General features: G+C 37.9%; 2 protein-coding genes across 2 annotated transcripts; one reads left to right on the top strand and one right to left on the bottom strand.

Moving 5' to 3' along the window:
* The first annotated feature begins 13,991 nt into the window (after positions 1 to 13,991).
* pnoca (prepronociceptin a) lies at positions 13,992 to 32,675 on the top strand. Its single transcript, XM_085165899.1, has 3 exons — positions 13,992 to 14,413; positions 28,963 to 29,093; positions 31,085 to 32,675. Exons 2-3 carry the CDS (start codon positions 28,974 to 28,976, stop codon positions 31,697 to 31,699), a joined length of 735 nt encoding a protein of 244 aa, XP_085022025.1. The 5' UTR covers positions 13,992 to 14,413; positions 28,963 to 28,973; the 3' UTR covers positions 31,700 to 32,675.
* A 17,274-nt stretch (positions 32,676 to 49,949) lies between these two features.
* Positions 49,950 to 52,957, bottom strand: LOC146526126 (uncharacterized). The gene has a single exon (XM_085173322.1). It carries the CDS (start codon positions 52,234 to 52,236, stop codon positions 50,302 to 50,304), a length of 1,935 nt encoding a protein of 644 aa, XP_085029448.1. The 5' UTR covers positions 52,237 to 52,957; the 3' UTR covers positions 49,950 to 50,301.
* Between the last annotated feature and the right edge of the window lie 7,991 nt (positions 52,958 to 60,948).

The following is a 60,948-nucleotide window of genomic DNA, read 5'->3' as shown; positions in this document are numbered from 1 at the left end:
CTTTAAAACGAGTCCATGAACCGGTGGGTGATACCATGTTGTCTACATTGATCTTTCATATACTTGACTTGCTGTCACATGTAAATTTATAAATATTTTAGCAGTAACTTCATATTGTAGAATATATGCGCAATATTTGAAGGCTGCGTGAGTTTGAACAGCATAAGCAAAGTCGTTTACAGTACTGTTGTAACGTTTATAGTAATTTGACTGATTTGTCATTAATATGAATTTATCGATAATGTTGTCTTCATGTATTACTTGCTAAATTTCACTTTTATACTCTAGTGAGAAGTTGGAAAGCCACAACATCTCATACAACATTTTCTATAATGAGGCAGTTACAGCTGGCTAAAAACACAAAGAGATTTTTTGTCAGTTTTCTTGATTGTGTATCTAACTTTGGGTTGCGGGGGATGGCGCCTTGATGAGCTGTCGCAGGGAAAGAGAATGGGCACACCTTGGAAACAGACACAGAGACACAAATGGACTAGCTATATCCTCAGTCATCCACACCCACCACCAATTTAGAACCACCAGTTATCCCAACATGAATGTTTTTTGCAGGTTTGTTTTGGTACAAAACTGGAGTAAACCCACATGATCACCAATATAATGTGCAAAAAACAAATTCTGATGCAGACTTTTAAACCCAGAATATTTCTGCTGTGAAGAAACGGTGCTAACCATTGCACTATTGTCCAAATTAATGATTTTTTACTACAATTACTTGAAGACATTGTTTGAGCTTTAAAATCCAAGTCAGTTTTTCATTTTAGACTGTTTTCATGCTTTAAAGAGGCTTTAACTGTAGATTAGGTGCTCAGTGCCGCTTACCAAACTCAGGCTGTGGCCGCTATGTGTGCGTGCATGCGGGAGTGTGCGTACTTGAATCTGTGCATGGTTGCAAGTCGGTGAGTGTTTTTGCGTGTGTGCGTGAGTGTGTTAGACAGCAGAGACATGACAGAAGTGAAGCTTCCAGGGAACACTGGTAGATAACAGAGTGTTTCTGTTCTCCGCTCTACTGAATACCAATCACTTTCCCTTTCAGATAAAACCCAGAGGAATGAAAACAGACTAGAGAATGTGCGAATGTGTGTGTGTGTGCTTATAACTCCATGAAGGGCTGTGTGACAAAGAAGCATTTACTATTTTAAAAGTATTAAATATTTCTAAAGTATTGCTGAACCAGCTGTCCTTGAGTCACTTTTCTCATTTTTATTTGGATTGACCCTCAGGTAGAAGTAAAACCCTGCAAACCACTAGGTTGTGTATCTCTAAGTCCCTGATGCTTTGGCCTTCTGTCCACATCCAGATTTCTTAGCTAATGGTTATGACCTCTATTAGTGCCCCTTTTCCTCACAGACTCACCTCTTCCATCCTTCTTCACGTTTCGCTCTCTTCTCGTTCTATTCCCGGCTCTTCCTGCTTCTTGAACGAACACTTTCTTTTCAGCTATCTGCTCCTCTTGAACCTCATTTTGCCAACATCAACACAGCACCGAGAGCTTATGACACAACAGTGAGGTGACAAATGGCACATAAGATTTTGTAGATATAACTTAAAAAATTGCAGCATATCATGATGTTGTTACAAGAAATACGCTTTTACTTTCTTTAGCTGTATCTGTAAAGCTGTAAAGTCCACAAGTAGGAAAAATTATTTACAATACTTATATAATATTATGATAATGGCTGGGAATAATAGAAAAAATAATATGTAAGACTCTAGAATTGTTCCTCCTGGCAAATAATTCATGTAAGAGCATGTTTTTAACAGAAAGACAGAGGTCAATTAGAAGCCTTACTGTTATGATTAAAATTGATTTGATTAATTTACTGAACCCAAATCTTCCCCAGTTCTATCAGTTAACATATCTAAACTTGAAAGAGCGGCCCTCTCATTATACTATTTGGTGTGAAAGAGAAAAAGAAAACTAGAAGAGAGGAAAAAAGTAATTCGTAGATATGGTCAAGGAAATGACTACAAGATCACTCTGAAACAGCCTCAAGTCCCTTTTGCCAATTCTACAGGGTTCATGGTACCCTTCCTAACGTCTTTGTGTATGGCCAAAAGCCAGAAACTGATCCAAAGTAGCAAAAAATGGAGGAATAATAGGATTTTTGCTTTCTGAACAAAATTGGGCACCGTGGAGAAACTGGACTCCAGAAGACCCCATTTTTGAGAGACAAACATGACAAAGCCTGACTGGAGTTTGCTGAAATGCATCTTGACAAGTCACAATGCTTCTGGGAGACAGCTTTCAAAGAAAGGAACATTGCCCTCAACATGAAATACAATAGAGGCAGCTCAAAAGACTGTTTTGAATGTGTGAAGGGCTCAGTGAAATCAGACCAGAGAGAGAGAGAAACATGCTCCCCAAAGCTCTGACCCAATCAACGACTGTGGGAACATGAACCAAAACATAAGTGTGAAAGGATCCAAGAACTGATGGGTAATGAATCGCCTCAGTAAATGACTTGCTATACATCCTGATCTGAAAATGCATAAAATGAAAAGATCAAACCTGAGAATTTTTGTAGTTCATTGAAAAACAACTACTGCTTCTGTCAATGGATACTTAATTTCACTTTTGTATCATATATTAAGAATGCAAAGTGCTGTACTGTAACTTTTCCCATTAAAAAAAATCACATTTTTTTTTAAATGTATCTTTTATTCCTTCGAAATTGTGCATTCATGTACAGAAATCATGTTTTCTTCTTTCTTCTCCTTTTTATATTTATATTTATGGTGAAATTAGTAAATATATTACCAAATAAACTAAAATGAATCATTTTCAGTTGTTTAAGAGGACATATTATTTAGTTATTTCCTCACTCTCTTGCTTAGACTTGCCTCCTGGGTTGAGAACTGTTGCTGGTAAGCACGCCACCTCAAACTTCCATCTCAGCCTATTAATAGAGACCTTCGGCTCTATCACTGATCTGTCTCCATCCAGATAAGGAGCTCTTTGGCCGGGGAGGTAGCAAATCAAACCATTTGACGTAAATTTCCCGGTTGGGTCCCTCAAGCCGATCTATCTTGGAACTGAGGTGTGTGTTAAATTCCTTCTCTTTCTCTGACTAAGCTTCCTCCTTTTATTCATCTCATTTTCTGCATTACTCCTTAAATGAACAACCTCTGGCTAGATAATTGACACTCTGACCATTGACCAGCAGATGACTTTTTGCAATGAATTATGGGTTTTGCATTTTGTTTACAGCGCTATCACAGCTCTCAGTCATCTCTAATTTCTTAGATGCAATGGGCCATCACAAGACAATGATGGAGAAATATATTTATTCAACCATCTGCTCGTGAGTTCAACCCGATGTGCCCATTACGGTGTGGCTTTTAAAGGCTGATAAATCAGCCATTGCAGAGAAGTGAAATTGAACTCTAATTGGCCCCAGCCCTAATATCTTCTGCTAAATAAAAGCCAGTCACCAAAGCTGTAGGTGGAGTTTTCATTATCATTTGTCCGCTTGTCTGTTTGTTTTTTTGTCTGTCTGTCAGGCAAAATTACCACGACACGGTTGGTGAAAGTTAGTAGAGAGGCGGAGCTCACTAGCAGAGGCATTGCAAAATTTCACTGAAAGCAGCTGAAATAAGTCTAGATGCCACGATTTGGCTATGTGGCAGGTTAGGCAGAACTCACACTAGAAAACACAGCGTGAGTGGACGACAAGACAATGAGCAGAGGGAGACTGACAACATAAATACACAAAGGATATGAGGGAACAGACCACAGGTCTGAAACTAGTCTGACTGATGAGAAAACTGAACACAACGCGCACAGGACGAGAGACTATGAAAGTAAGACAGGGCGTATACAGGGATATAGAGACATGGAGACAAACAACAGACTGGAGAGACAAAGAAATGAAGCGGAGAGAACACTTAGAGAAACCAGCCATAAAGAACATTAACAGATAAGTGAGGCTCAATCACAAAACTCATGATAACCTAAAAAATAACATTCAGACATGATGATCTCCTCCTTTCAAAAAAATACAAATCCAGACAAAAAAACGATCATGACACTGGAATTCTTTTAGCTAAGCAATGGTTGTTTTCTACTAAGAGTTATTTAATAAATTATGTACACCAGAGGTTTTTGCAGTGAACACTTGATCAGGTGTAATGCTGGTAGTGGCAAGAGGACCATTAGGCCTAATAGAAAGTGTCTAAATTAGACATGAAAGAATAGCTGTGGTCTGCAGTGGACAGGAAAGGGGCAGTCTCGGTAACCTTTCTGACACATTGGAGGGTAGGAAAATGACATGGTCTGACGTCTTGCAGAATGAATCACCTCTGTGACATTTGGTCCACAGAGAGGTTTTTACATGTGCTGGCTAGAAACGCCCCCAGAGCGGCAACCAAACAAAATCATGGCTCGGAAAAGAAAAGAAGAAAAAGCTTAAGTTGTTTTTAACATCCTAAAACACAACAACTGCATACTTTACTTTTTGCTACTTTACCTGGTTTGGGAGCATAAAATCCATGTGCAGCCTGGTATTATGAAATGGTATTCAAGTAGCTACTTAGCTACTGTCTTAGCTAAGCATTTTCCTATTGATGAACAACATGCTAACCAATTCCCTAGTGCAGCACAAACTGAAACTGAGCTGCGTTGCCAGGAAAAATCAGTAAAGTGTCATTTTATGGCTAATATGTGGGGCGTAAAAGAACATGCGCACACGTGTTGTTTTCATTTGGCTGGTTTTAATCTCTTTTAAATAGATTTAAAACTTTGCTCATTCTATACGCTGATGCCCTGTTCACCCTTCAGCTAATCGATGCATTGTTCCTTCAAGACACAAATTTTTAACAAAAGTCTCCCCTCCCTCATGAACCTATTTCCCACTGAGGCTTTTTGTGTAAAAGTCGATGAATTGTTTTAACCAGGTCTCGATTGGATTGGGTCTCTGAGCGTCTGGCGGGGAGAAGATAAGACCCGTTATCTCTTTCTGCAACCTCTCTCTGTCCTCCCCATGAGTGGACAGGTAGATGGGGAAAAGTGAATAAAAGAGATGGAAGACAAAATCAACAGAGATGTAGTTAATAATGGTCTTAATATTAAAAAGCTCCCGGTCTTATGAGAGCTCCACTGGCTGAAGTTAAGATTGTGCTTTTTAGTGGCCTACTCAGTATAAGTGAACAAGAATGCAAACAAAGTTGTTACCAAGACTTCCTGTTGCCACTTCCTGCAAGAGGTCAGAACATTCATTCCAAAAATGGACATTTAATAATTTATCCCAAGCTTTTTTCTCTGTCACACCAACACTGCAGGTTCTCCTTGATGTGTCAATGCCATTATTTTTTGCTGATGATGTAACTAGCCTTGCAATGCATTCTGGTACTGTTGTATTTTATTTTGATAGTCTAGTTGCCTACTTAAGTGGTTCGCTTGCATAAAGTGGAGTTTTAGGCAAATCACAGTTATCAGGTGTGACTTGAAGCCTGTGAAAACAGAATGAAAACAGATTTAGCAGTTGCACAGTTCACCTAACCTCACCTTTTGTTTTCAGAAGGAGGTTGGAGTTTGAATAGCAGGACTTAATGTAAGAAAGTTTAGAAAGAAGCTTCTATCTTGGAGTTGATCTGAAATCCAGGAGCAGAAAGCCTATGAGAGGCATTTGTCCAAGTGCAACAATGCGACGGAAGAGCCATCTGTCAATCACCTATCATAAGCCTCTCCAATGGAGGGAAGCATTACAATCCATAGAGTGCAAAACACACCTGTGGACACGTATCATTACTTACATGGCAGAAAACATCACATGCATTGATTTCCTTTGGAAGGGCGATGGTGGGGGAAGCAATTGGTCTATTATCTAACATAGAAGTAATAAAAAGATAAAATACCAAAGCTTGATACTGCTAACACACTGTATTGATCTAGATTTAAATCTGTTTATTTGCAGCATTAAAATAAAAAATCACTATCTCCAGTAGATAAATACATTTTTTTAATTTTCATAAAATCCTATAACATAGACAGGTGAGGCACACAAGTTTTTTTTTTAACAAGTAATTATGTGTTACTGCGGGCATGCTTACAGGTGATTAGCCTATTAGGTTTATGCTTATTATGCTCTATATGACCTCGCACGTCCTGTCGAAGAAATGCAAGTGAGCTTAGCACAGGAACTGGTCAATAAATAATCATTTCATTTCAGTCACAGCAAGACATGCTAATGTAAGTGACTGTTGTACTTTAAATGATTCCTTCCCTCTTGTTGTTTTGTAGCAGGCTAAAATAAGCATCTGTTGTGGTTCTGCCTAATTTACTGTTTAGCTATCAGCCATTTCCCTCAGGAAAAGTCTTAACGAGTATTTAATTAATGACATTGATTCATTTGGTGGAGGAAAATGTGCTTCATGAATTGGACACTGAGATCAGACACAATAGTGACTTTAATTGTTTCTCAGTCGTTGTCTTCATTTGCCTCCTTGTGTTTGACAATACTCTACCTTTCTTTAAATCTCTCAGATTTCTTCTGCACAGATTCATTCGTTACCTTTCATCCTGTTTGGTTTAATTAGCGGTCAACTAGAGGAACTTGGCTCCGCAAACCAATCCAATTGCTCATTTAGCGTTTTGTGTCTCCTTTCAGATCGTCAGAATGCCAGAGTGTGTAATCAAGGGTGGGCAAATAAGTCGGCATCACTGTATCACAGATCCATTTAGGTTAGACGAAGATGGACAAGAGTGTGACTTTGAAGTGAAGGAGATATGTATCTGTTGACTCTGTCTGCTCTCATTATTACATGCTCTCTGCCCTCTGTTAATGTGATTTGTGTGCGAGCTGATTCAGTATTGATTTGATTTGAGCTAAGCTTGGCCGAGTTGAATCAAGTGAAATTATGTCATTCTTTCTGGCATTTTTCTGAAAACATAGCTAGCACCGCAGCCTGCGTCAGCACTAATTACCACTCTGTCAGTTTTTTAAGACCATCTGGGGAAAATTTCATTCCCTTCTCTGTGATTACTTCAAAAAGTAATTATGCAGGTAATGGCAAGGCATTAAAAAGTGCAGTATTTTGCAGTGAAGTCATGTCAGTAATCTACAGTGAACTTTAGATGATCACGGTTTATATGAATGAAAGAAGAAAAATAATATTACAGAAATAAAATTGGTTATTTGGCACTTTGAAGTGTGTCATGATACAATGCAGTACAGTGGATGGAAACATTAGGGGAGATGGCACTGTAATTTGTGTTTTGATAAGAGAAAAGTCTTTGACCAAGCTGCTCTCTCTCCTCTGATGGCTATCTACTAATGAACCTCTGAGTAGAAGAGACAAACACAATAATGGCCTATTGACCTCCAGAAGACTGCATTTACTCCCACAACAACCTCTGTCTGTCTGTTGGTTTGTTGGTACTCAGATTTTTGACTTCATGCCACAGAGCTGGGATTCTTGCATCAGCCTAGCAGTAGCAAAACAGTGTCATTCCCAAGTGATCCCACTGTTTTAAAATGTGGGGTTAATGTTGGCATTTCAACCCAAATTACAATCCTTTCCTAGCCACAACCAGCTCCTTGAAGGAACATAATTAAGCAGTGCGTGAAAGTTAAAGTGATCCCTGAGTGAAAACAAAATGCAAAATAGAAGTTGTGATTCACCCTTTACACGTACTTTGTAGCTGCTGTTGCTGTCCAACATTGTGTCAGCTGGTGCATCAGTGCAAGTCTGTGTGACGCTTGTAGCTTCTGATGAAATGTCACAATTGGGGATGAAAACTAGTTAATTAGAGACGGAAGCTGGATCCAAGACTCAGTTATCTCTCTGGCAACTTTGACCAATACATTAGGCCACATCTACTTAATCCGTATAAACCTTTTTTTCACCTCAGACTGTTTCTTTTTGAGCCTCCGGAAAATCTGCATTTCATGGTATAATGCCTCACCATTCATATTAATAAATAAATTAGATGCTATAGTATGTTTATTGTTGAGTTTTAGCTGTACTTAAAGACTTTTTTGCATTTGGGCAGATTTGGCTTGGCTGTTTCATCATTTTTTTATGCTAAGCTAAACTCAAAAATGAATGAAATGAAGGGTATTTTCTGCCTTTTAAGCTGTCCCTTTAATAACAAACAAAAATGTCTATCCATCAGAAAAGCAGAGTTTGTGTGCTGCAAAGTCTGGATGCATACAAGGATTGACGAAACACACCCTGCTGCAGCTTTTAGATTCCATCTCACAGGGCATTTGTTGACTCAAGGAAACCAAACGCGATGGACCGGAGGCAGGAAACGTTCCAGAAACAGTAAGCTAACCCACTTGGTTGACATGGATCCTCATAAGAAATGATCACTTGACAAAACCTATTTAAGCTGCTTCATTTCCACCCAAATTGACCTGAGCTCCTACTGCTCCTACCTTTCATGACCCCTTAAAAGGACAGGTAGGCATATGCTTTATGGTACTTGAAAGTACACATATTGTTGAAACTCATGTTTTTGTTATTATTTTTTCTAATTTGAAGTTCATGCATTGACTGCAGTGTTGAATTTACATATTGCACTTCTAATATAATGAGGTGAATGAATGTGTAAGTAATTCTTCTGAGCCAAAAACTGAGATTTCAGGCTGCTCTAAATACTCACATTCAGTTTATATTTCTACTCTTGGCTCTATGTGATGTCACTGAGATCAGACATCTCTTATACTGTCATCTTAGGTGGCTCTGGCTGTTTGAACAGCAGAATCTTCTGTTTGAGAGAGCCGTCCAATCCGACCAAAGTTGGCTTAAAATAAGTGTGTGGGAGCTAAAGATTAGTAAGGATTATTATAAATCAAGCAAAGCTATTTTAGTAGACTTAAAGAATAAAAGTTTGGTGGTGAAAAAGGCCCTTTTATAGTCTACTCTTTAAGCTTTTGTGGCAACTTGCGGTAGAAAAATACCTTATTTGAAATCCTTATTTTTTATTAATAACAATAATAGTGAGCATGGCTCAGCACTCAGTTAAAAGTAGTGTTGTTAATTAAAAAGTCAAACAGAAAAGTGCTACAAAAGTTTAAAAAGACAGGATTATAGGGCAGTTTTTTTCTGTTAAGGAGTCCAGTGTGTGAATGAGAGTGTCAATACATCACAGAAGAAGGTCCTAGTACTCATAGCTCTGAGGCTGCCACGAGATCTATCGATACAGACTGCAGGGAGCAGGAGGGAAGGTAAGTCTGGAGGAGGTCAGGGAGATATGTAGCACAGAGAAGAGCCTTAAATGTTAATGATAATTTAAAGTTAATTTGTTGCAGTTCAGAGAGTCAGTGTAATTGAATCAGCAGGGGTGTGATATCAGTTCTGTTCTGTTCTTCCTGTAATCATGCTGATCATAAAGAGTGTATTTTTGATGGCTGCTGTCTGCTTTTTGTTGGTTTCTGGTAAATTGCGTATTTTTTAAACTCGAAATATTTGAAGCTTTTCTGTTTCACGATGCTGGTTTTGCAGTTGTAATTGTCATCCAGCGGAAGCAATTATACTGTATTTTATGTTTGGCATATTTATTATTATCGTTTGCTTTTTGGTTAAATATTTTATATTTTGCATGATATTAATGAATGTATTTCATGCATTCCTTTATTGTACAAATTTCTTGTTTTGATATTGCTTTACTTCCCACTCGTGACACTTTACATCTGCTTGGTTCAGTCCCACAACATAATGTGATTTCCAGCCAATCAAGGAAAGCTTCCCTTAGGCTAGGACCATTAGCATAGAAGACATTTACCTGTCCACATTTCTTAGATTGCCTGTTATGAAAACAAGAAAAACACAAATATTTTGGAATCTATCAAAATCTTGTTTATAATTTAAAATTATTTGAAAAACATAATATAATAATAAAAAATTTATACCCAAATTTAAGCCAGCACACTGGACTTGTCTGAAATGTAAGAAATAATTCAAACACATCATTCAAAAAACATTGTTTTTTTAAACAAGAATGCAAATAAATTATGGTAATTTTAATTAAAAAATACAAATGTGCTTCACTATTATTTCTGATTTTTTTTTTAATTCAAAATTCATGAATAACAACAATAATTTTATTTTAGCATTAAAAAAATACCATTTTGATTAAAGAGTGTGTTCATGCTGGTAGAGCAACCGTTACAGAAACATGAAAAATGAGTTTTTAAACTACCTAGATTGTTAATTTAGGGCAACACTGGCATACACATTATATTTGGTGGTAGACTAATATGCTTTTTTAACCACAAGTGAAAAGAGATTGTGAAAAGCAAATGTAGTTTGCAGGACAATAAAAGAGGTTGAACCAGAAGAAATGTCTTGGAAGCCACATAGATGTTTTTCCAAGCATCTGGCAGAATTAAGTGTGGCGTGGAAGCATGTCCAGCGTGGAATCCATGAAAATCTACAATGTATCATGCAATGAAAGCCACAGCACTACATGTTCTTGATAGTCTACGGTGTCGCGGATAAATACAACAAAATAAAACTAGTACCGGTACCGAAAAAAAGAAAATTTATTCATAACACACGTGAAAAGACCAAGGAAAACCGAGTAAACGATAAAAACGATGACAAAATAACGCTGAAAACCGATTAAAAACCCTTTTATTCAAAAGCTCTATTTACTATTGGGACTCTGTAAGATTTATGGCAGTTTTAATTGGTTTTATCCCCTGTATTGTTGTAGGCTTTAAGGGTGTGTTTACTTAAATAATTATTAAAATTATTTCTGTACCTGAGGTTTCCAGCAGAACATTGCTGACTAAGTAACACTGTGATATTGGGAAACCAGGCATCAGAGAAAGTGAAAGAAGTAAAAGTTTTATTGTAAGTAAGGAAATGCTTTCTCAGCATCAAATATTGGCTAGATTGAAGGTTTCCTACAGGGCAGCGCATGGCACACTAAAATGCTTTGCAGAAACTGGATCAGTTGCATCCAAAGCACGATCAGGCAGTGCAAAAGTAACACACTACTGGAAGATCAATACGCCAAGCTTTGTTCTCTCAGAGATAGAAAAGCAGCTTCATCACAGGTACAGAATCTGATAAATTAAGAACACAAGACTTCGAGTACTGAGAAAAGAAGAGGCTGTGTGGTAGCGTCTCAAAGGAAGAAAAGGTCCATGAACCACCTCACATTAGAGGAAACACTAGGGCTGCGTTAAGGTATATAAGTATTTCACAGGCTTTTGGTTCACACACAACCACAATCCTATCAGGGTGAAGAAATTCAAACGACCACAGTATATTTGTGTGCGTCTGTGTGTCGTCTAAAGTTCTTCAAGGGACGACTGCCTCATGCAGTTATTCATTACAAGTTATTACAAGAGAAACAAGGAACAAAACTTATATACAAATACAAAAATACAAATCAAATAGGAATCATGAACCCATAAAAACCCAAAGTCCTGGGTACAAAACCCAGGGATGATGACAGAGAGCCACATTTTAATTTCTACACTTAATGTAGATAGTACAGTCCATTCTGATAAAACTACTTTAAAAAATGGATTTTCCCTGAAAAAAATGGTTGAAAACGTTTTTCACCTGTAAAGTTATACTTGATGATCAGCGTGTCCAGCCCTGGGCTTGGCCCAGCAGTACACTGGACAATGCTAATTCACTTTACAGCTGTAAGTACAATTACCTACATCTTTACTAAAATGATGAGTATGTTGAAAATAATCATTAACCTCTACCACACAACACACAACTGGCTCAGGTTTTTCACAAATTAGCTGCTGCTGGTCTCTTTGAGGGGCGACACACAATACCCTCAGTGGGTTAATATTCAGGATTCTTAGAGCGCTAACTCGCTAAAATGTTAGGGACAGTCCATGCTGTAGCAGCCTATCAGTCACAAGATAGGCCCAGCCTAAAGTAAAATGTGCTTTGGTAATTAGATCTGAACTTACATAGCAATTTTCTCAAAGTGCTTTTTACTACATTTTGTTTAGGTCTTAAATTGACATTTCTAATTTCCTCTAATTTGGCTTCCTGTGTTAATGTACATCCTCATTCCCTATGCTAATGTAATATTTTGATTTCATATTAGCTTAAAGGTAAAGCACAGCTTCGGTACTGCAACCTGCCTCTTTCTGTGTCCTGCATTTGATTGGTCCTTTCAGAACAGTAACCCTAACAGTATCTTGTTTCCTCACTTGTTTATTTCGTTATTGCGATACTGTGTTTCATTGTGTTCCATCCTCCATCGACAGGCGAACGCATGGCCAAAGCAGAGCAGCCCTAATCAGAGAGAAACAGGACACATCCTCCCCATAATGAAGGCCGGACGGACACATAATAAGTAACTCTCAAATACACGCTTGTCGTGATTCTTTTGTTTTCAGCCCAGAATATTTTTTCCTTTTTTTGAGCAGAGTGACAGTAATGCAGTCCTGCCACTGCCTGAAGAGAGGTTGGAGGACATCTGACTGTCACTCCCACAACATAGTGGAGGAGTGACAGTCACATGTCCTCCAACCTCTCCTCAAAGCAACTCTGCGCATTAAATATGACGTTTTATCTCTTTTTATAAGAAAGTAAGTGTACTTAGGTTGTGGAGTTCATTCATATAATGATAATAAACAACAAACAGCTCAAATGAAATATTAAGCAAGACTGTTTGGATCACTGTTTCCCTGTGAATTACTTTCTTTGTATTTTATGTTATAGAAATAGTAACATGTTACAGATTTTTGGCTTTGGCTTAAATATTATATTTAAGCCAAAGTAATTATAGTGCTATATATTTTTACCATGTATTAAAATAAACACCAGGAATATTGTGTGATATGGACAGAGATTAAGATGGATCTGGAAGAGAACAGTGATGCGCTATCCTGGACTGTGGTGTTCACTTTAGGTTACTCAGCGGTAGCAAACAGCAATATAAATTTAAGGTGATGACGCTGATTAGACTCATTCATTCGTCTGTCAAGCAGTGTGTTAGGAAGCTACTGTGATCTTTGCAGCATTGAAGTGAGATAGCTTGTTAGTCAGAAAATGAGACCTCTGATCCTTGCAGCTGTCGTAGGTGGGTTAAAATAGATCTAATATGCTCTTGACTAGCTTTGTATTTTTTACTCTTGCACCCTACTAGAGAAGCTTTGCATTATCCATACTTCCTTATGCACTGAGGGCCTATATTGGCCCTCAGTGCTGCCCCTCACTTCATGCTTTGTCTGAAACAAGCCATTTCTGCTCCAGTCCTTTTAAGGCTTTTCCTTTAAGTCAGGTTTCTTCTGATTGGCTGCTCCCTGCAAAACCAAAGATTTGAAAAGCAAGTGGGGCTTATGTTCTCACAGCCACAACTGTATGCCTGAGATAATTGGTTAATTAATATCACACAGATCCAAGTCTATGGAGAAAAAACGTTTGAAACACAGTGTTTAAAGCAGCCTGAGCTGTTGGTTCACAGCGATTACTTTTACATATGTTATTTGAAACTGTGACTATGTTTAATACGAGAATCAGTTAATAGTAACAACTATATTGGAGGACGAAGTGCAACCTGTTGCACAGTGTGATCGGCATCTGTGTCCTAAAAGGAACACAAAATTGAAAAAATCTGAACTAGCTGAATATGTATGTGCAAAGACATCAGAATAAGAGACTTGGGGGGCTGTGTCCACATTATTTCATTTGTTTAAGAGTTAAATATACATAGAGTATGTAAAAGAAGATATTTGAAGTCCCCATTTATGGAATTCATCTTGCAGAAGTGTGATGCAGGCATGGGAAGGATCACGTTTACATATACCAAGGATGAGCCACTCCAAAGCAATTAAACTTTTGAAATTAACTTTTTATTTATGCATTTTTTTAATGAAGCAGTACTAGTTGTAACTATAGTATCAATTAACTGTAGAATACCTTTTGAAAGAAGAATATTATATATTTTTAATCTTTGAGTGAAATGTATTAGTATTTTCTGTTTTATTAGTATTTAAATGTATTGACGTCAATTTTCCGAAAATGACAACACAGCAGACATATGTCTTCCGTCCTTCCTCTTTACGTCTTTCTCCCTTCTTCTCAGCTTTGTTTGCCTCTCCATCTTCCCACACACGTTGTCCATTAGTTTTTTTTATCTACAATCTCTCGTCTATCTTCGTCTTCTCCTTGCAGCCCTGCTTCTACCTCCTGACTCCTCCTTGCTCCCCCATCTTCTGCCTCCTCCTCCCTTGTCCATCCCTCTCTCTCTCTAAGTAATGAAAGAGGGATTTTTGAAAGAAAGAGAGTGAGAGAGAAAGAGAGACAAGCAGAAGGAGGAGGTTGAAGTGGAGGGGTGGGTCCCTATAAGAGCAGCTGCCTCCAGCCTCCACGTAGCCAGAAACGCCACACTGAGACAGAAGAAAGGAATCATACGCTGACAAACTGCATTCACCCAAGGGACCTCCTATTGGCAGCCCCAGAACAGGTAAGGAATCCTTGGCGAGCAGGAGGGAGTAGTACAGGAGGAAAAGAAACTGCTTGACCTCTGACCTATATATAAAGAATTTTTTCCTTTGTATTTTTCTCAGTATTGTCATGCACTAACCGTTTGTTGTGTGTATTGTTGAAGAAACCCCATAGAAACTATACATTTACATTCATTTGACTCGTTTTAGTTCCTTTAAAGGTGAGTGATGTTGCATTGCAAACCCTGTTTAGACAGCCCAAAAGATGAAATCTAAATTTAGCAGAAAATACAAGATAAACAGGAGAAAGAAGAAACCAGTGAGTCCTTTTTAAGAGTAAAGCTTTATTATCCCAGTCAGTACGTGTCTTCATTGCTACTCTGTGACCCACACCTGCTGGAGTCTCCCAGGATAATTACTTTAATAATTACTGAGTAATAATTACTTCTGTGTCGTTACCTTCTGACATTTGAGCTTAATCGCACTGAAAAAATATATATAATATCTCAAACTGTAAGTGACAGTGTGAGTTAACACAGTACCTCAGGTTAAACACTTTGTGTTCAATAGAGTCAATGCATCTGCTCTTAAAGAACAGCTACAGACCTCAATGTTCCAAAAGCAAAAAGTTATGTACAGAACACAGAGCAAGACGTGAAGAGACTGCATCTGAGGAGTACACATGCATTTTAATTTGTAAGCACATTGGCAGGTAGCAGATAGAAAGGTCATAAATTGCTGGTCATGATTTGTCTTTAATCATCAAGCTCTGATTCACAGCTGATAGGATCCAGGAATGAAAGGGGAATCTTTGCAGGAATATGTTGTTTGGGTTCATCTGAAGTAATGATAGGTAATTTGGATGAGCTCATGTTGCCTAATGAGGGTAAGATTTTGCAGAACTCCCTTCATCAGAGGAATATTTTTAGATTTTTTTTTGCCTGAAGGTTATGTTGTTTTTAATGACAGCTTCTGCCACATTCTTCATTAAAGTAAAAATACTTTGGCTTAATTATGACCAAAGCAATTACATGAACATTAACCAGTATGAGCTCTCATGTAGTAGATACTTATAGACTTCTCTCAGCTTATTTTGAGTCACTGGTGTAATTTGGAATGAACATTGCTACTTTAAAAGGTAGCGGCTCAGAAATCAAGGGTTTTACTGACAACTACTGTGAATAAGTCTCAAGCTTGTTTTGTTGTTGTCATTCAGAACCAGCTGTTCAGCTCCCTTTATAAAATATAGAGACTAAAAGGTTAAACTGAGTAATATAAATAGATTTTATTGACATGTAAGGCACCTGGACACATCTGGCCCATCGTTTTGCTCCAGACTTCAATGCTCTTTATTACCCCGTTCAAGAGCCGGAGTAATGAATCAAGCTAAATAGGATTGATTAAAATGGTTGGATCTTTTATCAAATTTATCAAATGACAATTTGATGACACATACATCATCCATTATAGTTTTTAATTTTCTTTAATTAATGAATCATGTTCTCTAAATAACAAATGTAATAATTAATTTCGTATTAATCATTGTAACTAATTATTAATCAATCAATTTTAAACAGTCTTTTATTTGCATTAGTAGTACTAATACCTGTAGAAGTAGAAATAGCAGCAGCCTCCTTCTTACATAGTTTATTAATATTATTCTTCCTGTGCCTTTAAGCATTTAATAAACTGATTACTAAGAGCTGCATTTAGTCAATCTCTTAAAAAAACCTTTATAAAGCCAGTAACAAACTTGAATATATCTTAGCCTATAACCTTAGCCTAATAATTAGTCTAAGGTTATATTTAGCCTGGTGCACACTTTTCCTTTGACCTTCAAAGAAATTTAAACAAAGGCAATACTGATGATGGAATTTTCTATAGTAAACTTTTGTTTAAAGACCTTTTTAACAACTATTAATCCTTGGTCTTGTGTCAGTTTATATTCATCTTCAGGAATATGTTTACAGACAGTGCTTTTAAAAAGAATAAAAATAATAATAAATAAGCGTCTGCTTTCTTACACTTCACAGCAAAATTTCCTGTGGGTACAACAGATCAGGGTACAAGATGTTCCTATAGCTGTCTCGTTGCAGGAGTTTTGCATTGACTGAATAAAACCAGATAAGTAATGTCTTTGGTGAGGCTGCATGAACACTAAATAACACTATAAAAATGTAATGCTTGAATTTTGAGGAATACTTTGAAAAGAAGTTGAGGATTTGGTGTGGGTGGTTTTAGGTAAACACGCTTTTGTATTCAGAGATACTGATGTATGCAAAATGAGGTTTATATTGTAGCTCAGTTGTACCATTGTGAAACACATAATCTTGTAGTGATGAGCATCCTTTCATTTTGTGGGCGATTTCATTGTGTACCTGGAGACAACCTGACAAACACTGCCAAAGTGACAATGAGAGATAGTGAGAGAGATGGGATTTCAAAACAAACTGCAATTGCAAACAAAATGTTTGAAATGTCTAAGACAGCTATCTTAAACATCGTAGAATCAATCCAAAGAGACAAAAGAAGGCTCACTCACAGAGCTCTGAGCTTTTTTGTTCATGACATAGCTTGTCTTGCAAGTTTAATTTCTCAGTTTTTATTCAGACAAGAAAATTTCTTACATTTCTTATCCCTATTGGAACTATTTTCAACTCACGCCTTCAGCCAAATGCATCAAATATAATGCTTCTCCTGGCTTGTAAATCCCTTCTAATCCACAGTTCTCTTCCTATCACTAAATACATTCCACAATATCATTATTTTTTATAGTGAGATATATATATTTTATTCCAGCACAGTTTGTGTGAAGAACCTACAATTTTGTTGTACATGTTCTTTTCTAATTCTATTCTATTCTATTCTATATGGATACACGTCGTTAACACTCACAAAACATTCTCATTTAGGGTAGAAAGGGAAAATGGAATGAGAAAATGATTGCTGGATCACAGGTCACACGGCATAGTGGCGGTGTACACATCTCTGACAGGAGCATTGAACTGCCTGTGAACGTGTGGACTTAATCCAAAGATACAATGTTCCTAACACAGCAGGATCTCCAGCCATCCTTTTATGCTTATCTATCCCTTCACAGACACCTCTCCTTATCGTCTTGCTGTGTTCCACTTTTCCCCTCTGTTTCAACACCAAATAGAAATGATTAATGTCAGATACAGTCTGTTGAGCAAGAAAACCCTACTTAAAGTTACCTAATTTCTTCGGTATCTACTCAAGAAAAACCTGAAAGTCATGATTATTGCTGTCTAGATACAGTCTCCATACTTTCCCTCTGTCTTAACACGTGGATATATTAAAAGACCTGGATGTGACCTTCTTAGTGGCAAATGATGAGCCTACTCCCTTGAAATTGCATACTTCCTCAAACTAAATTGCAAGAGCAGAAAGGCATAAATACAATTAGATTATATATATTTTTATCTATTACAGCAACGACAAAGCTTTGATCATTAGTGCATTTGGCAGGCAACAAATAATTGTTAATATATTTGCTATTCAATCTTGCATTGCAATATTTACTTGTAGTTCCTGCTACATCTGTTGTTGCTACATTTTGATATGGGGAAGATTTGAAACATGATACGTTTCTATGCTATTATGCATGACGCTTGTACAAGCCTCAGGCAAAAATTATTTATTTTTATATTTGTTGCCTAATGCTAGCCAGTGATGGGAGGCAGGATGTGAAAAATGTTTTTTTTACAAGAAAGCTGAGTGCTTTGTATGTCTCATATCCACCTCAATCACCTCCTGCAGCCTGTTATACCTTTTGAATCTGTCAGATTTTAATTAATCTTGTAATTAAATTAACATAGTCATAATAATATAGAACAAGAAAAGATTAAAAATGAATAAATAAACAGGTAACCACTATACAGTAAAATTTTCTTATTATTAACAAATGATAAACATTTGTTAAACTTATTAACAAATCATTTTAACATTTAGATTTTAAAAACTACAAATTACTGTGAAAGACATCATGCTGTAGTAAATCGGTAGGCAGTGAAAGAGGGGAACAAAATCTGGTTTTGAAGGAACTTGATCTACAGCTTTGACTTTACAGATCAAAGTGTAAATTAAGTTCAAGGGAAATTATGTCTGGCATATCCATGTTCAGGAGTTAGTAATTTACTGAGGAAATTTGGGTTATAGGGCGTGCAGCCTGAGCCACAACTCAACCTGTTCATTTCAGTCATCTGTCAGTGAATCTCTGTAATAACTTGAAAAAAGTGCAATAATAACAAGAAAAATCATTGGGAAACCAGTCTGGTGTGACCTCTGTGTAAGTATGTGTCAGTCACCTCTACAACGTCAATTGACTTCAGGTGATTAGATGCATTGAGAAAGGAAATTGATTTAACTTAGCGTGTCTGCTGTTAATGGCTTCAGCTGCTACATCGCACTCAGTCTGATTGACAGGGAACATGACCCCCTCCCCCCCTAAAAACCAAATAAAACAAAACTTGAGGTCTTTTTCTAAATGTTTCCTCAAATCTGAGATTTATTGAATCACAGATGCATCAATCACAAAACTATATGAGTAATGGTGCAACTGACATGACCTCTGACCAGTGTTGGGAAGCTTACTTTTAAAAAGTATTCCATTACAGAATACAGAATACATGCCCCAAAATGTATTCTGTAACGTATTCCGTTACGTTACTCAATGAGGGTAACATATTCTGAATACTTTGGATTACTTAATATATTATCATGTTGTTTACAGCTACGTGAATGTACTATTGCTGTGATTTATTACTGTTACTGAAGGTCCGCGGCTCCGAACCGTAGTAAAGGGACCTCTGACTAATACGGTGGGTTCTGTGTCGGCTCGTAGCTGAAAACTAGCTTTACTTTGTTGTCTGGGTCAACTTTGCTAGCAAGAGACAGAGAGAGGCGTTGAAAGGCTGCTCCAACGGAACTTATTGTTTTTGGAGGAAAACACGAACACGGTGTACAGTCGAGTCTTAATAGCTTACTTACAACTGGGCTCGTCAGGCACTCTTCTTGGCTGCAGTGGTTATTATTATATTTACATGCTTCCAGCTCCCGTTTTTGCTCGATGACAGCTCGTACTTTTCCTTTTTCTCCCTCCCTCGCTCACAGACACATAACGTGTATGGCAGTCCATTCTCCCTGCAGCACGGACTACACTGCCTATGATGCTACATTCTTTAGAGCTATACCTGTAGCATTCTGCCTATTAGCTTAGCACAACAACAACAAAAAGGCCTCTCTCACCCAGGAAACACGCAGAGAGCGAGCGTCACCCTGTAACCATGGCAACCGTAACGCTGCCACCTGGAACAACAGAACGTAGCTGTCAAACAAAACCAAGAGTCCTGACCCGCCACAATATGAAACAGGGAAGTACCGCCGTGTAATCCATTTATTTCAACAAAGTAACTGTATTCTAAATACCACCTTTTTAAACGGTAACTGTAACGAAATACAGTTACTCATATTTTGTATTTTAAATACGTAACGGCGGTACATGTATTCCGTTACTCCCCAACACTGCCTCTGACCACGAAAAAGAAAGTTTAAAGAAATAACTTAGTGTTAAACCTTGTTTTTCACACAGATGACTTATAGCTTTTGGAACATTGATACTGGGACATACATGCAGAAAAAGTAAGAAGTTGTAGTAGAAATGTTGTCTTGTTTTGGTGGGAAACAAAACAGTGCAAGTGAAAAAAAAATAGCAGCATAAAGAGTGAAAAGAACAAAAGACACTGAAACTGTGTCTTAAAAGAAAAGAAGAGTTGATAACAGGGGAGTATAAGAGTGCACGTAGGCATAAGGAGGAATCATGTATTGATGTGCAAGATTTATTTGCTCTCCTGAAACGTGTCACGTCAATGACCACACTGCCATTTTGCCAGTTAGACATCAATATTACAACAAAGAGCACAATGTATTTTGAGTGGGCCTGGGACAGGTTGTCACTCACAGTCTCTTTTCTGACAGAAAATGTACTCTGGCTGCAGGCAGAAGACTAAACAACATTTAATTACCTGTCAAATCGACTCATCAGCTTATAAAACCAACATCGTGATTTCACTCCAGTTATTTAATATTTCTTTAAAATTGCTCGTCCTCACTCCTGCAAGAGTTGGAAGGATTTTACTCCTTATAAAGAAGTCGTTTGAGCTGAATTAGCCCATAAAATAATCTGTACATAACTAAGGATTCAGAAGAGTGTAAAAAAAATGCTTTAAGCACGCGTCGCATGAAAATTTAACGTGACATATTACACCAGTTACTATTTTTAAAACATACTTTATTGTCCCTTAGGAGAAATTCAACATTCCTCTGAGATTTTGGTCTATATTGACATAATAGTGTCACACAGTTGCTGTAGATTCGTCAGCTTCACATCGATGATGTGATAAGCCATCCATCCATGAATTAAGCCTCGTGACATGGCACGTTATCCTGCTGGAAGCAGCCATCAGAAGATGGGTACACTGTGGCTGTAAAGGGATGAACCTGATACAAGGCAGGATGGTTCCACGCTTACTCTAAATTCTGACCGTACAATCCGAATGTTGCAGCAGAATTTGAGATTTATCAGCCCAGCTAACATTCTTCCAGTCTTCTGTTCTCCAGCTTTGCCTGTATGAACTGTAACCTCAGTTGCCTCTTCTCAGCTGACAGTAATGGTACCTGCTGTGGTCTTCTGTTGCTCTCAGCTTCAAAGCTTGATGTGTTGTGGCCTTAGAGATGCTCTTTTGCATTGTGCTTGGTTGTAATGGCAAGTTATTTGAGTTTGTATTGCCTTCATCTCAGCTCAAAGCAGTCTGGCCATTCTCCTCTGACCTCGGTCATCATCAATGCAATTTCACCCAGAGAATTGCTGCTCACTGGACAGTTTTGCTTTTTCACACCATTTTCTCAGTAGATCAGCAGTTCTAAGTTCAGCACATCCAGAATAATCTTTTTTCTTCATTCTTAACGAGAGTTTAAAATTCATCAGGTTATTTTCACTATGTCTACATGCCTAAGATTCATATATTTATAAACATAAATATAATACATTTACATATGTAGAATGAAATAATAAAACATGATAAAACTATTCACTACAACTTTGTTTTGCATCTGTTTTTTTGTTTTTGTTTGTTTTTTGTTTGTTTTATTTTTACAATAAAAGCAGCCAGTGAAGTAGCAGAGTAAGTTAAAGAAAGATAAGAAAGAGAAATTCAAGGCAGGCTAAGAAAATTATATTAGAGAGGAAGCTTGTGACACTTTGATTTGCACGAACTGTCTATGCACTGTCTTCCCGAGGATAGTAATCTGTTTTATACTCATACAATTTTGCTGCCCCTTTATACTTATGGTCCATCATCTTCCTCAAGTCAAATTTTTAAGTTTAAAATCAAGTGGCAGTTGTCACATCAGTTCATAAAGTGAGCATTGTCTCTAGTAGAGACTCTGAGCCAGTCATTACCACACAACAAAGTCATTGCAATCATATCATCAGCATCGCATCATCATTTGGCAGACAACAGTTAAACTCACACAGCCTTGTAATGCCATTCGTGCATGTGCACATCTACAGTGTGTCTGGCATCACAGAGGAAGCAAAAAGTGAGGAAAGTTACAGCCGAGCGGAGACCCTGACGTGGTGCACTGACGCAAATTTGCCAATACTGTGGTCTTTACATAAGTTACCCGATAATCTGCAGCTTTGCTTTTAAAAAAAGATGCACTCCAAGACGGATGCACATTGCTCCCCGATCAGCCACGCGTAAATAATCCGGCTTTAAGCTGTACTTCAGGCTGGGAGTAATTTATTTTTTATTTCCTATTCTTGATGAGAAAATGGCAATAATGGGGAGAAACACTGGTGGAAACAGTCGATAATACGATGTGAGATAGTTTGAGAATTTCTGAGGGCTGTCCTTATAGTGGGGTGTATGTGGCTGGATGACAAGACCAGAAATTAGACTGGAATATACAGTTAAGACTTTCTTTAACCTTCTTTAACCTTAACAGCACTTCTAGTTTCCTCGATGTAATTTCGAAGATTCTGAAGATTATAGATTTAAATAAATGTGCAAACATATTTTCAAAGTACAAACTTATGTTCCTGTGTCAAAATATATTTATTGATTATAGAAAATGAAAGAAAATGCATACCATTACATTTTTAATTACATAGAGGTTGCTGAAACAACCATTCAGTGTTTATTTCCTCCAAAAAATGTTTTAGCTTCACTTCATATTATTCCTAGCTCGCCACACCCCAACCTTCATTGACTTTATGACCCATAATTTGAGAACCAGTGAGAAATAACAGGTTTGGACACTAATGAGAAATGCTTTTCCTTTCATCGGGGGGCTGGACTTATTCATTTTGACTGCAGACATCCATCAGTAGCGCCTCAGCACAGTGCCACACAGTAATGACTTAATTAACTGGTTTATTTAGTGGTTAATCAGTTAATTAAAAGCAGAATAATTGAGTCTAACAGGCACTCAAGAGAACATGGCAGACTTGAGAATAAATCCACACTGTGCTTCATTTTTACAGAGCTTTGAACAATTTAGAAAAGAAGACAAATATAGATAAACACTACCTTCAGGGCTCCTCTGTTTGCACACATATCTGTACTCCAATATCCTGAGTGAGTGCTATCAGGCTGTGTTCATCCTCTTCTGGTATATTCTGGATAGCAAATCGGGCCTTAGTTCTTCGCCAGTGAGAGAGTTAGCCCAGATAGGATAGTCATCTGTTCCCTAAAGTGTAGCACTATGGGTGCTCGTTCCAATGACAGCTGCCCAAGCATATTTGAATTTTTACAAAACTAAGAATACTTATCATATTATTCTGACAGGGTTAGCCAGTTGCCTTAATTTTGTCTGAAACTTGTGAAAGAGGGAATCATCTGAACATCATCAATCATCTAAACCTTTCCGAAACACAGACATTTGACTTAGTTGAAGTAGTAATGTATAGATGTATAACTCTGCGACTGTTCTGTTGGTCAGTCAGTCTAAAGTGAAATATTCTACCAGCAACTGGAAATTGTGATAAAAACATTAAATTGATCGATCTACGTTTAAACCCTCAACTGTGGTCATCGACTCTAAGAAGTGACCAAACGAATGAAGTCGCAGATTTAAATGGGTGAAAGGAGTTTCATTTAGTGTGACTTGACTCAGCCTAAGAGATACAGTATGGTGAGGAGCTGAGACATCTAGAGCCTAAAGTAAAGCTGCTGCTATGATTTCAAAAGGATCCAAATGATCGGATTCAGGCTTCTCATCAGAATGCCTTTGGAGGTTTTCCAGGCACGTCAAACTGAAAAAAACCTTGTCTATCTAGACCCCAGAAGAGACACCGGGGCAGGCCAAAAACTCACTGGAGGGATTATGTATCTAATCTAGACTGAATGTATGAGAATCATCCAGAAGGAGCTGGAAAATGGTTTCCAGGTCCTTCTGGTTAGAAGGATATTTACTTAGCCTGTTACCACCATTGCCCAACCTAGAATAAGTGGAATAAAATAGACTGAGGCATGGATGGCTGGAAGCTCACCTCTGACTTTCACTGTAACAAAATTAGAAAGTTTTGATTCATAAATAAAATAAAATTACAATAATATTAATCCTTAATTGAAAATGGAAAATTGGCTTGAAAAGCAATGCAGTCATTTGTTCATCCTCCTTTGATGCAAGCATAACTACTAATGTTTAGTAGTAGTATAGCGGTATAGTATACTAAAATATTAAAACTGAGATAGTAAAGGCTCAGCTCAGAAAGCAGCAGCATGGTTTCACCCTGATGAACATGATTTAACCAGATGTGATTTGTTTAAAGGAAAAGCTCACTGTTTTCTTATTTAAATTATTCCATCTGGTAATATTAATCTGTGTGGTAGAGAAGATGGATTTGTCTGAATGCAACCATTTTACAAGCAAATAAAACATAATTTAAAATCCAGCATTACAGAAGGACATGCATTAGTATTCCTAAAACAGATGTTGAAAGATGAAGAAAGCTTTTTACCTGTTTGAGGTAAGAACATATCCGCCACACCGTTACCCCACCGCCAGCAGTTGGCAGGATGTATCCATACCTTCATGTTGTTTATACAAAACTATGACCCTGCCATCTGAATACCACAACAGAAATTGAGACTCATCGGAACCTTTTAAGAATTTTCTATTGTACCGATTTGGTGAGGCTATGTCAATTGTAGCCACAGTTTCTTGTTCCTCTATGATAGGATGTCAGTTCTGTGTGGTCTTCTGCTGTAGCTCATCTGCTTCAAGTTGGACACACTCTGAGATGTTCTTGCACTGGCCTCTGGCATCAACAAAGCATTTTTGTCCAGGGAACCGCTGCTCACTGGATAGCTTTTCTTTCCTGTAAACCCCAGAGATAGCTGTGTCAAATGTCAGTAGATCAAACACTTATGAAATAAACCAACAACCATGCCACGTTCAAGATCACTTTACTTTCCCTTTCTGATGCTCAGGGGTTGCACCGACCATGTCTACATGGCTGAATGCACTGAGTTGCTGCCATGCAAATGGCTGAATAAATGAGATAACTGAGATAAAACCAGGTAATTAGATAAAACCAGTTTATCTGACAAAGAGTACGTCTTTAATTATCTTCACTCACTGCTAAATTAAGGATATGTGGCTCGCCTGTGTTATACTCTTCTGACCACATCTCAGTAGAGAAATGTGGCCATCTTTGCACATTATCCTCTTGCTTTTGGAAAACAAGCTGGGACAGATTCAGTGACAGGAGGATGGAGAATGAGATGTATTGCGGCCACATGAATGCGCACAAGCTGTTTGTCTAAATCCAGTGCCATCTGTCTTACATTCCTGCCTAAAACAGCTGTGATGTTCTTTTGTCCTTCACTGGCAAACCCGCCCTCTTTCCCATCAGATTAAAGACTTGACACACACTTTTATTGTTTGCACACGAGAAGGCTGATTAATTTTGCAGAGCTATTGTTTTTCATGAGTTGTTAGAGACTGGACTGAACTGTACTGCAATTACATTTCTATCATTTTTTAATTACCCTGAATAAATTCCAGATTTCTAAGACATTAAAAAAGTTTTTCACTGAAGACAAATTAGTTCTAAATTTTTTTTAAGCTGTTTTAATAGATAATTTAAACCAGCCGTTAAACTTGCATTTTAGTACTGTCTGTTTTAATGTATTGAAGTACAGATACAATGTGGACATGTATGCTTGTGTGCCGTGTAAGTGTGTGTGTTCCACTGTTTTGTGCATATGAGTTCAAATTTGTTTGTCATCAAGAAACAATGACTCAGTTTGTTGCCGGAGGCATTATTGAGGCATCAATTAAAGGAGTTAACGAGTTTGTTTAATGAGACGAAAACCGTAATTGTGTTTCTGACGTCAGACTTGCCAGACCATTCCTACCAAAATAAGGTCAAACTGTTTTATTTTGTTTTTGTCCCTCTCTGTATGCCGTTTCATTTATCGCTTAGACTCATTCAGTATTTCTTTTTTTCATGTGGCTGTGTTGTTTTTCCTCTTGAACTCTTGTCTGCCCTACACAGTATTTAGTGCAAATCACACATTGATGAGAAGCTAGTAAAAGTTTAAAACAGCCATCCATTCGCTTATCCTTTTTCGGGGTCACGAGGTTGCTGGAGCCTATCCCAGCTGGCTAAGGGTGAGAGGCAGGGTACACCCTGGACAAGTCGCCAGTCTGTCGCAGGGCTAACACATAGACAAAGACAAGTAATTGCACTCACATTCACCCCTATTTCCAATTAACCCAACCCCACTAACTGCTAACTAACTGGAGTGCCTGGGGTGAACCCACGCAAACACGGGGAGAACGTGCAAACTCCCCACAGAAAGACCCCTGATGGTGAAATTGAACTCAGGATCTTCTTGCTGTGAGGCAATAGTGCTAATCACCGTGCCACCGTGCTATTAGTATCAGTTCAAGCTATTAGTATCAGTAATAATTAAAATGTTATTTAAAAAGTAATTTGTATTAAAAGTGACTTTCAGTTCTATGTATTATTACTGTGATATTAATCAAAGGTATTTAGCACACCAATGATTGAATAGTAGCTATATGTCTGTGTGACATAATGACACTAATTGCACAAATGGCAGTAGTGGTGTGGTCAAGGACATCAAGGACATTCTAGTAATTCTTGAATGTTTATTTTAAAACTAATTGTCAAATGTAATGCATCCATGCAGTCTGTGAATGCACCTTTCAATCCTTACAGGAGATAACTATTCTCTCATCCAAATATTATCATTTCTGGCTCAAAAATTCAATACTGTCATTACCATAATGCCAAACTGAGAAGAAATGCCACCATTATTATTGATATAATACATAGAAAGAAGTGTCACTATTAGAAAGAACACAGATTGTAATATAGAACAGACCAAGTGAAATGTGTGGGACTGCAAGAAAAGGTGCATAAATCTGTTTGCTACTTCAGCTCTATTGCTTTATATTGACTGGTATTTTAGAGCTATGATGGAACTACACATCCTAACTTAGAGAGTCAGTGAGTCAGTGAGGCAGGCTAACTTGTTCAACTAAACAAAACCACTTCTCCTGTACTTTTTCGGGGATGGGCAGAGGTGAAGGCAGGTTGACTGAGGAATGCAGTCAGTGCTCCCTCATCCCTCATCAACTGCCTACTGAGGTTTTTGTCAATGTATTTAGCTGAATTTAGAATAATGAGCTTGGCAAGCTCAGTCCAAGGTCTCATCAAAAATATATTTGAAAGTAAAAAAGAAACCCCAACCTAAAACTCAATCAAATTTATAAAATATGACAGTAATAAACAGCTTTGTCTCATGCTAACTTCTCTTATTATACTATTATCAACTATAGCAGATATTTCCATAGAAAACCCTGTAAAATGTGTTGGATACGTTGTACAATATCTGCGTCAGAGAGACACAGTTAGCACCTGAAGTTAGAGGGAAATTTCAGAGCTAGATATTTCCCCGAGGACTTTGTGAGAAAAAAAACTACTATTGAGACAAAAAACAGAGCTAAATGAGACTGAATATTACAATTACATTTGCCTCGTGGCCAGAAACACGAGTCCAAATTTATGACAATGTTGCTCCCTAACTGTTACAGTAAGGACTCTGTAACAAGCTTGTCACATTAGCTTAAAACATGTGTTCATACTGCCTACACACTATGCTGCTAATTGAAAATGACATTGTGGGCTTAACAAGCACAAAGTGCTTTTTAAAGACTACACTGCATGCTTGATTTTGGATACCCTGATAGGTAATGTTCAGTGTTGGGGAGGTTACTTTTAAAATGTATTCCATTACAGAATACAGAATACATGTCTCAAAATGTATTCTGTAACGTATTCCGTTACGTTACTCTCATTGAGTAACGTAACGGAATACGGAATACGTTACAGAATACATCATACTTTGGATTACTTAATATATTATCATGCTGTTTACAACTACATGAATGTACTATTGCTGTGATTTATTACTATTACTGAAGGTCCACGGCTCCGAACCGTAGTAAAGGGACCTCTGGCTAATACAGCAGGTTCGTGTTGTCTGGGTCAACTTTGCTAGCTAGAGACAGAGAGGCGTTGAAAGGCTGCTCCAACGGAACTTATTGTTTTTGGAGGAAAACACGAACACGGTGTACAGTCAAGTCTTAATAGCTTACTTACAACTGGGCTTGTCAGGCACTCTTCTTGGCTGCAGTGGTTATTATTATATTTACATGCTTCCAGCTCCCGTTTTTGCTCGATGACAGCTCGTATTTTTCCTTTTTCTCCCTCCCTCGCTCACAGACACATAACATGTATGGCAGTCCATTCTCCCTGCAGCACGGACTACACTGCCTATGATGCTACATTCTTTAGAGCTATACCGGTAGCATTCTGCCTGTTAGCAACCGTAACGCTGCCGCCTGGAACAACGGAACGTAGCTGTCAAACAAAACCCAAACAGTCCTGACCCGCCACAATATGAAACAGGGAAGTACCGCCGTGTAATCCATTTATTTCAACAAAGTAACTGTATTCTAAATACCACCTTTTTAAACGGTAACTGTAACGGAATACAGTTACTCATATTTTGTATTTTAAATACGTAACGGCGGTACATGTATTCCGTTACTCCCCAACACTGGTAATGTAGCAGGACACCACAATTAAACAAAACTTCGTTGATAGACATATAGTTATGATTTCAGCAGGGATTTGTTTCCTTGACCTTTCTTCAATGTTTATTTGGCTCGCAGAAATTCTTATTGGTGTCAAGAAAATAAGGCAAACCATGACATATCAGAAGATACGGACTTAATCACTGCACATTTAGCTGAAACTACTTTTCATAGCAATTTGATGTTATATTACATAGAAGTATATTACTCTGCTATTCTGCAAAGACAGATAGTGTTTGAAAATTGCAGACTCACCAAACACTACAGAATGTAAGTTACCCGAGATGTAGTTAGTTCAGTAAAGTGTTGGACTGAACACGTGCCTTTGCTCTGTCCTGTTGTGCAACAGAAGGTGGGACCATGAAGACCGTGGTGGCTCTGCTTCTGCTCTGTCTCTGTGATCCTGGACAGACTGACTGTCAGACTGACTGCCTGTCTTGCAACAACATCCTGCCCAAACAGCTCAGTTTTAACACCATGGTAAGGGCTCAACACACACACACACACACGCTTGTGGTTATAAGAATGACCCATAGTCACAAAGGTGAAGGCAACAGAAGAGACAGGTAGCTGCTGTTCTTCACTTTCACATCAATAATTATTAATTATTTGCCATCAGCCATATAATCAGTAGTTGATGGTATTATGCATAATAATTTTTCAACAATATCTTATTATGAAACTACTATGAAGCTCAGTTTTGCTACACATCAACTATGAAATATTAATAACATAATAATGCACAGCAGATATGTCATGAAGGCAAAACTGGTCTTCTCTCACATTACTAAATAAGCTAACACATAGCACTAAATTAATCTCTTCACTTGTATTCTTTTCATTTAGTGAATATAAACGGGAAACTCCTCACTCCACCTCCCTGTATTTATCTCATCCTCTCAACAGCTCCCTCACTGACTGACTCAACAAACTACCCTTTTGGCATTTGAGTTTTAATTTGTTGTGGCTAATTGATTCCTGGGGATAGATGTATGTTTCTCTTCGTGTTTATGCCTGGTGGTTGTTTTTCTCCACTTAATGGCATGTCTGCTTCTAAGTCAATTGTGGCAGGGAGCACACTAGAAGACATTCAAGTCCAAATGGCTTAAAACATAACCTTTTAAACTGTTAGTGTTAGGTACTTAGGTCAGGTGTGGTATTTAAAGGGACCTCAAGTGAGCCTAGTGCTCAAAGACAAATTGTTATTTAAAGCTATGCTGACCACCTTTTACTCCTTTGCTAATTTAAATGTTCAATTTCTTTCAATTTCACTTGGAAATCTTGCAGCCCTACAAGCACCTCAGTATTTCATGCATTACATGTTCGAATCCTCAATCTTATTTTGACAGATGCAGTCCAGTAACACAAACCAGCATACCAGTTACAGAATGGATCCACATCCATACTGCATCAACACAGTATGGTGATGAAAAACAGGTTCCCTATTTAATGGTGAAGATGTGATTTAAGGCTTAGGGTTTGGGCTGAGGTGAGCATTAGTGCTTGATATGCAGTATTTTAGGTTAGGGGTATCTTAGAAATTAGCGTATGTCAGTGTTCTTTGAGAGACAGACACCCAGGCAAGCAGACACATCACAAATGCCCACTGAACAGCTGAAGTGGAAGAAAGAGTGATAACAAGGACAGAAATCCAATCAATGTCCTTTTGTCTTATTGATTTTGGCATTTTTCGAGTTAAGGACTTTCCACTCAAGCAGCCCTAGCAAATCAGGTGCTTTAATACTGCGGCACATGTGTAAATGTCTATGCTTTTAATGCGTAGATGTGTTCAGGACTCAGATTACCCAATCATCTAACAATGCATTGCATTTTCCAGTTTCTCAGTCGTATGTAATAGTTATATTTCCTATTTTTGTGTGTCATGGATTTCTCAGGAGCCATAATGGGAGAGACACAGCTTCATCCAAAATGCATCAATTTAGTAATCAAATAGTCTGTGTTAGTCAGTGTCATTAGCGTGTCAGCATGAGTAGGTGTATGGCTTTGTATGGCGCAAACCAATGACTATGATTAATTTTAATATTTGTTAAGAGCTGATATAAACAGCTCAGCCACAAATAAACAGATCTGGTCATAAACCTTGTCGTTTTATTTTGTGGCCATCAGCTGTGTTGTCAGTTGTATGTCTGGGAATCAGCATCAGTAAACTCAGATATCAAGTGGAAACTGGTAAAATGATGTAAGTGTGTGACTGTCAGCCAAGAATACTGTGAGAATGCCTTCAGTCTTCACTGTAATCCATCTTTGGTTGATATTACATTACCATCCAAACTAATATGAATTTAGTGATGTGCATGCTTCTATTTATCAATTTTTAAATGCAGCAGCATTATTTATTTTTGTGTTTTTATCTGAGAGATTACCTTATGTGCAAACTTTTGTCTGTTACAAAGATCTCTTCTGTTGGGAGCTGGGAAATTAAGATTATCTCCTGTCTTTGTCTTTGTCAGGTGTGTTTCATTGAGTGCGAAAGCAGCGTTTCCCCATCCTCCTCATGGGACCTCTGTCGTGAAGCACTGCTGTCACCAATCTTGTCCCCAAGCGGTTCAGTGTGGAAACGATCTCAGGAGGAGGTGGAGGCTCTGTTTCCTGGGGAGGACGAGCAGATGAAAGGAAGTTTGTTTCTTCCTATTGCACTACAAAGGGTTGATCATGTGAACCATGAACTTGATACAGAGGAGAGGGATCTGGGTGGGAAGGGAAATCACCTCAACACTGCCTATAATTCCCAGAATTCAATGTCCCTGGAGGATGAGTATGCAGAAGAAGAGGAAGGTCAGGAAGGAGGAGACCCTGATGTGGCAGCAGGGCAGGGAGATGTAGCGCTAATCTCCAAAAGGTTTGGTGGCTTTGTCAAAGGGAGGCACGGCCACAGGAGACTCATGTCTCCAGGAAGATCCTACCAGAAGAGGTATGGGGGCTTTGTTGGTATTCGGAAGTCAGCCCGCAAGTGGAACAACCAAAAACGTTTCAGTGAGTTCCTGAAGCAGTATCTGGGGATGAGCACTCGGGCCACTGAGTTCAACAGTGTGTCAGAAGACCTCACTCAACAGAATGAGGTCTGAAGTCTTTTCATTGATCTGTTTTGTAGTCCGGTCACTAACATGTCAATGTTTGTCTGACATCATCAAACCTATTAAATCTAAGTAACCAAAATGAAGCCCATAATCGGAGACTTCTGTTGGAGTTCCTTGATGTTCTGAGATATTTGAAGTGCTGATTCTGTTTTCCCATTCCTTGTATTTATGTTATCAAACTCTTCTTTGAACACTCATACAGTTTGATCCTCCAGTGGAGGTTTTAGGCCCTTTGAAAGTGCATATAACCTGCCATGTTTCCCACCTCTTGAAACTCTTCATTTTTCAGACTTCCCATTCTGTTCCCTTGATCGAATGTACCAGTTTCATTTGATTGGCATTTGACTTTTGAAGGAAGCTTTTACTTTTAAAATCCATAGTAGTCCTGCAATGATTTACAGTAAAAGGTCGATTTATTTTACTGTTTTATACAATCTGGCAGTCAGATTACCAACAAAGGTAGCATAATCCTTGCTGTTCTGCTACCAGGTATTATATGATTATTTTAACCAATAATTTTAGTATTATTTCAGTAATGCTTAAAACGCTTACATCCATCCTTAATGTTGAATATGTGTAAGTTCCTCTCTCTTAAATATATCTTGGAGCAGAATGCAAAAGTCAGTCTCTTTAAAATGACAACATCATTTTTTTTCTTAATTTATGGTTTGGGTAATGTCAGCAGTAATGTAAAGTAATCTGTATGTAACTTGTGGAAAATAAATGGAAAAAAAAAATCAGCTCAAATCTGTTGATTTATCACTGTGCCAAAATACACCTGAGACAGGGCTATTGCTATTTCATGTACAAGTGAGCAACATACATAACTGGCTCTTGAAGCGCCAGTGTGTACAAAAAGTGTTGGGTTCTTGAACTGTGCTAGTGTGGAATATTTTTCTTGCTCATTATTATAACTTGTAAATAGCTGGATTTAAACATGTCAATAAATATAGTTTAATATTTCCTTCGTGGCTTGTCATGGAGCAACTGATTCTGTGTCTTGAAGTGTTTTTTCCTTTGTTTTTATAAGACAGATGACTATTTGAAACTACTTTTTTTTTTGGAAGAGCAGAAAAAATTATTTGGTCTCTCTATTAAATTATCAAGTAGGCATACATGTAAGTAATCTAGTGGTCCATGGCTTTAACCCATAAGCTTTAATAATAGAATCTTTATACTGATCCAACGAGAGAGGCGCTGTAAACAATATAGATGGATGGAAATGATTTAGACTTTCCAGAGTTTCATTGTGAGCTTTTCATAAAATCAAACTGGAATAAAAGCCCCATATTCAGGATGAATCTGCTATTGCTACATTTTTATTTTTTGGAACAGTTTATTGATTCCCTGTTCGGTCAATCACGGCACTTTCCCCTTAACATAGTAAATGGATTATTACACAAAGTTTTGCTACTTAAACTAAGTAGTATTTAAAATATGCGAGTTATCTAATTATTAAGTGAATTAAAAACAAGGAAACACACAGAGATAAGCATGAATGTGTTTTATTAAGAAAAGATTACATGTAAATATACAATTAACAATTAATGGGAGTAATTTAGTCAGTTATTTTCCACTAAAAACTCAAAAAAGGTTCCTTTCTTTTAAAATTTAAAAGATAAGTACACAAATAAAATAAAAAGGCACTGGCTATTTTATATGTATTTAGATTAACTTGACACGTGACTGAAAATTCACCAATAAAGTGGATGTGAGGCATTTTACTTTGCAGTGCAACATGTTAAAAATACATTTAGAAAAGCTGATTACAAGAATGATTATTCTGTGTGACCCCCATACACAGTGGACATGGTTTCACCTCTTTGCAAATCTCAGTTTAACCTGATTACTTGTGAAATCTCAAAAGAACTTTGTTGCCATGCATTTAATTTTTCTCTCCCTTGTTTGTGTGAAAAAATGTGAAACTGAATAAGAAGGCTAGACTATTGTATAGACAATTTAAGGTAAAACAAATTAACAGTAAAATTAAACCTGCTGAAAAAGTTGAATTACTTATAGAATATTCTTAATTGCATTATAATATTGCATTTTGACCTTCTTGAAAATAGGGTAGCAGTAGTAACAGGGTTACTAACCCTCTGGGAGTTAATTTCACTAACATGAGGGAGCGCTTCCTGAGAGTAAGTTATATTTCTACCTTTTGTGAACATTGAATATTAATTAGGACTAGAAATAGACTGAAACACACATTTAGTACCCTTTGTTTCACTAGAACACTGCAGCCACAGAAGCATGCAGACAATACTTACAAATCCTGCAAAGAAGGTTTTTGGCTCCCCTCAGTGGTTACCTCTGTGCAGGCCCAGCTCTATGCTATTGCAATATACACTTGCCAGCCCCTTCTTAAGTTTCCCAATTCAACTGCTCATCAACACAAATGTGTAATCAGCCAATCACATGGCAGCAACTCAGTCGTCTATTTAAGCATGTAGACACGGTCAAGATGACCTGCTGAAGTTCAAACTAAGCATCAGAATGTGGCAGAAAAGTGATTTACGTGACTTTGAATTTGGCATGGTCATTAGTGCCGGGCAGGCTAGTCTGAACATTTTAGAAACTGTTGATCTACTGAGATGTTCCCACACAACCATCTCTAGAATGCTTATTGTTGATATCAGAAGTCGGAGAAGAATGGCCCGACCTCTGGCCATTCTGGGCACACAAGTCAACTTTTGGAGCAGAACTACACTAGCATAACACCACACTGGGTGCCACTCCTGTCAGCGAAGAACAGGAAGCTGAGGCTACAATTCACATGGGCTCAGAAACATTTGACAATAGAAGAGTAGAAATAATCCCTTGGTCCAATGAATACAGAACTGCAACATTCTGTTAGGCTTAAACAACATGAAAGCATAAACCCATCTTGTCTTGTAACAGTTCAGGCTGCTGCTGGTGGTGTAATCATATTGGGGGTATTTTCTTTGCACAGTTTGGACCCCTTACAACCTGAGTATTGTTTAAACCCTACAACCTATCTGCATATTGCTGGTGGCCATGTCCATGTTCCTTTAGAGTAGAGGCGGCTTCAAAAAGTTAATGCACTTGATGTTTCTTGAACATCACATTTAAGAAACATCTAGTATATTACCTGTTGGAGTGAGTTCAATTTACTCAAATAGCCTCCACACAGTCTCAGATCTCAATGCAATAGAGTAGTGATGGGTCGGTCGCGAACGAAATGGCTCTTAGAGCCGGTTCTTTGACGTGAACGACGCGAGCCGGCTCCTTATCACGAGCCGTGTTTTGTTTTTTTTTCTTTCTCTCACCCTCTCTCTCGCACTTTTTTTCCACTTCACTCAGCATGCGAGCCTTGTGCTTTACGCTGGGAAGAGGGGGGAGGGGCGGTAGTTACACAGTAGCACAGGAACAGAGCAGGAGGGAGAGAAAGAGAGCCAGGGACAACAACGTCACATTAGAAAGGTATAGTAATCATCCACTGTACTCAAACGCTTGAATTCAACCTAAAAGCTGTGCTGTCATACAGAACCAAGTACCCTCCACGGAAGCTATAGCTAATGTCACAACTGGATCTGATGAGACAGCTATGATTTCTGGACTCGAAGTAAATAATCTTGAATCAATTTATACAACATCAGTTTGTTTGTTTTGCTTTCATAACAAATAGTTTGAGCCTTTAAAAAAATGAAAAGAAAGTATCATCAAGAGAAAGACAATAAGCTGCCTAGTTTGTTCGAAATACACCGCAGTATAATATTATATCACATTTTTTTATCTCTAGTTTTTCGTGTCCAGTTATTTACAAATGAATACTGTGTAATGCTTGTGTAAGTGAAAACCTGTCCGTCTACCTTGATCAGATTTTTACTGCACTACAAACTTCTAGTATGATTAAAAAGAACAAAGAAAACACAATGAATATAAACAGAATATAATGCTTTTCACTTAAAAGTAAATACTGCCCAGAGAGTGAACTACTGTGGTGGAGTGCTTCTGGTTTACGATATAATTTACACGTGAGCCTTGAATTCCAGTTTATGAAATGGCTCTTGCTGATCATGCAAATACCTCTCTGCCCTGTCCTCACTTTCTTTTATCTTTGTTCCATGAAGTTGGGACATATTAATGATATTTTTTCCTGTAAAATTCAGTAACTCTTCCTTTTGCTAACAGTTCCAATGTGTGTCAAAGTGTACAGGTCCTTCTTAAAAAATTATGATTTTGTGATAAAGTTCATTATTTTCTGTAATGTACTGATAAACATTAGACTTTCATATATTTTCGATTCATTACACACAACTAAAGTAGTTCAAGCCTTTTATTGTTTTTATATTGATGATTTTAGCATACAGCTCATGAAAACCCAAAATTCTTATCTCAAAAATTAAGCATATCATGAAAAGGTTCTCTAAACGAGCTATTAACCTAATCATCTGAATCAACGAATTAACTCTAAACACCTGCAATCATAGAATGATTACAATATTGAAACAAAACAAATGCCTGAATCCTAAATTGTGGATATCCTATTGTTGTGATCTAAAATGTAACACTAAATGTGATTAAAACACTAAAAATCTGGACTCCTGGGCTCAACGACTGCAAGGATCACCAGCCCGAGGAAAACACAAAATACACATGACCCCGTGACAAAGACAATTCATTCTTGAATGAAGACATTGATCTGACTTTTTAAAATTTTGCCATTTGTGTTTATTATTAATTTGGGAAATAGAAAGGTGTGTGTGTGTGTGGGGGGGGGGGGGGGGGAGTTGTAAAGAAGAAGGGAAAGGAAAGGGATAGAAAGAAGGAAAGAGATAGAGGAGAGAAAACCCCAACAATACCCTCTGAGCAAGCACTAGGTGCGACAGTGGATAGGAAAAACTCCCTATAAAGGAAGAAACCTATGACAGAACCAGGCTCTAGAGGGGGCAGTCAACTGTCGGGACTGGTTGGGGGGTGAGGGTGAAAAGAGAGGGGGGGGGGGAGGGGGAGATGGGCCAGGTGTTAGGAGGTAAAGGGAGACAGGGGAGGGAGAGGTGTCAGGAGAGAAAGGGAGAGAAAGGGAGAGAAAGGGAGAGGAGAGGTGAAAATTAAGATGGGACAGAGGTGGAGGAAGACAGGGTGACATCAGCAGTAGAAAAAGTAGAAAAAGAAGAAAAAGCAGGAGTGTTCTTCCTCCAGAAGAAGCGGAATCTTTTTTTCTTCTTTTCCATCAGCTTTTCCACGAGCACTTTTTTCTCTAGGATGAGGGTTCTCAGCTGATCGATTGTCTCTGCATTCTCCTTCTCAAGTCTCTTGCATGTTTTCTCCACTTCTTCTAATTTGGCTTGTTTGTCTTCAAGCCTTTCTTTCATTTCTTTAGATGTTGCCTCCTGCGTTAGCTTTCCCTCGTGCAGCTCTGTATAACTCTGTTGAAATTTGTTGTGCGTGTCTTCCAACTGCTGACTGCTCCTCTCAATTTCTTGAAGTGTACACTGCAGGTCTTCGTTTGTTTTCTCCAGGTGTTGCTTTAGCACCTGCATCTCAGTGTTTTTGCACTTCAAGTTGTCTGAAAGTTCCTCGAGTTCTGTGTTTTTTCTCAGCATGTCATTGAGCTTACTCTGCATCTCTGAGCATTGGTTTTGCAGCTTTTCCTTTTCCTCTTCCAGTTCAGTTGTTTTGTAGTTCAGTTTGTTATAAAGTTCTTGCAGGTTTTGGTTTTTCCTCTCAAAGTCCTGGAGAATTTCTTTGTCTTCTTTCTGCTTTATTTCCTGTTGTTCTTGGTCTTGAAGCAGCTCTTGATATTTGTGCAGTGTTTCATCAAGCTTTACCTACAGCGCTCGGTGTTGTTCCTGCACACCTTGCATGTCTCTCTGGTTAATGTCCAGTTTTTCTTTCTCTTCAAGGATTTCTTTATTCTTTTGCAGAGCTTCATCAAGCATTACTTGCAAGCCTTTGTTGTGTTTCTCGGTGTTCTGAAGCTTGCAATCCAGATGTTTCTGTTTCATGTCTTGCTGTTCTTTCTCTTGAAGGAAATCTTTATTTCTCTGCAGTGCTTTATCAAGCTTTATTTTCAGCTCTGTGTATTTTTCCTGCATGTCTTCAAGCTTGCAGTCCATCTGTTTCTGTTTAATTTCTTGTTGCTTTTGTTCTTGAAGCAACTCCTTATTTTTGTTCAGTGTTTTATCAAGCTTTACCTGAAGCGCTTTGCATTTTTCCTCCATGCCTTGGAGTTTGCGCTGCTTCATGTCCTGTTGATCTTTTTCATGGAGGAGCTCTTTAATTTTTTGCAGAGCTTCATTAAGCTTGATTTGCAAGCCTTTGTTGTGTTTCTCCATGTCCTGAAGCTTGAAATCCATTTCCTTCTGTTTTATCTCCTGTAGCCTTTTTTCTTGAAGAAAGTCTTCATTTGTGTGCGGTCTTTCATCAGGCTTTGCCTGCAGCGCTCTGTATTTCTCCTCCATGTCTTGGAGTTGGCACTGCATGTCTCTCTGGTTAGTGTCCAGTTTTTCTTTCTCTTCAAGGATTTCTTTATTCTTTTGCAGAGCTTCATCAAGCATTACTTGCAAGCCTTCGTTGTGTTTCTCGATGTTCTGAAGCTTGCAATCCAGATGTTTCTGTTTCATGTCTTGAACTGAACTGTTGCTAACACTTATGAGATGAAAATGAATCCATCGTGAAGATAGAGAGTGACAAATGTTACTTTTCTTTATTTGTTTATATCTAAACTTTAAAAACAAAAAAAGAATCTGTTGAAATTACCTGGACTGCCTCAGCCCAGGTGATGTAACATTAGCAGACAGAAGGTTTGATGTTGCAGAATCTTTGGAGCTGTACCATGCTGAACTGAAGAGCCCAGCTTTCACCAAAAGGAAGAACTAACTGGTGTTATGTGTCAAATTAACTGACATGTTAGCTGGTGGAGTACCCACTGCATTATATATATATATATATATATATATATATATATATATATATATATATATATATATATATATATATATATATATATATCATGTCTTTTTTATAATAAATAATCAAAAACTTTATTTAAACTAAGATTTTAAAAATATGTGCAGTGATCGATGTGCTCTCAGGCATGTGCTTCAATCCACACACAAATACAAAACGACCTGACCACACGTACAACTGTTTCACAAACTCTATAAAGCATTCACACTCCAATGGATGCATCAGAAAGCAACTTGGGATTACGATCTTGTCCAAGAATATTTTGCCTGCAGACTGGAGCAGCCAGGGATCAAACCAGAAAACTTTCTGATCAAAAGCTGACTTGTGCTAAATCCTGAACGGCAGCCACCCCATTTTAGCCAGCCAAGATTAAATGGCACATTCTTTAATTACGGAGTTAGGGATTGTTACATGGAACTCAAAAGAAATGTTGAACCCATCTCGTGTCCTGTGTCTTCTAAAGCTGTCTGTACTTTTACAGACAAAAGTTCATCAGCAAACAGTTTGCAGGCCTCTAATTATCAGGCTGTACTCAAGCGCTTGAATTCAACCTAAAAGCTGTGCTGTCATACAGAACCAAGTACCCTCCGCGGAAACTCTAGCTAATGTCACAACTGGATCTGATGAGACAGCTATGATTTCTGGACTCGAAGTTAATAATCCTGAATCAATTTATACAACATCAGTTTGTTTGTTTTGCTTTCATAACAAATAGTTTGAGCCTTTAAAAAAAAGAAAAGAAAGTATCATCAAGAGAAAGACAATAAGCTGCCTAGTTTGTTCGAAATACACCGCAGTATAATATTATATCACATTTTTTTATCTCTAGTTTTTCGTGTCCAGTTATTTACAAATGAATACTGTGTAATGCTTGTGTAAGTGAAAACCTGTCCGTCTACCTTGATCATATTTTTACTGCACTACAAACTTCTAGTATGATTAAAAAGAACAAAGAAAACACAATGAATATAAACAGAATATAATGCTTTTCACTTAAAAGTAAATACTGCCCAGAGAGTGCTTCTGGTTTACGATATAATTTACACGTGAGCCTTGAATTCCAGTTTATGAAATGGCTCTTGCTGATCATGCAAATACCTCTCTGCCCTGTCCTCACTTTCTTATATCTTTGTTCCATGAAGTTGGGACATATTAATGATATTTTTTCCTGTAAAATTCAGTAACTCTTCCTTTTGCTAACAGTTCCAATGTGTGTCAAAGTGTACAGGTCCTTCTCAAAAAATTATGATTTTGTGATAAAGTTCATTATTTTCTGTAATGTACTGATAAACATTAGACTTTCATATATTTTCGATTCATTACACACAACTAAAGTAGTTCAAGCCTTTCATTGTTTTTATATTGATGATTTTAGCATACAGCTCATGAAAACCCAAAATTCTTATCTCAAAAATTAAGCATATCATGAAAAGGTTCTCTAAACGAGCTATTAACCTAATCATCTGAATCAACGAATTAACTCTAAACACCTGCAATCATAGAATGATTACAATATTGAAAAAAACAAATGCCTGAATCCTAAATTGTGGATATCCTATTGTTGTGATCTAAAATGTAACACTAAATGTGATTAAAACACTAAAAATCTGGACTCCTGGGCTCAACGACTGCAAGGATCACCAGCCCGAGGAAAACACAAAATACACATGACCCCGTGACAAAGACAATTCATTCTTGAATGAAGACATTGATCTGACTTTTTAAAATTTTGCCAATTGTGTTTATTATTAATTTGGGAAATAGAAAGGTGTGTGTGTGTGTGTGTGTGTGTGTGTGGGGGGGGTTGTAAAGAAGAAGGGAAAGGAAAGGGATAGAAAGAAGGAAAGAGATAGAGGAGAGAAAACCCCAACAATCCCCTCTGAGCAAGCACTGGGTGCGACAGTGGATAGGAAAAACTCCCTATAAAGGAAGAAACCTATGACAGAACCAGGCTCTAGAGGGGGCAGTCAACTGTCGGGACTGGTTGGGGGGTGAGGGTGAAAAGAGAGAGGGGGGGGGGGGGGGGGAGATGGGACAGGTGTTAGGAGGTAAAGGGAGACAGGGGAGGGAGAGGTGTCAGGAGAGAAAGGGAGAGAAAGGGAGAGGAGAGGTGAAAATTAAGATGGGACAGAGGTGGAGGAAGACAGGGTGACATGAGCAGTAGAAAAAGTAGAAAAAGAAGAAAAAGCAGGAGTGTTCTTCCTCCAGAAGAAGCGGAATCTTTTTTTCTTCTTTTCCATCAGCTTTTCCACGAGCACTTTTTTCTCTAGGATGAGGGTTCTCAGCTGATCGATTGTCTCTGCATTCTCCTTCTCAAGTCTCTCGCATGTTTTCTCCACTTCTTCTAATTTGGCTTGTTTGTCTTCAAGCCTTTCTTTCATTTCTTTAGATGTTGCCTCCTGCGTTAGCTTTCCCTCGTGCAGCTCTGTATAACTCTGTTGAAATTTGTTGTGCGTGTCTTCCAACTGCTGACTGCTCCTCTCGATTTCTTGAAGTGTACACTGCAGGTCTTTGTTTGTTTTCTCCAGGTGTTGCTTTAGCACCTGCATCTCAGTGTTTTTGCACTTCAAGTTGTCTGAAAGTTCCTCGAGTTCTGTGTTTTTTCTCAGCATGTCATTGAGCTTACTCTGCATCTCTGAGCATTGGTTTTGCAGCTTTTCCTTTTCCTCTTCCAGTTCAGTTGTTTTGTAGTTCAGTTTGTTATAAAGTTCTTGCAGGTTTTGGTTTTTTCCTCTCAAAGTCCTGGAGAATTTCTTTGTCTTCTTTCTGCTTTATTTCCTGTTGTTCTTGGTCTTGAAGCAGCTCTTGATATTTGTGCAGTGTTTCATCAAGCTTTACCTGCAGCGCTCGGTGTTGTTCCTGCACACCTTGCATGTCTCTCTGGTTAATGTCCAGTTTTTCTTTCTCTTCAAGGATTTCTTTATTCTTTTGCAGAGCTTCATCAAGCATTACTTGCAAGCCTTCGTTGTGTTTCTCGATGTTCTGAAGCTTGCAATCCAGATGTTTCTGTTTCATGTCTTGCTGTTCTTTCTCTTGAAGGAAATCTTTATTTCTCTGCAGTGTTTTATCAAGCTTTATTTTCAGCTCTGTGTATTTTTCCTGCATGTCTTCAAGCTTGCAGTCCATCTGTTTCTGTTTAATTTCTTGTTGCTTTTGTTCTTGAAGCAACTCCTTATTTTTGTTCAGTGTTTTATCAAGCTTTACCTGAAGCGCTTTGTATTTTTCCTCCATGCCTTGGAGTTTGCGCTGCTTCATGTCCTGTTGATCTTTTTCATGGAGGAGCTCTTTATTTTTTTTGCAGAGCTTCATTAAGCTTGATTTGCAAGCCTTTGTTGTGTTTCTCCATGTCCTGAAGCTTGAAATCCATTTCCTTCTGTTTTATCTCCTGTAGCCTTTTTTCTTGAAGAAAGTCTTCATTTGTGTGCGGTCTTTCATCAAGCTTTACCTGCAGCGCTCTGTATTTCTCCTCCATGTCTTGGAGTTGGCACTGCAAGTCTCTCTGGTTTATTTTCAGGTGTTCGTTCTCTTCAAGGATTTCTTTATTTTTTTTTCTCTGAGACATGTTTGAATCTGTAAACTGTCACTCTCAAAAAGATACAAATGTTTTAAAAGATTTCTCTGGCGAATGTTTGAACGCTACGAACATAAATGCTGCGAATAACGGACTAAAAGTGGTTGTGTCTCACCCCTGTTTGAGGGTTCTTTAGAATCAAAGGATCAAAGGACAAAGTGGTCATAAGATTCTAAACGTGTCATAGTTGCCAACAGATGGTGGCAGTTTTTTTGCATTTGAAAATAAACACTGGGCTGATTTCAACACCATTACAAGAAGTGTTGTTAATCATTCTTTTTAAATCATAATCAGGTTACCACAAATTGTTTTTTAATTTAGTAGTCTTTGTCAGTTTGTCAGTGGGTAAACAATTCATAATGCACCTTCAGGAACATCAAGTTATTCTTAGTACTGCATACTTGCAATGAATAAGTTGTCCTAACAGTCATCTTAAGTAAACTTTACTCAATTTTTTGGAGGTAACGAGTTTGCATAGTTTTTTGAGTTCTGGGAACTAATTCGATTTTACAGTGCAGTAGTTTGAACATTTATAATAACATTTCTGCACACTGGAACAAACCTGTCTCCTTTTCTAGAACTGTTGCTAACACTTATGAGATGAAAATGAATCCATTGTGAAGATAGAGAGTGACAAATGTTACTTTTCTTTTTTTGTTTATATCTAAACTTTAAAAACAAAAAAAGAAACTGTTGAAATTACCTGGACTGCCTCAGCCCAGGTGATGTAACATTAGCAGACAGAAGGTTTGATGTTGCAGAATCTTTGGAGCTGTACCATGCTGAACTGAAGAGCCCAGCTTTCACCAAAAGGAAGAACTAACTGGTGTTATGTGTCAAATTAACTGACATGTTAGCTGGTGGAGTACCCACTGCATTATATATATATATATATATATATATATATATATATATATATATATATATATATATATCATGTCTTTTTTATAATAAATAATCAAAAACTTTATTTAAACTAAGATTTTAAAAATATGTGCAGTGATCGATGTGCTCTCAGGCATGTGCTTCAATCCACACACAAATACAAAACGACCTGACCACACGTACAACTGTTTCACAAACTCTATAAAGCATTCACACTCCAATGGATGCATCAGAAAGCAACTTGGGATTACGATCTTGTCCAAGGATATTTTGCCTGCAGACTGGAGCAGCCAGGGATCAAACCAGAAAACTTTCTGATCAAAAGCTGACTTGTGCTAAATCCTGAACGGCAGCCACCCCATTTTAGCCAGCCAAGATTAAATGGCACATTCTTTAATTACGGAGTTAGGGATTGTTACATGGAACTCAAAAGAAATGTTGAACCCATCTCGTGTCCTGTGTCTTCTAAAGCTGTCTGTACTTTTACAGACAAAAGTTCATCAGCAAACAGTTTGCAGGCCTCTAATTATCAGGCTGTACTCAAGCGCTTGAATTCAACCTAAAAGCTGTGCTGTCATACAGAACCAAGTACCCTCCGCGGAAACTCTAGCTAATGTCACAACTGGATCTGATGAGACAGCTATGATTTCTGGACTCGAAGTAAATAATCCTGAATCAATTTATACAACATTAGTTTGTTCATTTTGCTTTCATAACAAATAGTTTGAGCCTTTAAAAAAAAGAAAAGAAAGTATCATCAAGAGAAAGACAATAAGCTGCCTAGTTTGTTCGAAATACACTGAAGTATAATATTATATCACATTTTTTTATCTCAAGTTTTTCGTGTCCAGTTATTTACAAATGAATACTGTGTAATGCTTGTGTAAGTGAGAACCTGTCCGTCTACCTTGATCAGATTTTTACTGCACTACAAACTTCTAGTATGATTAAAAAGAACAAAGAAAACACAATGAATATAAACAGAATATAATGCTTTTCACTTAAAAGTAAATACTGCCCAGAGAGTGAACTACTGTGGTGGAGTGCTTCTGGTTTACGATATAATTTACACGTGAGCCTTGAATTCCAGTTTATGAAATGGCTCTTGCTGATCATGCAAATACCTCTCTGCCCTGTCCTCACTTTCTTTTATCTTTGTTCCATAAAGTTGGGACATATTAATGATATTTTTTCCTGTAAAATTCAGTAACTCTTCCTTTTGCTAACAGTTCCAATGTGTGTCAAAGTGTACAGGTCCTTCTCAAAAAAATTATGATTTTGTGATAAAGTTCATTATTTTCTGTAATGTACTGATAAACATTAGACTTTCATATATTTTCGATTCATTACACACAACTAAAGTAGTTCAAGCCTTTCATTGTTTTTATATTGATGATTTTAGCATACAGCTCATGAAAACCCAAAATTCTTATCTCAAAAATTAAGCATATCATGAAAAGGTTCTCTAAACGAGCTATTAACCTAATCATCTGAATCAACGAATTAACTCTAAACACCTGCAATCATAGAATGATTACAATATTGAAAAAAACAAATGCCTGAATCCTAAATTGTGGATATCCTATTGTTGTGATCTAAAATGTAACACTAAATGTGATTAAAACACTAAAAATCTGGACTCCTGGGCTCAACGACTGCAAGGATCACCAGCCCGAGGAAAACACAAAATACACATGACCCCGTGACAAAGACAATTCATTCTTGAATGAAGACATTGATCTGACTTTTTAAAATTTTGCCATTTGTGTTTATTATTAATTTGGGAAATAGAAAGGTGTGTGTGTGTGGGGGGGTTGTAAAGAAGAAGGGAAAGGAAAGGGATAGAAAGAAGGAAAGAGATAGAGGAGAGAAAACCCCAACAATCCCCTCTGAGCAAGCACTAGGTGCGACAGTGGATAGGAAAAACTCCCTATAAAGGAAGAAACCTATGACAGAACCAGGCTCTAGAGGGGGCAGTCAACTGTCGGGACTGGTTGGGGGGTGAGGGTGAAAAGAGAGAGAGGGGGGGGGGAGATGGGACAGGTGTTAGGAGGTAAAGGGAGACAGGGGAGGGAGAGGTGTCAGGAGAGAAAGGGAGAGAAAGGGAGAGGAGAGGTGAAAATTAAGATGGGACAGAGGTGGAGGAAGACAGGGTGACATCAGCAGTAGAAAAAGTAGAAAAAGAAGAAAAAGCAGGAGTGTTCTTCCTCCAGAAGAAGCAGAATCTTTTTTTCTTCTTTTCCATCAGCTTTTCCACGAGCACTTTTTTCTCTAGGATGAGGGTTCTCAGCTGATCGATTGTCTCTGCATTCTCCTTCTCAAGTCTCTTGCATGTTTTCTCCACTTCTTCTAATTTGGCTTGTTTGTCTTCAAGCCTTTCTTTCATTTCTTTAGATGTTGCCTCCTGCGTTAGCTTTCCCTTGTGCAGCTCTGTATAACTCTGTTGGAATTTGTTGTGCGTGTCTTCCAACTGCTGACTGCTCCTCTCGATTTCTTGAAGTGCACACTGCAGGTCTTGGTTTGTTTTCTCCAGGTGTTGCTTTAGCACCTGCATCTCAGTGTTTTTGCACTTCAAGTTGTCTGAAAGTTCCTCAAGTTCTGTGTTTTTGCTCAGCATGTCATTGAGCTTACTCTGCATCTCTGAGCATTGGTTTTGCAGCTTTTCCTTTTCCTCTTCCAGTTCAGTTGTTTTGTAGTTCAGTTTGTTATAAAGTTCTTGCAGGTTTTGGTTTTTCCTCTCAAAGTCCTGGAGAATTTCTTTGTCTTCTTTCTGCTTTATTTCCTGTTGTTCTTGGTCTTGAAGCAGCTCTTGATATTTGTGCAGTGTTTCATCAAGCTTTACCTGCAGCGCTCGGTGTTGTTCCTGCACACCTTGCATGTCTCTCTGGTTAATGTCCAGTTTTTCTTTTTCTTCAAGGATTTCTTTATTCTTTTGCAGAGCTTCATCAAGCATTACTTGCAAGCCTTTGTTGTGTTTCTCGGTGTTCTGAAGCTTGCAATCCAGATGTTTCTGTTTCATGTCTTGCTGTTCTTTCTCTTGAAGGAAATCTTTATTTCTCTGCAGTGTTTTATCAAGCTTTATTTTCAGCTCTGTGTATTTTTCCTGCATGTCTTCAAGCTTGCAGTCCATCTGTTTCTGTTTAATTTCTTGTTGCTTTTGTTCTTGAAGCAACTCCTTATTTTTGTTCAGTGTTTTATCAAGCTTTACCTGAAGCGCTTTGCATTTTTCCTCCATGCCTTGGAGTTTGCGCTGCTTCATGTCCTGTTGATCTTTTTCATGGAGGAGCTCTTTAATTTTTTGCAGAGCTTCATTAAGCTTGATTTGCAAGCCTTTGTTGTGTTTCTCCATGTCCTGAAGCTTGAAATCCATTTCCTTCTGTTTTATCTCCTGTAGCCTTTTTTCTTGAAGAAAGTCTTCATTTGTGTGCCGTCTTTCATCAGGCTTTGCCTGCAGCGCTCTGTATTTCTCCTCCATGTCTTGGAGTTGGCACTGCATGTCTCTCTGGTTAGTGTCCAGTTTTTCTTTCTCTTCAAGGATTTCTTTATTCTTTTGCAGAGCTTCATCAAGCATTACTTGCAAGCCTTCGTTGTGTTTCTCGATGTTCTGAAGCTTGCAATCCAGATGTTTCTGTTTCATGTCTTGCTGTTCTTTCTCTTGAAGGAAATCTTTATTTCTCTGCAGTGCTTTATCAAGCTTTATTTTCAGCTCTGTGTATTTTTCCTGCACATCTTCAAGCTTGCAGTCCATTTGTTTCTGTTTAATTTCTTGTTGCTTTTGTTCTTGAAGCAACTCCTTATTTTTGTTCAGTGTTTTATCAAGCTTTACCTGAAGCGCTTTGTATTTTTCCTCCATGCCTTGGAGTTTGCACTGCTTCATGTCCTGTTGATCTTTTTCTTGGAGGAGCTCTTTATTTTTTTGCAGAGCTTCATTAAGCTTGATTTGCAAGCCTTTGTTGTGTTTCTCCATGTCCTGAAGCTTGAAATCCATTTCCTTCTGTTTTATCTCCTGTAGCCTTTTTTCTTGAAGAAAGTCTTCATTTGTGTGCGGTCTTTCATCAAGCTTTACCTGCAGCGCTCTGTATTTCTCCTCCATGTCTTGGAGTTGGCACTGCAAGTCTCTCTGGTTTATTTTCAGGTGTTCGTTCTCTTCAAGGATTTCTTTATTTTTTTTTCTCTGAGACATGTTTGAATCTGTAAACTGTCACTCTCAAAAAGATACAAATGTTTTAAAAGATTTCTCTGGCGAATGTTTGAACGCTACGAACATAAATGCTGCGAATAACGGACTAAAAGTGGTTGTGTCTCACCCCTGTTTGAGGGTTCTTTAGAATCAAAGGATCAAAGGACAAAGTGGTCATAAGATTCTAAACGTGTCATAGTTGCCAACAGATGGTGGCAGTTTTTTTGCATTTGAAAATAAACACTGGGCTGATTTCAACACCATTACAAGAAGTGTTGTTAATCATTCTTTTTAAATCATAATCAGGTTACCACAAATTGTTTTTTAATTTAGTAGTCTTTGTCAGTTTGTCAGTGGGTAAACAATTCATAATGCACCTTCAGGAACATCAAGTTATTCTTAGTACTGCATACTTGCAATGAATAAGTTGTCCTAACAGTCATCTTAAGTAAACTTTACTCAATTTTTTGGAGGTAACGAGTTTGCATAGTTTTTTGAGTTCTGGGAACTAATTCGATTTTACAGTGCAGTAGTTTGAACATTTATAATAACATTTCTGCACACTGGAACAAACCTGTCTCCTTTTCTAGAACTGTTGCTAACACTTATGAGATGAAAATGAATCCATTGTGAAGATAGAGAGTGACAAATGTTACTTTTCTTTATTTGTTTATATCTAAACTTTAAAAACAAAAAAAGAAACTGTTGAAATTACCTGGACTGCCTCAGCCCAGGTGATGTAACATTAGCAGACAGAAGGTTTGATGTTGCAGAATCTTTGGAGCTGTACCATGCTGAACTGAAGAGCCCAGCTTTCACCAAAAGGAAGAACTAACTGGTGTTATGTGTCAAATTAACTGACATGTTAGCTGGTGGAGTACCCACTGCATTATATATATATATATATATATATATATATATATATATATCATGTCTTTTTTATAATAAATAATCAAAAACTTTATTTAAACTAAGATTTTAAAAATATGTGCAGTGATCGATGTGCTCTCAGGCATGTGCTTCAATCCACACACAAATACAAAACGACCTGACCACACGTACAACTGTTTCACAAACTCTATAAAGCATTCACACTCCAATGGATGCATCAGAAAGCAACTTGGGATTACGATCTTGTCCAAGGATATTTTGCCTGCAGACTGGAGCAGCCAGGGATCAAACCAGAAAACTTTCTGATCAAAAGCTGACTTGTGCTAAATCCTGAACGGCAGCCACCCCATTTTAGCCAGCCAAGATTAAATGGCACATTCTTTAATTACGGAGTTAGGGATTGTTACATGGAACTCAAAAGAAATGTTGAACCCATCTCGTGTCCTGTGTCTTCTAAAGCTGTCTGTACTTTTACAGACAAAAGTTCATCAGCAAACAGTTTGCAGGCCTCTAATTATCAGGCTGTACTCAAGCGCTTGAATTCAACCTAAAAGCTGTGCTGTCATACAGAACCAAGTACCCTCCGCGAAAACTCTAGCTAATGTCACAACTGGATCTGATGAGACAGCTATGATTTCTGGACTCGAAGTAAATAATCCTGAATCAATTTATACAACATTAGTTTGTTTGTTTTGCTTTCATAACAAATAGTTTGAGCCTTTAAAAAAAAGAAAAGAAAGTATCATCAAGAGAAAGACAATAAGCTGCCTAGTTTGTTCGAAATACACCGCAGTATAATATTATATCACATTTTTTTATCTCTAGTTTTTCGTGTCCAGTTATTTACAAATGAATACTGTGTAATGCTTGTGTAAGTGAAAACCTGTCCGTCTACCTTGATCAGATTTTTACTGCACTACAAACTTCTAGTATGATTAAAAAGAACAAAGAAAACACAATGAATATAAACAGAATATAATGCTTTTCACTTAAAAGTAAATACTGCCCAGAGAGTGAACTACTGTGGTGGAGTGCTTCTGGTTTACGATATAATTTACACGTGAGCCTTGAATTCCAGTTTATGAAATGGCTCTTGCTGATCATGCAAATACCTCTCTGCCCTGTCCTCACTTTCTTTTATCTTTGTTCCATAAAGTTGGGACATATTAATGATATTTTTTCCTGTAAAATTCAGTAACTCTTCCTTTTGCTAACAGTTCCAATGTGTGTCAAAGTGTACAGGTCCTTCTCAAAAAAATTATGATTTTGTGATAAAGTTCATTATTTTCTGTAATGTACTGATAAACATTAGACTTTCATATATTTTCGATTCATTACACACAACTAAAGTAGTTCAAGCCTTTCATTGTTTTTATATTGATGATTTTAGCATACAGCTCATGAAAACCCAAAATTCTTATCTCAAAAATTAAGCATATCATGAAAAGGTTCTCTAAACGAGCTATTAACCTAATCATCTGAATCAACGAATTAACTCTAAACACCTGCAATCATAGAATGATTACAATATTGAAAAAAACAAATGCCTGAATCCTAAATTGTGGATATCCTATTGTTGTGATCTAAACTGTAACACTAAATGTGATTAAAACACTAAAAATCTGGACTCCTGGGCTCAACGACTGCAAGGATCAGCAGCCCGAGGAAAACACAAAATACACATGACCCCGTGAAAAAGACAATTCATTCTTGAATGAAGACACTGATCTGACTTTTTAAAATTTTGCCAATTGTGTTTATTATTAATTTGGGAAATAGAAAGGTGTGTGTGTGTGTGTGTGTGTGTGTGTGTGGGGGGGGGGGGGGGGAGGTGTAAAGAAGAAGGGAAAGGAAAGGGATAGAAAGAAGGAAAGAGATAGAGGAGAGAAAACCCCAACAATCCCCTCTGAGCAAGCACTAGGTGCGACAGTGGATAGGAAAAACTCCCTATAAAGGAAGAAACCTATGACAGAACCAGGCTCTAGAGGGGGCAGTCAACTGTCGGGACTGGTTGGGGGGTGAGGGTGAAAAGAGAGGGGGGGGGGGGAGATGGGACAGGTGTTAGGAGGTAAAGGGAGACAGGGGAGGGAGAGGTGTCAGGAGAGAAAGGGAGAGGAGAGGTGAAAATTAAGATGGGACAGAGGTGGAGGAAGACAGGGTGACATCAGCAGTAGAAAAAGTAGAAAAAGAAGAAAAAGCAGGAGTGTTCTTCCTCCAGAAGAAGCGGAATCTTTTTTTCTTCTTTTCCATCAGCTTTTCCACGAGCACTTTTTTCTCTAGGATGAGGGTTCTCAGCTGATCGATTGTCTCTGCATTCTCCTTCTCAAGTCTCTCGCATGTTTTCTCCACTTCTTCTAATTTGGCTTGTTTGTCTTCAAGCCTTTCTTTCATTTCTTTAGATGTTGCCTCCTGCGTTAGCTTTCCCTCGTGCAGCTCTGTATAACTCTGTTGGAATTTGTTGTGCGTGTCTTCCAACTGCTGACTGCTCCTCTCGATTTCTTGAAGTGTACACTGCAGGTCTTCGTTTGTTTTCTCCAGGTGTTGCTTTAGCACCTGCATCTCAGTGTTTTTGCACTTCAAGTTGTCTGAAAGTTCCTCGAGTTCTGTGTTTTTGCTCAGCATGTCATTGAGCTTACTCTGCATCTCTGAGCATTGGTTTTGCAGCTTTTCCTTTTCTTCTTCCAGTTCAGTTGTTTTGTAGTTCAGTTTGTTATAAAGTTCTTGCAGGTTTTGGTTTTTCCTCTCAAAGTCCTGGAGAATTTCTTTGTCTTCTTTCTGCTTTATTTCCTGTTGTTCTTGGTCTTGAAGCAGCTCTTGATATTTGTGCAGTGTTTCATCAAGCTTTACCTGCAGCGCTCGGTGTTGTTCCTGCACACCTTGCATGTCTCTCTGGTTAATGTCCAGTTTTTCTTTTTCTTCAAGGATTTCTTTATTCTTTTGCAGAGCTTCATCAAGCATTACTTGCAAGCCTTCGTTGTGTTTCTCGATGTTCTGAAGCTTGCAATCCAGATGTTTCTGTTTCATGTCTTGCTGTTCTTTCTCTTGAAGGAAATCTTTATTTCTCTGCAGTGCTTTATCAAGCTTTATTTTCAGCTCTGTGTATTTTTCCTGCATGTCTTCAAGCTTGCAGTCCATTTGTTTCTGTTTAATTTCTTGTTGCTTTTGTTCTTGAAGCAACTCCTTATTTTTGTTCAGTGTTTTATCAAGCTTTACCTGAAGCGCTTTGTATTTTTCCTCCATGCCTTGGAGTTTGCGCTGCTTCATGTCCTGTTGATCTTTTTCATGGAGGAGCTCTTTAATTTTTTGCAGAGCTTCATTAAGCTTGATTTGCAAGCCTTTGTTGTGTTTCTCCATGTCCTGAAGCTTGAAATCCATTTCCTTCTGTTTTATCTCCTGTAGCCTTTTTTCTTGAAGAAAGTCTTCATTTGTGTGCCGTCTTTCATCAGGCTTTGCCTGCAGCGCTCTGTATTTCTCCTCCATGTCTTGGAGTTGGCACTGCATGTCTCTCTGGTTAATGTCCAGTTTTTCTTTCTCTTCAAGGATTTCTTTATTCTTTTGCAGAGCTTCATCAAGCATTACTTGCAAGCCTTCGTTGTGTTTCTCGATGTTCTGAAGCTTGCAATCCAGATGTTTCTGTTTCATGTCTTGCTGTTCTTTCTCTTGAAGGAAATCTTTATTTCTCTGCAGTGCTTTATCAAGCTTTATTTTCAGCTCTGTGTATTTTTCCTGCACGTCTTCAAGCTTGCAGTCCATCTGTTTCTGTTTAATTTCTTGTTGCTTTTGTTCTTGAAGCAACTCCTTATTTTTGTTCAGTGTTTTATCAAGCTTTACCTGAAGCGCTTTGTATTTTTCCTCCATGCCTTGGAGTTTGCACTGCTTCATGTCCTGTTGATCTTTTTCTTGGAGGAGCTCTTTATTTTTGTGCAGAGCTTCATTAAGCTTGATTTGCAAGCCTTTGTTGTGTTTCTCCATGTCCTGAAGCTTGAAATCCATTTCCTTCTGTTTTATCTCCTGTAGCCTTTTTTTCTTGAAGAAAGTCTTCCTTTGTGTGCGGTCTTTCATCAAGCTTTACCTGCAGCGCTCTGTATTTCTCCTCCATGTCTTGGAGTTGGCACTGCAAGTCTCTCTGGTTTATTTTCAGGTGTTCGTTCTCTTCAAGGATTTCTTTATTTTTTTTTCTCTGAGACATGTTTGAATCTGTAAACTGTCACTCTCAAAAAGATCCAAATGTTTTAAAAGATTTCTCTGGCGAATGTTTGAACGCTACGAACATAAATGCTGCGAATAACGGACTAAAAGTGGTTGTGTCTCACCCCTGTTTGAGGGTTCTTTAGAATCAAAGGATCAAAGGACAAAGTGGTCATAAGATTCTAAACGTGTCATAGTTGCCAACAGATGGTGGCAGTTTTTTTGCATTTGAAAATAAACACTGGGCTGATTTCAACACCATTACAAGAAGTGTTGTTAATCATTCTTTTTAAATCATAATCAGGTTACCACAAATTGTTTTTTAATTTAGTAGTCTTTGTCAGTTTGTCAGTGGGTAAACAATTCATAATGCACCTTCAGGAACATCAAGTTATTCTTAGTACTGCATACTTGCAATGAATAAGTTGTCCTAACAGTCATCTTAAGTAAACTTTACTCAATTTTTTGGAGGTAACGAGTTTGCATAGTTTTTTGAGTTCTGGGAACTAATTCGATTTTACAGTGCAGTAGTTTGAACATTTATAATAACATTTCTGCACACTGGAACAAACCTGTCTCCTTTTCTAGAACTGTTGCTAACATTTATGAGATGAAAATGAATCCATTGTGAAGATAGAGAGTGACAAATGTTACTTTTCTTTTTTTGTTTATATCTAAACTTTAAAAACAAAAAAAGAAACTGTTGAAATTACCTGGACTGCCTCAGCCCAGGTGATGTAACATTAGCAGACAGAAGGTTTGATGTTGCAGAATCTTTGGAGCTGTACCATGCTGAACTGAAGAGCCCAGCTTTCACCAAAAGGAAGAACTAACTGGTGTTATGTGTCAAATTAACTGACATGTTAGCTGGTGGAGTACCCACTGCATTATATATATATCTATATCTATATCTATATATATATATATATATATATATATATATATATATATATATATATATATATATATATCATGTCTTTTTTATAATAAATAATCAAAAACTTTATTTAAACTAAGATTTTAAAAATATGTGCAGTGATCGATGTGCTCTCAGGCATGTGCTTCAATCCACACACAAATACAAAACGACCTGACCACACGTACAACTGTTTCACAAACTCTATAAAGCATTCACACTCCAATGGATGCATCAGAAAGCAACTTGGGATTACGATCTTGTCCAAGGATATTTTGCCTGCAGACTGGAGCAGCCAGGGATCAAACCAGAAAACTTTCTGATCAAAAGCTGACTTGTGCTAAATCCTGAACGGCAGCCACCCCATTTTAGCCAGCCAAGATTAAATGGCACATTCTTTAATTACGGAGTTAGGGATTGTTACATGGAACTCAAAAGAAATGTTGAACCCATCTCGTGTCCTGTGTCTTCTAAAGCTGTCTGTACTTTTACAGACAAAAGTTCATCAGCAAACAGTTTGCAGGCCTCTAATTATCAGGCTGTACTCAAGCGCTTGAATTCAACCTAAAAGCTGTGCTGTCATACAGAACCAAGTACCCTCCGCGGAAACTCTAGCTAATGTCACAACTGGATCTGATGAGACAGCTATGATTTCTGGACTCGAAGTAAATAATCCTGAATCAATTTATACAACATTAGTTTGTTTGTTTTGCTTTCATAACAAATAGTTTGAGCCTTTAAAAAAAAGAAAAGAAAGTATCATCAAGAGAAAGACAATAAGCTGCCTAGTTTGTTCGAAATACACTGAAGTATAATATTATATCACATTTTTTTATCTCTAGTTTTTCGTGTCCAGTTATTTACAAATGAATACTGTGTAATGCTTGTGTAAGTGAAAACCTGTCCGTCTACCTTGATCAGATTTTTACTGCACTACAAACTTCTAGTATGATTAAAAAGAACAAAGAAAACACAATGAATATAAACAGAATATAATGCTTTTCACTTAAAAGTAAATACTGCCCAGAGAGTGAACTACTGTGGTGGAGTGCTTCTGGTTTACGATATAAGTTACACGTGAGCCTTGAATTCCAGTTTATGAAATGGCTCTTGCTGATCATGCAAATACCTCTCTGCCCTGTCCTCACTTTCTTTTATCTTTGTTCCATAAAGTTGGGACATATTAATGATATTTTTTCCTGTAAAATTCAGTAACTCTTCCTTTTGCTAACAGTTCCAATGTGTGTCAAAGTGTACAGGTCCTTCTAAAAAAAATTATGATTTTGTGATAAAGTTCATTATTTTCTGTAATGTACTGATAAACATTAGACTTTCATATATTTTCGATTCATTACACACAACTAAAGTAGTTCAAGCCTTTCATTGTTTTTATATTGATGATTTTAGCATACAGCTCATGAAAACCCAAAATTCTTATCTCAAAAATTAAGCATATCATGAAAAGGTTCTCTAAACGAGCTATTAACCTAATCATCTGAATCAACGAATTAACTCTAAACACTTGCAATCATAGAATGATTACAATATTGAAAAAAACAAATGCCTGAATCCTAAATTGTGGATATCCTATTGTTGTGATCTAAAATGTAACACTAAATGTGATTAAAACACTAAAAATCTGGACTCCTGGGCTCAGCGACTGCAAGGATCACCAGCCCGAGGAAAACACAAAATACACATGACCCCGTGACAAAGACAATTCATTCTTGAATGAAGACATTGATCTGACTTTTTAAAATTTTGCCAATTGTGTTTATTATTAATTTGGGAAATAGAAAGGTGTGTGTGTGTGTGTGTGGGGGGGGGGGGTTGTAAAGAAGAAGGGAAAGGAAAGGGATAGAAAGAAGGAAAGAGATAGAGGAGAGAAAACCCCAACAATCCCCTCTGAGCAAGCACTAGGTGCGACAGTGGATAGGAAAAACTCCCTATAAAGGAAGAAACCTATGACAGAACCAGGCTCTAGAGGGGGCAGTCAACTGTCGGGACTGGTTGGGGGGTGAGGGTGAAAAGAGAGAGAGGGGGGGGGGAGATGGGACAGGTGTTAGGAGGTAAAGGGAGACAGGGGAGGGAGAGGTGTCAGGAGAGAAAGGGAGAGAAAGGGAGAGGAGAGGTGAAAATTAAGATGGGACAGAGGTGGAGGAAGACAGGGTGACATCAGCAGTAGAAAAAGTAGAAAAAGAAGAAAAAGCAGGAGTGTTCTTCCTCCAGAAGAAGCGGAATCTTTTTTTCTTCTTTTCCATCAGCTTTTCCACGAGCACTTTTTTCTCTAGGATGAGGGTTCTCAGCTGATCGATTGTCTCTGCATTCTCCTTCTCAAGTCTCTTGCATGTTTTCTCCACTTCTTCTAATTTGGCTTGTTTGTCTTCAAGCCTTTCTTTCATTTCTTTAGATGTTGCCTCCTGCGTTAGCTTTCCCTCGTGCAGCTCTGTATAACTCTGTTGGAATTTGTTGTGCGTGTCTTCCAACTGCTGACTGCTCCTCTCGATTTCTTGAAGTGTACACTGCAGGTCTTCGTTTGTTTTCTCCAGGTGTTGCTTTAGCACCTGCATCTCAGTGTTTTTGCACTTCAAGTTGTCTGAAAGTTCCTCAAGTTCTGTGTTTTTGCTCAGCATGTCATTGAGCTTACTCTGCATCTCTGAGCATTGGTTTTGCAGCTTTTCCTTTTCCTCTTCCAGTTCAGTTGTTTTGTAGTTCAGTTTGTTATAAAGTTCTTGCAGGTTTTGGTTTTTCCTCTCAAAGTCCTGGAGAATTTCTTTGTCTTCTTTCTGCTTTATTTCCTGTTGTTCTTGGTCTTGAAGCAGCTCTTGATATTTGTGCAGTGTTTCATCAAGCTTTACCTGCAGCGCTCGGTGTTGTTCCTGCACACCTTGCATGTCTCTCTGGTTAATGTCCAGTTTTTCTTTTTCTTCAAGGATTTCTTTATTCTTTTGCAGAGCTTCATCAAGCATTACTTGCAAGCCTTCGTTGTGTTTCTCGATGTTCTGAAGCTTGCAATCCAGATGTTTCTGTTTCATGTCTTGCTGTTCTTTCTCTTGAAGGAAATCTTTATTTCTCTGCAGTGCTTTATCAAGCTTTATTTTCAGCTCTGTGTATTTTTCCTGCACATCTTCAAGCTTGCAGTCCATTGTTTCTGTTTAATTTCTTGTTGCTTTTGTTCTTGAAGCAACTCCTTATTTTTGTTCAGTGTTTTATCAAGCTTTACCTGAAGCGCTTTGTATTTTTCCTCCATGCCTTGGAGTTTGCACTGCTTCATGTCCTGTTGATCTTTTTCATGGAGGAGCTCTTTATTTTTTTGCAGAGCTTCATTAAGCTTGATTTGCAAGCCTTTGTTGTGTTTCTCCATGTCCTGAAGCTTGAAATCCATTTCCTTCTGTTTTATCTCCTGTAGCCTTTTTTCTTGAAGAAAGTCTTCCTTTGTGTGCGGTCTTTCATCAAGCTTTACCTGCAGCGCTCTGTATTTCTCCTCCATGTCTTGGAGTTGGCACTGCAAGTCTCTCTGGTTTATTTTCAGGTGTTCGTTCTCTTCAAGGATTTCTTTATTTTTTTTTCTCTGAGACATGTTTGAATCTGTAAACTGTCACTCTCAAAAAGATCCAAATGTTTTAAAAGATTTCTCTGGCGAATGTTTGAACGCTACGAACATAAATGCTGCGAATAACGGACTAAAAGTGGTTGTGTCTCACCCCTGTTTGAGGGTTCTTTAGAATCAAAGGATCAAAGGACAAAGTGGTCATAAGATTCTAAACGTGTCATAGTTGCCAACAGATGGTGGCAGTTTTTTTGCATTTGAAAATAAACACTGGGCTGATTTCAACACCATTACAAGAAGTGTTGTTAATCATTCTTTTTAAATCATAATCAGGTTACCACAAATTGTTTTTTAATTTAGTAGTCTTTGTCAGTTTGTCAGTGGGTAAACAATTCATAATGCACCTTCAGGAACATCAAGTTATTCTTAGTACTGCATACTTGCAATGAATAAGTTGTCCTAACAGTCATCTTAAGTAAACTTTACTCAATTTTTTGGAGGTACGAGTTTGCATAGTTTTTTGAGTTTGGGAACTAATTCGATTTTACAGTGCAGTAGTTTGAACATTTATAATAACATTTCTGCACACTGGAACAACCTGTCTCCTTTTCTAGAACTGTTGCTAACACTTATGAGATGAAAATGAATCCATTGTGAAGATAGAGAGTGACAAATGTTACTTTTCTTTATTTGTTTATATCTAAACTTTAAAAACAAAAAAAGAAACTGTTGAAATTACCTGGACTGCCTCAGCCCAGGTGATGTAACATTAGCAGACAGAAGGTTTGATGTTGCAGAATCTTTGGAGCTGTACCATGCTGAACTGAAGAGCCCAGCTTTCACCAAAAGGAAGAACTAACTGGTGTTATGTGTCAAATTAACTGACATGTTAGCTGGTGGAGTACCCACTGCATTATATATATATATATATATATATATATATATATATATCATGTCTTTTTTATAATAAATAATCAAAAACTTTATTTAAACTAAGATTTTAAAAATATGTGCAGTGATCGATGTGCTCTCAGGCATGTGCTTCAATCCACACACAAATACAAAACGACCTGACCACACGTACAACTGTTTCACAAACTCTATAAAGCATTCACACTCCAATGGATGCATCAGAAAGCAACTTGGGATTACGATCTTGTCCAAGGATATTTTGCCTGCAGACTGGACCAGCCAGGGATCAAACCAGAAAACTTTCTGATCAAAAGCTGACTTGTGCTAAATCCTGAACGGCAGCCACCCCATTTTAGCCAGCCAAGATTAAATGGCACATTCTTTAATTACGGAGTTAGGGATTGTTACATGGAACTCAAAAGAAATGTTGAACCCATCTCGTGTCCTGTGTCTTCTAAAGCTGTCTGTACTTTTACAGACAAAAGTTCATCAGCAAACAGTTTGCAGGCCTCTAATTATCAGGCTGTACTCAAGCGCTTGAATTCAACCTAAAAGCTGTGCTGTCATACAGAACCAAGTACCCTCCGCGGAAAACTCTAGCTAATGTCACAAACTGGATCTGATGAGACAGCTATGATTTCTGGACTCGAAGTAAATAATCCTGAATCAATTTATACAACATTAGTTTGTTTGTTTTGCTTTCATAACAAATAGTTTGAGCCTTTAAAAAAAAGAAAAGAAAGTATCATCAAGAGAAAGACAATAAGCTGCCTAGTTTGTTCGAAATACACCGCAGTATAATATTATATCACATTTTTTTATCTCTAGTTTTTCGTGTCCAGTTATTTACAAATGAATACTGTGTAATGCTTGTGTAAGTGAAAACCTGTCCGTCTACCTTGATCAGATTTTTACTGCACTACAAACTTCTAGTATGATTAAAAAGAACAAAGAAAACACAATGAATATAAACAGAATATAATGCTTTTCACTTAAAAGTAAATACTGCCCAGAGAGTGAACTACTGTGGTGGAGTGCTTCTGGTTTACGATATAATTTACACGTGAGCCTTGAATTCCAGTTTATGAAATGGCTCTTGCTGATCATGCAAATACCTCTCTGCCCTGTCCTCACTTTCTTTTATCTTTGTTCCATAAAGTTGGGACATATTAATGATATTTTTTCCTGTAAAATTCAGTAACTCTTCCTTTTGCTAACAGTTCCAATGTGTGTCAAAGTGTACAGGTCCTTCTCAAAAAATTATGATTTTGTGATAAAGTTCATTATTTCTGTAATGTACTGATAAACATTAGACTTTCATATATTTTCGATTCATTACACACAACTAAAGTAGTTCAAGCCTTTCATTGTTTTTATATTGATGATTTTAGCATACAGCTCATGAAAACCCAAAATTCTTATCTCAAAAATTAAGCATATCATGAAAAGGTTCTCTAAACGAGCTATTAACCTAATCATCTGAATCAACGAATTAACTCTAAACACCTGCAATCATAGAATGATTACAATATTGAAAAAAAACAAATGCCTGAATCCTAAATTGTGGATATCCTATTGTTGTGATCTAAACTGTAACACTAAATGTGATTAAAACACTAAAAATCTGGACTCCTGGGCTCAACGACTGCAAGGATCAGCAGCCCGAGGAAAACACAAAATACACATGACCCCGTGAAAAAGACAATTCATTCTTGAATGAAGACACTGATCTGACTTTTTAAAATTTTGCCAATTGTGTTTATTATTAATTTGGGAAATAGAAAGGGGTGTGTGTGTGTGTGTGTGTGTGTGTGTGTGTGTGTGTGTGTGGGGGGGGGGGTTGTAAAGAAGAAGGGAAAGGAAAGGGATAGAAAGAAGGAAAGAGATAGAGGAGAGAAAACCCAACAATCCCCTCTGAGCAAGCACTAGGTGCGACAGTGGATAGGAAAAACTCCCTATAAAGGAAGAAACCTATGACAGAACCAGGCTCTAGAGGGGGCAGTCAACTGTCGGGACTGGTTGGGGGGGTGAGGGTGAAAAGAGAGGGGGGGGGGGAGATGGGACAGGTGTTAGGAGGTAAAGGGAGACAGGGGAGGGAGAGGTGTCAGGAGAGAAAGGGAGAGGAGAGGTGAAAATTAAGATGGGACAGAGGTGGAGGAAGACAGGGTGACATCAGCAGTAGAAAAAGTAGAAAAAGAAGAAAAAGCAGGAGTGTTTCTTCCTCCAGAAGAAGCGGAATCTTTTTTTCTTCTTTTCCATCAGCTTTTCCACGAGCACTTTTTTTCTCTAGGATGAGGGTTCTCAGCTGATCGATTGTCTCTGCATTCTCCTTCTCAAGTCTCTCGCATGTTTTCTCCACTTCTTCTAATTTGGCTTGTTTGTCTTCAAGCCTTTCTTTCATTTCTTTAGATGTTGCCTCCTGCGTTAGCTTTCCCTCGTGCAGCTCTGTATAACTCTGTTGGAATTTGTTGTGCGTGTCTTCCAAACTGCTGACGGCTCCTCTCGATTTCTTGAAGTGTACACTGCAGGTCTTCGTTTGTTTTCTCCAGGTGTTGCTTTAGCACCTGCATCTCAGTGTTTTTGCACTTCAAGTTGTCTGAAAGTTCCTCGAGTTCTGTGTTTTTGCTCAGCATGTCATTGAGCTTACTCTGCATCTCTGAGCATTGGTTTTGCAGCTTTTCCTTTTCTTCTTCCAGTTCAGTTGTTTTGTAGTTCAGTTTGTTATAAAGTTCTTGCAGGTTTTGGTTTTTCCTCTCAAAGTCCTGGAGAATTTCTTTGTCTTCTTTCTGCTTTATTTCCTGTTGTTCTTGGTCTTGAAGCAGCTCTTGATATTTGTGCAGTGTTTCATCAAGCTTTTACCTGCCAGCGCTCGGTGTTGTTCCTGCACACCTTGCATGTCTCTCTGGTTAATGTCCAGTTTTTCTTTTTCTTCAAGGATTCTTTATTCTTTTGCAGAGCTTCATCAAGCATTACTTGCAAGCCTTCGTTGTGTTTCTCGATGTTCTGAAGCTTGCAATCCAGATGTTTCTGTTTCATGTCTTGCTGTTCTTTCTCTTGAAGGAAATCTTTATTTCTCTGCAGTGCTTTATCAAGCTTTATTTTCAAGCTCTGTGTATTTTTCCTGCACGTCTTCAAGCTTGCAGTCCATCTGTTTCTGTTTAATTTCTTGTTGCTTTTGTTCTTGAAGCAACTCCTTATTTTTGTTCAG

The sequence above is a fragment of the Neolamprologus multifasciatus genome, chromosome 1 (genome assembly GCF_963576455.1).
Source record: "Neolamprologus multifasciatus chromosome 1, fNeoMul1.2, whole genome shotgun sequence".
Classification (NCBI taxonomy): Eukaryota; Metazoa; Chordata; class Actinopteri; order Cichliformes; family Cichlidae; genus Neolamprologus; species Neolamprologus multifasciatus.
The sequence above is the reverse complement of the archived record's forward strand: the minus strand, read 5'-3'. Positions and strand labels throughout refer to the sequence as shown.

What these genes read in the sequence shown, in the direction of transcription:
- pnoca (XM_085165899.1), top strand. Translation starts at nt 28,974, where the DNA reads ATGAAGACCGTGGTGGCTCTGCTTCTGCTCTGTCTCTGTGATCCTGGA. An exon ending in AGCTCAGTTTTAACACCATG is followed by an intron (nt 29,094 to 31,084) that starts GTAAGGGCTCAA and finishes TGTCTTTGTCAG; the next exon opens with GTGTGTTTCATTGAGTGCGA.
- LOC146526126 (XM_085173322.1), bottom strand. Translation starts at nt 52,236, where the DNA reads ATGAAAGACCGCACACAAAGGAAGACTTTCTTCAAGAAAAAAAGGCTA.